The 72089-nt window shown below is 33.2% G+C and overlaps 1 protein-coding gene across 2 annotated transcripts; it reads left to right on the forward strand.

The window, feature by feature from the left end:
- The first annotated feature begins 1952 nt into the window (after positions 1-1952).
- LOC124372806 lies at positions 1953-32683 on the forward strand. Of its 2 annotated transcripts, none has more exons than XM_046831214.1 (6): positions 1953-2015; positions 24864-24969; positions 28204-28331; positions 29195-29271; positions 31516-31608; positions 32361-32683. In XM_046831214.1, the coding sequence occupies exons 1-6, from the start codon at positions 1957-1959 to the stop codon at positions 32600-32602; spliced, it is 705 nt and encodes a 234-aa protein (XP_046687170.1). In that variant the 5' UTR covers positions 1953-1956; the 3' UTR covers positions 32603-32683. The 2 variants fall into 2 exon arrangements, with proteins under 2 accessions (XP_046687170.1, XP_046687169.1); XM_046831213.1 differs by lacking the exon at positions 1953-2015 and adding an exon at positions 21533-21642.
- The last annotated feature ends 39406 nt before the right edge of the window (positions 32684-72089 follow it).

The following is a 72089-nucleotide window of genomic DNA, read 5'->3' on the forward strand; positions in this document are numbered from 1 at the left end:
TGACAGGGAGTGTACGTAATCGGCCAAAGTCGGGTAGGATACAATCTGCAACAGATGAAGAACATGCACTAGATGTTTTGCAAACATTTATTGAAGACCCACATACATCGCTCAGAAAAGCTGCACAGCAACATGATATGCACCCTATGTCTGTGAGTAAGATTTTGAAAATTAATAAATACAAACCATTTAAAGTTCATTTAGTCCAACAGTTAAGTGAGGATGATTACGACAGAAGAGTTGAGTTTTTTGTGAACTTGTGATGCGCAAATGTGATGACAATAGAGATTTTATGACCAACATACTATTTTCTGATGAGGCAACTTTTTTCCTAAATGGCAATGTTAACAGGCACAATTGCCGTTACTGGGCTAGTGAAAACCCACATTGGAATTACTGAGTCCCATTCACAGCAACCACAAAAACTGAACGTATGGTGTGGAATTTTAGGTAACAAAATTGTTGGACCCTTTTTCATCAATGGAAATTTAAAATGCCGAACTTTACTACAATATGCTCCAAAATGAAATAATCCCAGCTATTCAAATTGCATCAGGAGAATACTTTGATAATGTATGGTTTCAGCAGGATGGTGCTCCACCCCATTATGGGAGACATGGTAAGTAGAGTATTTGGATTTTAAGGTTTCCTCATAAAATGGATTGGCCGAAGAGGAGAATTCGAATGGCCTCCAAGATTCTCCGGATTTGTCACCAATCCATTATTTCCTATGGGGTCATTTAAAATCCAATGTTTATAGAAGAAAGCCTCATAATTTGGAAGACCTAAGAAACAGGGTTATAGAAGAGATTGCTAACTGAAGAAATGTTAGGCAACTCTGTCGAATCATTTTACAACAAGATTGGCTCATTGTCAAAACCGTAGAAAGAACACAGTTCGAACAATTGCTTTGACACCAAATGCAGGTAAAACGTTTGTTGTAAGACTTTTCTAACAGCATACATTATTTTTTATTTGTAATAAGAAATCAATAACATAAGTATTTCCATAATTGTACTGTATTAAAAACTGGCAAATTTGTGCTAATAGAACCAGCTTAAAATGAAATTTTTGTTTTATTTAATTGAACATTTAAAAAAATGCTAAAAAATTTAGTGTAAACACATTTTGTGGCAAGAACCATGTTAAAATTACATTGTTGAACATCAGTAAATTTTCAATACTAAAAATGCTCTATTTTCTGATAGAATAATTCCTTTGAGATGCGGTTTGTGGCATTCAATTCAGTAAGCTATTACCTTTAAAATTATGTATCACAAGGTATAGGCTTCCATTAAGAATATTCACGATACCCTCGGCAGGACGTCCCCCGTTGGTTGTGACATAACAAAACATTGTTCCAAAAAGTAGATGCCCAATCTCTATCACGATTGTAAGAGGTTTTCAAATTTATATTTAAATTATTAAAGGATATATTTGGGTGTTTCCAGACATAATATACACCCTGTATATATATATATATATATATATATATATATATATATATATATATATATATATCACTTCCAAATGCATTGGCTGATTTTCTAAGTACTTACTCTTCCTTTGACAGACCGACTTCAACAAGGAGCGCCAAAGTTTTTCAGAGAAATATATGAGACATGGTTTTTTGTGTGTGCAGATGAACATGTTAAAAGTTTATTTTGCTTGGTCCGTTCGGAACTGGTCGTCGCTATAACGTATTTCCATGAATCGTGTCCATAAGCCGAGGTGGCAGTAGTTTACGCTAAAGAGGAGAGACGAATTACGAGATTAAGGGTAGGGGCAGATGTCTGTCTATTCTTCCTCCATTTTTTGGCAGTAACTAGCCAGAAGTTGCACCGTGGAGGTGGATTGATTTGTTACGGCGGGGCGGAGCGCGATCATTGTAAAACTGTTGGGTTATCGGTAATGTTTTTATGTTGATTGTAAACTATAATTAGTGTATCAAATGTAATGCAGTTGCAGTGTAACATCTCGTGGTTTGTCCTCAATTACATTGTTCTCTTCCTTGGGTAAGTAAATATTAAGATTAAACTGAGTAATAACGATAACTTACGTCATATATTGTAAAAAATACAATTTAGGAAGTTTTCACAACACATTTCACGTCGACAAGAGGGGGAACACAAACAGTCTACAATTTGTACTAAAACAAAAATGTACAAAGGTAACAGGAAAACGTAAAATAAATAATAAGAAACACTAGTAAATTACAAATTTTCCAGAACTCGTAAAATTTAACAACACAATGCCACATTAATCAAGTATGATGTTTTCATCGTCTAAGCGTTGTACTGTATTTAGCTTTACTAATAAGCATTAAATTTAAAAATGGAAATTTACTGTATATCAAATACAGTTTATATCTTGAATACATAAGAAATTTTGTTGTTTACGTTAGTTTTCTAATTATTTCATTCACTACAAGCAAAGAATAAAATTAGTTTGGCTTCTGAAATCCTATTTTCATTTCATATCATATTTTTTCGACAGGTCACTTTTGTGCACATTTTTTATGATTATGACACCTACATTTTGTTTGGTTTGGAGTACAATTTATTTGTTGTAACTAAAACCAGCATTAGCAGTCCAAAATTTAAAATTGGCCTAAACACCCACATCTTAAAGTACATTTAAGAAACTAAAAAAAGAGAATAAAACGGATGTTTTTTCTTATAGGGCAAACCAAAGAATTAACTATATCCCATCGATATGGATACCTATACATTGCAGACACAAGAGAAAATACAAGAGACATTGAACTGTGTCCTCAAATATCAGCGTTGGGAAATAGCAACACTTTCCTACCAGTTTCGGATCATAATCTATTAAAATAGTCTATGAATAGATCGTGACAATTTCAATTCCCATTCTTACGAAGATGCAACAATATGTGTCCGGTCTTTTCACGATCGTGAGCAATAGAATAATTCTACAATAATTAGTGATAGAGTATGATTGCTGTTGGTTGAACGAGGTCCTGAAACAGTTGATGTATTTTTAATCTCCAGTTTCAGATGGTAATAGGCTTATGGACGTCAAATGGTTTCACAAGAATTACAAAAAGTGAAAAAGTACCGACACGGTTGTTACTTTATAGGTAGTCAGAAGATGCTTTATTTTCTTTCCCTTGTATTTTGTCTCCTGTTAGTTAATTAGTTATTGGCACTGGCTCTTTAGTAGTGGTTCCATTTACTTAAAGTTGATTAAGAAGATTATTTATTGCTTTCTTTTCTGTAAGTGCTTTTGATTTGTTTTTCTGAGTTGTTGATGTAGTTAGTGTTTTGCTACTTTCGCAATGTGTTCAGTTTCAGGTTATATTTTGTTTCCTTCCAGTTGCCACTCTTATATCTTCTACTTGGCCTGAGCAAAGATGACGTTCCAGAGTTTTAATGAAAGTATTCTGCACTCGAAACTGCAGCAACTGTTTTGTTGTTTTTTGGCTTTGCAATAAGTTGTAGAGAAATGGGCAGTATTCAGCTTTGTATGAATCGTGCTATGGAAAACGTTGCAAGCTAGATTAACATCCTCAGTCAAGGGCTCTTTTGTGAAAATAAATCTGATTCGATTTTAGTAAACAAGGATTTTAGGCTTTTCCAGTTATAGTTTTTCAGAATTTTAAAATTGTTCTGTAGACTTTTTACTGCATTTTCTCTTGGCTTCTTCAGATTTCTTGTAGACGTTATTATAATAAGAGTTTTCTTAAGATTTTGTCTTGTTCTATTTTTATTTTTATATGATTTATACTTTGGAACTGTTGCAAGATAATAACGTGTTAAGTAAAATGCTTGAAGATAATTTTCTCTCTTTATTTGTAGTTTTGTTACTTACAGTTGCATTGGGCATGTGGGGTGTTAGTTTGTTACTTACAGTTGCATTGGGCATGTGGGGTGTTAGTTTGTTACTTACAGTTGCATTGGGCATGTGGGGTGTTAGTTTGTTACTTACAGTTGCATTGGGCATGTGGGGTGTTAGTTTGTTACTTACAGTTGCATTGGGCATGTGGGGTGTATTGTTGGTTTAACCCACTAGAAACTTCACTAATTACGGGAGCACTTTCCTAGGAAATGAGTAACTGTCATCCTAAGTTAACTTAGCCAAGCATATTTTCTACGGTAGGTCACACAAATATACGTCCAGCTACTTCTTTTCTACTCCTCTACTCCAAAATATGCTGAAGAAAACAACAATAAATCTGTTATATGGGAAATAAAAAGGGAGGACTGTAATAAGAAATTCATTGTACAGTCAAAAAGAAACATTCGTACAACATTTAAAGAACATTGCGCCCGCAATAACTTTAAAAGCGAAGAAAAATTTGCAGTCGCATACCACTATATTAATTCTGGATATAATATGGTGTGTTCAAAAGAAATATAAAATTATTAAAATACGCTAATACACCAAGATATTTGAATTCATCTGAATCCTATTACCATAAATCAAGCAAACACAGATGATTTATTAAATTAAAAAGACGGACCAATACATATCACTATACCACTTACGAAGATTACAAAAATAACTTTCAAAATTTACACTGTATGATTCAAACCCATGATTTATCTTTATTTTACACAATAGGCTAAACACGAAAAATTAATATTTAATTGATTTTTTTATCAATTTTTAATCAATTAAACATAATTGACACCATTAGCCTTACTATATTAGGTGATAACTTTGATTGTGTTAGTTACACGAGAAATAAATCATTCATACAGATAAGGTGTGTTGAGATCCGGAAGATTATTTCAATTGGTTCTGAGGTCCACCGCTAGGGCAGCGCCACTTTGATTGTTACCGTTCAAATATTTATTACCTGAGCTTCTCACTCTCTGAGATGCTACAAATTAGAGCATTGAATGAGTTTGTGTAACTGATACGAACAAATGCTGATAGTTAGAAACTATTGATAAACCAAACTACTCAACGCTTAATATCATACAGTCTCAATAAATCATTTGCTAAGGCTCAGCTCATTTTTTGAACAGCTAATGATATAGATTCTATTAATTACATGTTGTATTTTTTTGTTAACGGGTGTAATTAATACGTATTTCCATCACCAAATGATAAAGTTATTCTCGCTACTATATATTGTTATGGTATTTTGTTTTGTATTTAACATAAACCATATAACTAATTAAAATAATTTAGCTTTTTTATTATAAATATATTTTATGTGTTATAATGGCATTTTGTATTTCAGTAGCAGTATGAAGAGCGTTCTGATACTAAACATTTTACTTGGATTTACTTACTCGGACCTGGGACCTTGCCATCCGGTCATTCCTGTACATGTGGATATCTGCAGAGTGAGTATTCATTTCTAAATAAACTATTTTACTATTATTTGTATATAGTAATATGGTCACACTGTAGAAGTGATATTCGTAGACGATATTTTAGCATTACATGAGTAAATTTCATTGGTAATTTGCATCAGCTTCAGCAACACAAGTGCATTCATCAAGACGTGTTCTAAATAATTTTTTAAAGAACGTTTTAGAATCTTATATAAGTATTAACATGCTGCCGGGTTAAACCAGACATAAATCCTCCTATAATTTCCTCTATCTTGCTCATTCACATTTATATAAATAGTGCTTAATTCCAAATGCCACTCCAAATTCAATTAAAAATTTCTAACCTAATTCTATAACCTCTGAATTAGTTCAATTCCCATCTAACCTAGAGCAGAAATAATTTGTCCTCAACATATTTGATAAGGTATACGGATTTATTAGATACTGACTATTAGTTATTTGATGTTTTAAACGGACTTTTAAATACATAACTCTCTATTGACACCTACATAAAAGAATTAAACTACATAAAAGGTATTGCTATGTTTGACGGTTACTCCACTCAACTTATTAACTTATTGACAACATACTTTACAAATCAATCAAAAGAAAAACAAGAAAATCTATAACGACATTACTATTTTTCAAGACAACAACCCGGAATACATTTGTACAACATACAGCAATATTTCAAATCAATTACAGAGAACTTTTGAAAAGCATACAAACAAATAGATCACGTACAAAACAAACAATAAATTATCAAAAATAGTAGAAAATCCCAAAAATCATTCGAAAAAAATCAGGAATTTATAAAATTAAATTTAACGACTGAGAGAAATTGTACATTTGCCAAACAAAAAGGAATATTAAGACACAATTCAAACAACACTTTTCACATATAAAATATGGAAGAACGGAAAAATGTACTATTGCGAAACACTTTATTAAATCAGGACACATCATCTCTGATAAAAACACAACACACTTGAATGCTTGGGAAACATTTTACATAAACAAAAATCGAGAAAACCTTGTTAATAATCAAGACGGACCTATTGAAAATTCTATTCTACTCTCAACATAATTCATAAGAAAATTAAAAGGTGATGAGATTTAAATATTTATACTGGGTAACCATTTTTCCGAATCTTTACCATATGTTATTTTTGTACTTTATGTTTAGAAAAATGTAAATATTTATTCGTTTGTGAAATTGCCTGACGATGGAATCATCGATTCTAAAAGGCCTCGAGAAATTAAATTAATATTGTTGGAATTTGTTTTTGTAATTCAATATTGGTATTAATTTTAATAATATGTTTAAGCCTAAGAAGTACTACACCAACTATTTTACTCATTAAAAATACAGATAGTATAATTTTGACAATTTTCACAACGCTTAAAAGAAGTAGTTTCAAATACACAGAAATTTAATGCTTCCCTATGGAAAATAGTCATTAAAAAAATCTGTAATAACTGTTATAAAATAAGTTACTTTTTCTAAAGGGTGGTAGTATTTTCTCAAGACCGATATTATTAGAGCACAAATTTGTAGATTTAGAAATGACAAACAAAAGCCTATACGAAAGCCGGGTTCTAATTTTTATAAAAAAAATTAAATTTTATAACGTGAGAACCATCAAATTCTTTAAGCTGCTCCCAAATCTTTTGTCTTTACGGATATTGAACGCTAAAACAATAAGATACATTCTACATTGTTAGCGACTGCTAAGAATCAGTGTTACGGCGTTATCAGTGAAGTGACTGAAACTATCTGAATGAAACGTCTAATAACTATAAACATAACGGCTTTGCAATAAATTGGTCAGTTGTGTGCTTGGTACTCCAACGTCTTTTTTTACATAAATTATGCAAATAAATATTTAATATTTATCTCCAAAACTTTTCTTGCGATCAGAAACTCTAAAATTATGTTCCCTTAAGTAGGGACTGTCTTGAAGAATGTTTCACTCAGCACTGACATAATAGTATCATTAAACATTCTAGATTAGAAAGTATATCTATAGTATCTTAATTTTGTTCAAACAACCATAAAGAGTGTTTTTTCTTGGTTTGAGTACCGTACTGTTAAAGCACCAGACAAAGTTTAGAGTTTTAGAGAGAGCAACTAACAGGACTTGACATGATCTTGGGGAACAAAAATGTGCTTTACTTCAGTTCTTTGTCCAGTACGTCTGTTATTCCACACCTTTATCTGAGATTTCTGAACATTTATATGCTTAAACTTTCTGGTCTTTATGAGGTTTGATAATAACAAGACCATAAATGATATCCACACTCATCCGAAATTCATTTCATACAAAGGATTTGGACTGTTCCCTTTAAAAGCAATAATACGAAATACATTATAGATTTTGAAACTCAAAATAGATACCTTAAATTGCAATTTCTTGTTAATGTAATAAATATATGTGAAATATTTACGTAATTATTTGTTGCCAGTGGCCTATCCAAATGTACATCAACTTTTACACGGACAACCTAGGACAGACATGCTCTTGGGTCAACCGCTACCTCAACTATACATATGACGGCCAAATACAAATAGCTGAACAGTACCTGCGTTTTGTGTAAGTAATACACAATTAATAAAATTAGAATTACAACAAGAGAACAAATTCTCAAATAAATTTTGTTTGAAAACAAAATTAATCATAAAAAACAATTATTTTCGATTTTAAATTATGGAAGAGTTAAAATCTGTGACATTGTTCATAAACAAAGTTTTATAAAAATAAGGCTTTTGAATAACATGATTGACGGCAACAACTCCAATATCTGTGGCATAATTAGTAAAACCTGTAGGTGTACTATTTGTTTGGTTTACTTTTCAACTTCTTTCTAAATTTAGAATGCTAAATACTTGCTAGAGCCCCAGACTCAAGCCGGCCTTGCTGACCACCAGATGTTTACATTGAGTTACCATAATCCATTGTAGCTTTTTCCGCAGAATTTACTTACTTATTATCTGAACTAAAAAGTCTGCACTACAACGATTCCTTAGTACAGTCAATCACAACATTATTAATCTTCCAGTCTTGCACTTTGCCTTGAGACTAGTCTGAGCAGTTCAGGGAAAAACTAATGTCACTAAAAATAACAGTTCCACTCAATAATCTAATGCAGTGTTATTAGTTAAAAATTGCCAATATACTTGATCTGAGAAGTGTTTAGGAATGGGAAACCTTTTAAGACTATGGTGAATGCTCAATACATATACAAGGGATATTAAAAATAATATGATCTGAGAAGTATTGCATTTTGTTTTAGGAATAAGCCACCAGTAAACACGATGGTGATGCTCAATACGTCTACAAGGGACATTACAAACAATGTGCTCTGAGAAGTATTACATTTTGTTTTAGGAATAAGCCACCAGTAAAGACGATGGTGATGCTCAATACGTATACAAGGGACATTACAAACAATGTGCTCTGAGAAGTATTACATTTTGTTTTAGGAATAAGCCACCAGTAAACACGATGGTGATGCTCAATACGTATACAAGGGACATTACAAACAATGTGCTCTGAGAAGTATTACATTTTGTTTTAGGAATAAGACACCAGTAAACACGATGGTGATGCTCAATACGTATACAAGGGACATTACAAACAATGTGCTCTGAGAAGTATTACATTTTGTTTTAGGAATAAGCCACCAGTAAACACGATGGTGATGCTCAATACGTATACAAGGGACATTACAAACAATGTGCTCTGAGAAGTATTACATTTTGTTTTAGGAATAAGCCACCAGTAAACACGATGGTGATGCTCAATACGTAGTCGAGGGATATTACAAACAATATGCTCTGAGAAGTATTACATTTTGTTTTAGGAATAAGCCACCAGTACACACGATGGTGATGCTCAATACGTAGACAAGGGAAATTACAACAATATGCTCTGAGAAGTATTACATTTTGTTTTAGGAATAAGCCACCAGTAAACACGATGGTGATGCTCAATACGTAGACAAGGGAAATTACAAACAATATGCTCTGAGAAGTATTACAATTTGTTTTAGGAATAAGCCACCAGTAAACACGATGGTGATGCTCAATACATATACAAGGGATATTACAAACAATATGCTCTGAGAAGTATTACAATTTGTATTAGGAATAAGCCACCAGTAAACACGATGGTGATGCTCAATACATATACAAGGGATATTCCAAACAATATGCTCTGAGAAGTATTACAATTTGTTTTAGGAATAAACCACCAGTAAACACGATGGTGATGCTCAATACATATACAAGGGATATTAAAAAACAATATGCTCTGAGAAGTATTACAATTTGTTTTAGGAATAAGCCACCAGTAAACACGATGGTGATGCTCAATACATATACAAGGGATATTACAAACAATATGCTCTGAGAAGTATTACAATTTGTTTTAGGAATAAGCCACCAGTAAACACGATGGTGATGCTCAATACGTAGACAAGGGATATTACAAATAATATGCTCTGAGAAGTATTACATTTTGTTTTAGGAATAAGCCACCAGTAAACACGATGGTGATGCTCAATACGTAGACAAGGGAAATTACAAACAATATGCTCTGAGAAGTATTACATTTTGTTTTAGGAATAAGCCACCAGTAAACACGATGGTGATGCTCAATACGTAGACAAGGGAAATTACAAACAATATGCTCTGAGAAGTATTACAATTTGTTTTAGGAATAATCCACCAGTAAACACGATGGTGATGCTCAATACGTAGACAAGGGATATTACAAATAATATGCTCTGAGAAGTATTACATTTTGTTTTAGGAATAAGCCACCAGTAAACACAATGGTGATCCTCAATACGTAAACAAGGGATATTACAAACAATATGCTCTGAGAAGTATTACATTTAGTTTTAGGAATAAGCCACCAGTAAACACAATGGTGATGCTCAATACGTAGACAAGGGATATTACAAACAATATGCTCTGAGAAGTATTACATTTTGTTTTAGGAATAAGCCACCAGTAAACACGATGGTGATGCTCAATACGTAGACAAGGGATATTACAAACAATATGCTCTGAGAAGTATTACAATTTGTTTTAGGAATAAGCCACCAGTAAACACGATGGTGATGCTCAATACGTAGACAAGGGATATTACAAACAATATGCTCTGAGAAGTATTACATTTTGTTTTAGGAATAAGCCACCAGTAAACACGATGGTGATGCTCAATACGTAGACAAGGGAAATTACAACAATATGCTCTGAGAAGTATTACATTTTGTTTTAGGAATAAGCCACCAGTAAACACGATGGTGATGCTCAATACGTAGACAAGGGAAATTACAAACAATATGCTCTGAGAAGTATTACAATTTGTTTTAGGAATAAGCCACCAGTAAACACGATGGTGATGCTCAATACATATACAAGGGATATTAAAAACAATATGCTCTGAGAAGTATTACAATTTGTTTTAGGAATATACCACCAGTAAATACGATGGTGATGCTCAATACATATACAAGGGATATTATAAACAATATGCTCTGAGAAGTATTACATTTTGTTTTAGGAATAAGCCACCAGTAAACACGATGGTGATGCTCAATACGTAGACAAAGGATATTACAAATAATATGCTCTGAGAAGTATTACATTTTGTTTTAGGAATAAGCCACCAGTAAACACGATGGTGATGCTCAATACATATACAAGGGATATTAAAAACAATATGCTCTGAGAAGTATTACAATTTTTTTTAGGAATAAGCCACCAGTAAACACGATGGTGATGCTCAATACATATACAAGGGATATTACAAACAATATGCTCTGAGAAGTATTACAATTTGTTTTACGAATAAGCCACCAGTAAACACGATGGTGATGCTCAATACGTAGACAAGGGATATTACAAATAATATGCTCTGAGAAGTATTACATTTTGTTTTAGGAATAAGCCACCAGTAAACACGATGGTGATGCTCAATACGTAGACAAGGGAAATTACAAACAATATGCTCTGAGAAGTATTACAATTTGTTTTAGGAATAATCCACCAGTAAACACGATGGTGATGCTCAATACGTAGACAAGGGATATTACAAATAATATGCTCTGAGAAGTATTACAATTTGTTTTAGGAATAAGCCACCAGTAAACACAATGGTGATCCTCAATACGTAAACAAGGGATATTACAAACAATATGCTCTGAGAAGTATTACATTTAGTTTTAGGAATAAGCCACCAGTAAACACAATGGTGATGCTCAATACGTAGACAAGGGATATTACAAACAATATGCTCTGAGAAGTATTACATTTTGTTTTAGGAATAAGCCACCAGTAAACACGATGGTGATGCTCAATACGTAGACAAGGGATATTACAAACAATATGCTCTGAGAAGTATTACATTTTGTTTTAGGAATAAGCCACCAGTAAACACGATGGCGAATGCTCAATACGTAGACAAGGGAAATTACAAATACTATGCTCTGATAAGTATTTCATATTGTTTTATGAATGGAAAACTAGAAAACACTGTGGCGAATGCCCAATAAGTAGACAAGGGACATTACAAATACTGTGCTCTGATAAGTATTTCAGATATAATGGAAAACCAGAAAACACCCAATAAGTAGACAAGGAACATTACAAAAACTATGCTCTGTTTAGTATTGCATTTTGTTTCAGGTATGGGGAACCTACAATCACTGCAGTGTATGCCCAATACGTAGACAAAGGACATTACGAATATATTGATGTGAGAAGTATGTAATACATTTTTAATTATATACGTATTTGTTATTTTATTGGAGTAATTTTTAGTCATTGTAAGTTCCAATTAAATCTTATAGTACTAAGTGTATAGTGATGAGGTATTCAGGCAATGAATAGTTTTACAATTTCTACTCACTTATTGCATGGTGTTGTTGATTTGTTTTTAGGCTGGTTTTACTATTTAGCACCACATTTTAAGCAATAATTTTATTCAGCTTGATATCGTTTAATAATGACATTGATTTTAATTTAGGTTATTTTATTATTTTTAGTGGTCAATTTATTAAACAATTACAGTTAGCTTATTGTTTTATAGTTTTTTTTTTCATATGACTGTCATTTAAGCATATACATTTCTTAACTTATTCAAGTGTTATATATTTTATACCTTTATTATTTTTGTATACGCTAGATATGTGTTAATAATCACCTACGAAATTGAAATAAAGTGATAGGATCCACCACTTTTGTTCACAGTTGTTTAAAATAATTTATACATGGCTAAACGAGATTCTTGGACTGTATATCTTGTTCAATCAATCATCCTTTGACATAGAACTTTCACCAGTAATTAAGGTCTTTTTACTGAAATGCATATCCTGGGGAAATATCGATCCTGGGTTTAAAATAAACCATTTGGAAAGTGTAAAGAATGAGACCCACACACACCTAATGATACCCAGATCAAGAGTTAGATAATATTTATGTCGTTGAGTCGTCTTTATAGTCAGATTAGTTTCACGCCATGCCAAACACGTAAAGCTTTCCTTAGAATCAAATAATTATGACAAGTTTTATAAAACAAACTTCTAATAACCAAACTCCCAGGGCAGTGTTTTTGATACTTAATATATCTCTAGGGCTCTAGCGTCTCGGTTTCAAACGTGTTTGTTAATCCTGGGTTAACGCAATGTGTGATAAGTATTGGAATCCTGCCAAATTTGGGCAGGATTCGTTTTATTACAACTTTAACTACTGTTCTCGACCTAGAGTTTTCTCTCTGGTCAGGTTTGACTGAAATCTATTGTTTACTTAGTGTTTACCCATAAAATTACACAGTGTCAAGTTCGTTAAGGTCTCTTTTTAACGTGACTCTCATGATAATTGTAATGGCTCCTAGAACTCTGCCCTCTTGGGTTTAGTTAAACTGAAGAATATCCAGATAAGTTTCATTAGAAACAGTGGAAAGATTTAGCACAGTTTAGTAATGCCGGTCAGTAACAATAGGCTCTGCAATATTTGAAGACAAGTATTGAAATGTATTACTGTGTCAAATGTAGACCTTCAAAACAAATGAACATACGAAAACGCGTATCTACATTCGAATTGTCATATTAGTAGTATCTACGGCTAAAACAAATTATGAATGATAAGCTCTTTATTTCCAAGAGCGAACTTAGAACCTTTATGCCCTTTCTTACAATCTACCTGTACCAGTATTTTCAACTAGAGAACTTTTTTTGGATGCATATTTTAAGATCTTCAAGCTCATAATATGAAATTGCTTGTGAAATTCGCCACACTGCGGTGTGTAAAGCTGCAATAACAATACGATAGTGTTAAAATGGTTTTTTCTTTGTATGTTTATAAAATTTGGGTTTTTCTGTTGGGTCTGTGCAAGTTAATTTTTAAGAATGAATAAGCTCTTTATTTCCCAAAGCGAAATTAGAACCTTTATGTCCTTTCTTACAATTTACCTGAACCAGTATTTTTATATACAGAACTTTTCACTACATGCATATTTTGTGATCTCCAGGCTCACATGATGAAATTGCTTGTGAAATTTGCCACACTGCGGAGTAAAGCTGCAACAACAAAAAGATAGTGTTAAAATGGTTTTTCTTTGTATGTTTATAAAATTTGGGTTTTCTGTTGGGTCTGTGCAAGTTAATTTTTAAGAATGAATAAGCTCTTTATCTCCCAAAGCGAACTTAGAACCTTTATGTCCTTTCTTACACTTTATTTGAACCAGTATTTTTATATACAGAACTTTTCACTACATGCATATTTTATGATCTCCAGGCTCAAATGATGAAATTGCTTGTGAAATTCGCCGCACTGCGGAGTAAAGCTGCAATAACAAGATGATAGTGTTAAAATTGTTTTTTTCTTGTAAGATTATAAAATTTGGGTTTTTTATTGGGTCTGTGCAAGTTAAATTAAGTATTTATAAGTTTTGAGCATTAACTAAACAAATGTTTTATATTTTTGATTGGCATCGATAGAGTGCACTGACCTCATCTTGTGTTTTGTTTAGACGGGAAATTCGTATCTCTACACGTGTACTTTTTGTTGTTCGATCCGCCCAACCTTGACATCCACTACGTCTGTACAAGCGATCCTGACTTTAGTAAGTAGAAAGTCATTTTTATTTTAAGATATCATACAATTATGGAAGTTAATTTCTATACTTAGTGCGTTGAGTAAAGCGAGTCATTTAAGATAAGCATGTTCAAACGTCGTTTTATTGGTTTGTAAAATATAATATACAATTTAAAAATTAAAAACATGTATTGGATTTTATAAATTGATAGTTTAAAAGACATGGTCAAAATATAGTTCTCTTTAGACGATTAAAAAACAAGAATCGTAAAGTATAAGTAATATGTTTAGTTAATATTACAAAACAAGTTTAACTTCCTGGTTTTTTTTGTTTGCAAAGTTGTCGTGAACATGTACAATGTTTGTAGCAACGCCTTCATGTAAACATAACAGTACAAATAAAATTAATCGTTGTCTGTCTTTTTAGAAAGATAAATAATACGTATTACAAAACGTTGCTTAAGTTCGTGGGTTAAAATTATAGCTATGAATAGAAGAATCTAGGGTTTGAGTTTTGTTTTCAGGTGTATCTTTCGGGTTTAATCAAGCATTGTATCATTTTCGAACAGTCATTATGCAGGAGATTACAAAACCCTTGCAGAATCTTTTCTGCCAACAAGAGTGTTCATTAGCTGAATAGCTATAAGATAACAGTCAATAGAGAATTAGGTGTTTGTTTAAAGCTTATTATTGGATGATTGGAAAGTACAAGTTTAATATATTTGTCATCTACAAAAAGAACATAAAATTCCGTCTAAATACCATGTATATTTCTTTCAGAAAATGGAAAAGGCACTGGCAGTGTCTATATCGAAAGCATATACCCAGATGGACCGGAGGAAGATCAGGCGACAATCAATAGAGTACTTACACTAAGCGGCTTTGATCCATCGGAACTCATTAGGATAAATAATAAATGCAACTGTTCCATCATTCCAGATCATTTTGGAACGGGTAAATGCCCAAACATGAACAACAAAGGGTCTAATTCAACTAATACAAAAATATGGGATGAATGTTGACTAGTGAACACCATTGTACACTACTTGTAATAATTACTGTTTTCTCAAGTTATACAATAAATTAAAAGTATTTTATTTTTATTAATTTAGCCCGTATTGTATTTATGTTTTCTGCTTAGTAAAGCATTTAATTTTACTAATACGATAAGTATGAATATTTGGACGGGGGTATGGTTGTTTGTCCTTTCACCACCCAAAATCTACTGAATTCTAATGAATTAACAACCTGCTTAACCACCAAGTATGCAATTCTACTAAAATCATAAGTAAGAACGTTTGGATAACCTTTCACCACCCAAAATCTAACCCTAAATCTATGTTTAAGTTTTCTAAAAACGTGTTTTAAAAACACATTGTAATATTTATGCAAAAATCGCTGGGGATACCTTAAATTTACTTTATTGATTGGTAGAACAAAATCAACATTCGTTAAAGAAATAACTAATTCAAATATTATGAAAGTGTATATGATAAGAAACTATTTCTTGTAATTCCTCAAGAAAAGATACGGTAGATGGTAGTGAAGTGTTTCTGACTTATTCAAGAGGTATAGTGGGAAGTCAGATGGCCAACAGCATCGTTCTCTTTGTTAACAACACCTGAACTAAACTGAACGGAAAGACGGGGGAAGATCCCCACTGTTAAGTATTCCTTGCGTTAAATAACTTGTTTTTTATTGCCTAATATGAAAAGGCAACTTTTATTGAATAATAATTATGTATATATTTTTTGGAAAATTTATACTCTATATTTGCCTTTATTTACTAAAACTGTATATACTACATTAATTCTATATCTCTTTCTGCGGCCTAGTGCCTACAATACCATTCCTTACTGGATTAAAATATTCACGTACAGTGACAGATCAATGAACCATTGTTTCCCGAATCAGCTGTTTACTGTACACTCACCAACCAATCACAACGGTTGACTTATCAAGGCTCAATTGCCCACCTTGCAAGCGACGGCACGCTTGCTCATTATACTCTCGGTCCCGCCTGGGGCACTTGTGTACACTCTAGCCACTGCTTACCATACTTACTCTCTCCCCCATGTGTTACTCTCTCACTTAAAATATTAGTTTATCTCTATTTGTTGTACTTTTACATTAACATTAAAGTCAGTGCTCTGGATTGGCAATCTCTACCAGAACGTCTCTGCTCCCGGACACCCGCGTCTACCGTGCTCTACAGGACTGGCCACAGTGTTATGAACTATTCGTTTGCGGTCGTATTGTGCGTGAGTGAATCCGTGAAGGACATCTTCCGTCTTCACGCCTGCCTACAAGACAGCAGCCTATTTCCACACTTACTAATCACAACCTGGCCCTCAACAACAGCAGACTACGGTTAGGTACCTCTCATGAAAACAAAGGTAACTGTTTATTTTCTGCACTTTATTTGAATATGCACTGTTCATAAACTCATTATGTGTAACCTAGTGAACTCTTGTTAAAAATCAGTGTGTTCGGCGTCTTCACTGCCTAGTGTGAAGTGGTCCTTCTTAATAGAGCCTCTAAAATATTATCTCACGGTTCTCATAACCAAAATTCATTCTTTTCACCCTCAAATGAAGCGTCTGAAACAAAGGTCCCAATGACTGCTGGTACGGACGAGCATCAGTATTGCGACCTATACTTTAGTGCTGGGGAAGAGAGGAACGATGTTGAAGTGTAGATAACGGCGTCATGTCGAGAACAAGTTTGTGATCAATGGAAAAGTTGTGAGTAGTGGGCGGAGAGTAGACGATAGACGTCAAGTCTTGATGAATCTAGGTAGGGTCGCCCAGTAGTGCTCTGGGGCGTGTCAAGATGTGCAGTGGAAGAGAACTCTAGCGGGAAGACCAGGAACTGATATAGTCCCACTCCGAGGAGTCTGCTAAGTCAAAGAAAACGCATTGGACCCTGCATGTTGCAGTAGCAGTTGACGTGAGCTGCATGATCAGCACGATCCCGAGGTCTATCACCCTAGACAATAAGGACTTCCCGAAGAACTTGGAGATAATCCTTCCAGGTGAAGAAGCCTAACACTTGTCCTTTTAATCTCGATTCATAAAAACGTGAACCACGGAGAGAGGAGATTCATTTGGCGCTACATGTAAATGCAAGACTAACACGGTCGGATCGATAGGGCCATGAAAACGGATCATCTACATAGAGAGGGCAGCGGAGATTTGCGCTCTGCAAGCGAGGCGTGTTTATTAATTTTCCACAGAAATAACATCGATCCAAGAACCTACCCCTGTGGCACACCAGCAGTCACTGCTCTTACGGTCGAATTATAAATCCCCACCGAGACAAAGACCGACGCTCGGTCAGGAAGGAGTGAAACAACCGGAACATTGGACACAGTTCAGTAATAACGAGCCCGTAAAGGATACATTCATGCCACACCTTGTCGAATGCCTTATTTATATCCAAGCTGATTGTGGTGGTGAACAAACTGTTATTAAAGTTGTTAACCGGGGTAGTGATAACCCTTGGCAGCTGGAGGGTGGTAGAATCTACCTAAAGATACCCGTACTGATCATTGTGAATCTGATGATGGAATCTCTCTAGGAACCTACAAGCACGAACCACTCAATAACGTTTGAGAAGGTCGGGAGCAGGGAAATTAGTCTGTAGTTCTCAGGCTAACCCAAGCCATTGCCAGGCTGAGGAATTTGTAGAAGCTTGGGCAGTTTCCACGAAGTCCAAAAGTGTGCCTGGGCGAGGCAGAATTTCATGATCGCAGTGACCCAGTGTACATTCCGGGAGCCGTCTGGGGGCACCAGAAGCAAGTTATCAGACCTTACGAGGCCTCAGCATTGTCCTTTGCAGAATACACGAGCCGTTTCGACTCGGATTGGACGACAAACCGTCTTATCAGATCACAGCAATCCGCCAGTCGGATCTATCCTCAGATCGCATGGAGGACAGGTTGTCTAAGCATCGTTTTTCGCTGTTTTTTAGACCTAATGTCATTAAAATGATAACTCAGTCTCTTATGTTGCATTCGTTGAATTTATTTTTGAATGCATCTTGTACATTTTATCAACGTAAATGTTCTTTTCAGCTTTATAATTCCAAAAAAGAAAGACAATAAATGACTATATGTTTTGTATTATTTAACGAGTTTTTATAATTCGTACTTATAATTGGTCGTTTGACGTTTTTCTTTAGCAAAATTGTCTTTTGTCAATCGTGCCAAGGAATTTCCTCCAGAGATTCAAATTCTTTTGATGTACTACATATTTGATTGAGCTGTTTTTTTAATGGGCCCAGCTTTATATTGTATTCAATACACTGATAAAACAACTGTGCAGAGCTGTCGTAAATGTGCCCTACAGCTTTATCCAGTAAAAACAAAAGCAACCTAACAACGATTTTTATTTTTTTTAAGGCAACAAATGTGTAAATCTTTTACTATTATTTAACAACTTTTATGGTAATTATTTGTAATTAGCTTTTTGTCGTCTTTTTTGGCAAATAGTATGTTGCAAAATTGTGTCAAGAAAGTTTCTACAAAGCTTCTTATTCTTTTGACGCACTACATATTGGATGAGTAGATTTTGTAATGTGCTCAGCGTTATTTTATATGCAATAACCTCTTTGATAAAACAACTGTGCAGAGCTTTTTTAAGTGAAAGACAGATCTTTGTAGTCTTTGTTGATCATCAAAAGTCAAATTTTCGCCGCGTGATAATTGTGACTTCGGCACTAAGCTACCGCTAGAAGGACTACATTTAATTAATTTCCGTCGTTTTGTCAATAAACTTTGGAAATAATATAATATTATCTAAACCTCTTCATTGATAGTACGAAATGAACACTCTGTCATTGCCTTGATGCCTACGGAAATCTCGCATTGTGCCTTGAAATAAAGATCAATTTTGTTTAAAACAAACGTACCTTACAAATCTTTCTGCACAATCGTGTCGCTAAAGCGACGGTTGGTGTTAATAAGGATATATCTACGTTAACATGATGACGTTTAGTGAAACGTTTGTTAAAGATTTGTAGTTTTCATTGGTGAATAATGTTTCCCGTACCTCGATAACATCCCCGGAATCTCAACGGAAAATATCGAGATTAATCTCCAAAAGCGGCCTTCTACTATTATACTCTTTTGCTCAATACGTTGCATTAGTTCTTTTTGTTCTTGAAGAACAAGGTGCTTCAAATTTTAAATTAGTTCTTGACGATCATTTTCTAGCTCAATTTATTCTTGGAACTGAGCAATAATAACAATCATTTCTATGTTGCTAATGGCTAAAGAGAAACATTTTCAGGCTTATTTTCTCCCAATCTCAAACAGTTCTTGGTCTTAAAAACTATACGCTTATTGGACGTCTTCGACGAAGTACATCCTTTCAAGATTAGTTGCGTGAGGTTAACATAAATGATAAAGTGAAAAGAATGCAAACTTTTATGTACGTGTAGGACCTATTGCAACATATAAATGGCTGCGATTACTGCTCAAGTACAAGAAAATCATCGTCAAGAAGCACTTTGTTCTATAAGAACGAAAAGATTTAATGCAACATATTGAGCAAAAGAGTACCACAGTAGACGGTCGCTTTTAGAGATTAATCTCAATATTCTCCGTCGTGATGTCGGGGATGTCATACAGGTATGGGAAAAAATTATTTTTCAATGAAAAATACAAACCTTTAACAAAAGTTTGACTAAACGTCATTATGATAGCAGAGATCCTTATTGAAGCCAACAGTCGCTTTAGTGACAAGATTGTGCTGAAGATTTTACAGTAACTTTGTTTTAAACAAAAATTGATCTTTACTTGAAAACACAAGGTGAGATTTTCTTAGTAATCAGGGCAATGACAAAATTTTCATTTCGTACTATTAATCAAGATTTTTCAGTTTATATTATATTATTTCCGAAGTCTGCTGACAAAACAACTGAAATGAATGAACTGTACTCGTTATAAAGGTATCTTAGTGCCAAAGTCACAACTATAATTCTGGCCAAGATTGGACTTTTGATGACCAACAAAGGAAATCTGTCTTTCACTTATGATAGCTCTGCACAGTTTTTTTATTAGAGAGTGTACGAGTATTCCATATAAAATAAAGTTGGGCCCTTTACAAAATATTCTCATCAAATATGTATTGCTGTTTTTGAAACATTGTGAATATTCTTGTTATATTATGTTATAGTTTATTATGTTATTTCTATTGTTATAGTTTATTTATTGTTACGGTCTATCATGATGGTATTGTTACAGTTTTAAAACATTTATATACATATTTATTCTAGTTATATATCATGCCTTGCAATAGAGTATTATGTTAATGTCATTTTTTATGTCCGTTGAAAATAAATAAATATGTAGGATACACTCCATAATTTTATGCGGGCGTGAAGTGGTGACGTACCAATTCAAATTGCCTCTTTACATTCAGGTTTGACTCCATGGCTTTCAATATTATTCATTCTGAGGGGTTTTCCTTACTAAAAGGGGCAAACTGATCGACGAGGTCTTTTAAAACGCGTGGATACTTTCCCGTCGATTATAAAAAAGACTAAAGTATGAATGACCTTTACAATTTTAGTAGTGATATTAAAAATCGTTTTTTAAACAGGGACAGTGAGAAACATTCTTTCAGTGGTATGATTAATCAAACACTATAAAGTCACAATAGCAAACGTTTTTGATATTTCCATATTACATGGTTAACATTTATTTTATGCAATCAAAATAGTATAGGTAGGTTTATATTTCATTGGCTGATTTTCTAAGTACTTACTCTTCCTTTGACAGACCGACTTCAACAAGGAGCGCCAAAGTTTTTCAGAGGAATATATGAGACATGGTTTTGTGTGTGTGCAGATGAATATGTTAAAAGTTTAATTTGCTTGGTCCGTTCGGAACTGGGCGTCGCTATAGTGTATTTCCATGAATCGTGTCCAGCCGAAGGTGGCAGTAGTTTACGCTGAAGAGGAGAGACGAATTACGAGATTAAGGGTAGGGGCAGATGTCTGTCTATTTTCCTCCATTTTTTAGCAGTAACTAGTCAGAAGTTGCACCGTGCAGGTGGATTGATTTGTTACGGCGGGGCGGGGCGCGTTCATTGTAAAACTGTTGGGTTATCGGTAATGTTTTTTATGTTGATTGTAAACTATAATTAGTGTATCAAATGTAATGCAGTTGCAGTGTAACATCTCGTGGATTGTCCTCAATTACATTGTTCTCTTCCTTGGGTAAGTATATGTTAAGATTAAACTAGGTAAGGACGATAAACTTACGTAATATATTGTAAAAAATACAATTTAGGGAGTTTTCATAACACATTTCACGTTGACAAAGTGGTAAACACAAACAGTCCTACAATTCCTACTGAAACAAAAATGTACAAAGGTAACAGGAAAATGTAAAATAATAAGAACACTAGTAAATTACAAATTTTCTTAGAACTCGTAAAATTAACAACACAATGCCACATTAATCAAGTATGATGTTTTCATCGTCTAAGCGTTGTACTGTATTTAGCTTTACTAATAAGCATTAAATTTAAAATGGAAATTTACTGTATATCAATACAGTTTATATCTTGAATACATAAGAAATTTTGTTGTTTACGTTAGTTTTCTAATTTTATTCAATACAAGCAAAGAATAAAATTAGTTTGGCTTCTGAAATCCTATTTTCATTTCATATCATATTTTTTCGACAAGTCACTTTTGTGCACATTTTTTATGATTATGACACCTACATTTTGTTTGGTTTGGAGTACAATTTATTTATTGTAACTAAAACCAGCATTAGCAGTCCAAAATTTAAAATGGGCCTAAACACCCACATCTTAAAGTACATTTAAAAAACTAAAAAAAGAGAATAAAACGGATGTTTTTCTTATAGGGCAACCAAAGAATTAACTAAATCCCATCGATATGGATACCTATACATTGCAGACACAAGAGAAAATACAAGAGACATTGAACTGTGTCCTCAAATATCAGCGTTGGGAAATAGCAACACTTTCCTACCAGTTTCGGATCATAATCTATTAAAATAGTCTATGAATAGATCATGACAATTTCAATTCCATTCTTACGAAGATGCAACAATATGTATGCGGTCTTTCACGATCGAGAGCAATAGCCTAATTCTACAATAATTAGTGATAGAGTATGATTGCTGTTGGTTGAACGAGGTCCTGAAACAGTTGATGTATTTTTAATCTCCAGTTTCAGATGGTAATAGGCTTATGGACGTCAAATGGTTTCACAAGAATTACAAACAGTGAAAAAGTACTGAGACGGTTGTTACTTTATAGGTAGTCAGTCAGAAGATGCTTTATTTTCTTTCCCTTGTATTTTGTCTCCTGTTAGTTAATTAGTTATTGGCACTGGCTCTTTAGTGGTGGTTCCACTTAGTTAAAGTTGATTAAGAAGATTATCTATTGCTTTCTTTTCTGTAAGTGCCTATAATTTGTTTTCTGAGTTGTTGATGTAGTTAGTGTTTTGCTACTTTCGCAATGTGTTCAGTTTCAGCTTATATTTTGTTTCCTTCCAGTTGCCACTCTTATATCTTCTACTTGGCCTGAGCAAAGATGACGTTCCAGAGTTTTGATGAAAGTATTCTTCAGACTTCTGCAATCGATATTGCAGCACTGTTTTGTTGTTTTTTGGCTTGCAATAAGTTGTAGAGAATGGGCAGTATTCAGCTTTGTATGAATCATTTATTTATTTATTTATTTATACACGGCATACACCATTTTATAAGAAATGTTAAATCCGATACAACAAGAGATAAATTATCCTATAATACAGTACAACAAGCAACAATATATCCAAAGATAACCAGCAACAAATAAATAACACCAACTATATGAACCAATAAAAAAGTAATAATGTATCTTATAATATATAATAACAAACAATAAAATACATTTATAACATTTAACAAGCAATAAAAAACAAGACAACAAGCAGTAATTATAAAACTTCTCATTACAACACTGATATGTGACCCTCTAAAGGCGCCACCAATCACTCATCACCAACTCCATCGTTCGCAGTAAGAAGGCGCACAGCCTGGCTACGAAATCGAGCCACACCAGGAGAGAAAAAGTCCACAGATCCACCTATCTCATTGCCGAGTTGTAAAAGGCGTGGGAGCGAACTGCGTTGCTGGTATAACGTAGAGTACTGAAGCCTCTCAAACAAATCCTGGGATCTTGTACGACCAGGAATGTGAAAAGGAAGCTCCAGTAACAGCTCAGGGCAGCCCACAACACCATTGATCAACTTCATGAGGAGAACTGAGTCTTGAATCCTTCTGCGAATGTCTAAGTCATGAAGGCGGAAGTGAGACTTCAGTAGTGGTACAGGGACTTCAAGGTAGTTGTACCCCATTCGGCAGCCAACAACCCTGATGAATCGGACCTGGACTCTCTCAATATCCGATATGAGAGTAGATTGATACGGAGCCCACACAGAAGAGTTGTACTCCAGGAGCGGACGCACTAGTGTCTTATACAATGTTACTAGAGAGTCAGAATGCAGCCCCCCAGAGAAACGAAAGATGAAGCCAAGCGTGGAGTTGGCTCTCCTGCAAATGAACCGCACATGCTCATCGGGATGGAGAGTTGAAGTAGTTATGACACCAAGGTCCTTCATCTTCCAGACTCTATGGAGAATTTCGCTGCCAACTCATACTATGAGTTGGCAGCGAACTATGAGTAACTGAGAATCATGCTATGGAAAGCGTTGTAAGCCAGATTAACATCCTCAGTCAAGGGCTATTTTGTGAAAATAAATCTGATTCGATTTTAGTACACAAGGTCAATAGCTTTTCCAGTTATAGTTTTTCAGAATTTTAAAATTGTTCTGTAGACTTTTTACTGCATTTCTCTTGGCTTCTTCAGATTTCTTGTGGACGTTATTATAATAAGAGTTTTCTTAAGATTTTGTCTTGTTCTATTTTTATTTTTATATGATTTATACTTTGGAACTGTTTCAAGAAAAAAATGTGTTAAGTAAAATGCTTGAAGATAATTTTCTCTCTTTATTTGTAGTTTGTTACTTACAGTTGCATTGGGCATGTGGGGGTTCTGGTGTGGGGTGTATTGTTAGTTTCACACACTAGAAACTTCACTAATTAAGGGAGCACTTTCCTAGGAAATGAGTAACTGTCATCCTAAGTTAACTTAGCCAAGCATATTTTCTACGTTAGGTTCCACAAACGTCCAGCTACTTCTCTTCTACTCCTTAATAATTACATAAATAATTTTGTATTTTTTTTGATAACGGGTGTAATTAATACGTATTTCCGTCACCAAATGTTAAAGTTATTCTCGCTGCTATATAATTTATGGTGTTTTGTTTTATATTCAACATAAACCATATAACTATTTAAAATAATTTAGCCTTTTATTATAAATATATTTTATGTGTTATAATGGCATTTTGTATTTCAGCAGCAGTATGAAGAGCATTCTGATACTAAATATTTTACTTGGGTTTACTTATTCGGACCTGGGGCCTTGCCATCCGGTCATTCCTGTACATGTGGATATCTGCAGAGTGAGTATTCATTTCTAAATGAACTATTTTATTATTTTTCTATAGTATTATGGTTACTCTGTAGAAGTGATATTTTGGTAGACGATATTTTAGCATTACTTGAGTAAATTGTGAATTTCATTTGTAATTTGCATCAGCTTCAGCAACACAAGTGCATTCATCAAGACGTGTTCTAAATAATTTTTTAAACAACGTTTTAGAATCTTATATAAGTATTAACATGCCGCCGGGTTAGACCAGACATAAATCCTCCTATAATTTCCTCTATCTTGCTCATTCTCATTTATATAAATAGTGATTAATTCCAAATGCCACTCCAAATTCAATTAAAAATTCCTAACCTAATTCTATAACCTCTGAATTAGTTCAATTCCCATCTAACCTAGAGCAGAAATAATTTGTCCTCAACATATTTGATAAGGTATACGGATTTATTAGATACTGACTATTAGTTATTTGATGTTTTACGGACTTTTAAATACATAACTCTCTATTGACAACTACATAAAAGAATTAAACTACATAAAAGGTATTGCTATTTTTGACGGTTACTCCACTCAACTTATTGACAACATACTTTACAAATCAATCAAAAGAAAAGCAAGAAAATCTATAACGACATTACTATTTTTCAAGACAACAACCCGGAATACATTTGTACAACATACAGCAATATTTCAAATCAATTACAGAAAACTTTTGAAAAGCATACAAACAAATAGATCACGTACAAAACAAACAATAAATTATCAAAAATAGTAGAAAATCCCAAAGACAAAAATCATTCGAAAAAAATCAGGAATTTATAAAATTAAATTTAACGTCTGAGAGAAATTGTACATTTGCCAAACAAAAAGGAATATTAAGACACAATTCAAACAACACTTTTCACATATAAAATATGGAAGAACGGAAAATGTACTATTGCGAAACACTGTATTAAATCAGGACACATCAACTCTGATAAAAACACAACACACTTGAATGCTTGGGAAACATTTTACATAAACAAAAATCGAGAAAACCTTGTTAATAATCAAGACGGACCTATTGAAAATTCTATTCTACTCTCAACATAATTCATAAGAAAATTAAAAGGTGATGAGATTTAAATATTTATACTGGGTAACCATTTTTCCGAATCTTTACCATATGTTATTTTTGCACTTTATGTTTAGAAAAATGTAAATATTTATTCGTTTGTGAAATTGCCTGACGATGGAATCATCGATTCTAAAAGGCCTCGAGAAATTAAATTAATATTGTTGGAATTTGTTTTGTATTATTCAATATTGGTATTAATTTTAATAATATGTTTAAGCCTAAGAAGTACTACACCAACTATTTTACTCATTAAAAATACAGATAGTATAATTTTGACAATTTTCACAACGCTTAAAAGCAGTAGTTTCAAATACACAGAAATTTAATGCTTCCCTATGGAAAATAGTCATTAAAAAAAATTTATGGTTGCCTGTAAAGTCGGTTTTACGGGCGAAGATTTTACGTGACAACGTCTTTTTCTCGGTAGAATATTTATTGATATGAATATTATTAAATTGCACAATAGGAACCAGGAATTGAATGAAAATAAGAATTGCACAAATTTTAACTATAGAAATATATTTTGTTTACTAAAACATTGTACATAATTTGAAATTGATTAAAATTTGTTATTGTAAATGGTAAAGTTGAATAAAACATTTACTAAAATTGGAATTTGAAATTCTTGCTAAACACAGTTAAATTCTAACTCCGCGCGTGGTGATTGGTCGGTTTAGTTCGTTTGTTTGGTCGCACTGTTATGACAGGTTAGAGGTTATAATTTGTTATTTTAAATGTTTGACTACGCGCTGTTTCTTCTCAATCGACTGAATTACGATTGATTGCAGAGTGATTTAAACTAATAATTTACTTAACACTATCAACATTTGTCAATAGTATGACATAACCTATAAACTCAGTTTCTCAACTTTTGTGTCAATCTAACAATTAATCAATCAATCATAGTTTACGATAATGAAATATCAGTGTACAATTATTTACCTTTATTGTTGTAGTTGTTGTAAATGACGAATCTAAGCACTCCACATTTTCACGAATAAACATAGTTATCTGCTTTATCCCGTGCGGCGGACCCACTGGACGGGCATCGTAACGTTACCGGGCGTTACACTTTTTCATGAGTGACTCCGAGCCGCAACCTAATTTAAGACGTTGTCACGTCAAAAAATCTGTAATAACTGTTATAAAATAAGTTACTTTTTCTAAAGGGTGGTAGTATTTTCTCAAGACCGATATTATTACAGCACCAATTTGTAGATTTAGAAATGACAAACAAAAGCCTATACGAAAGCCGGGTTCTAATTTTTATAAAAAAATTTAAATTTATAACGTGAGAACCATCAAATTCTTTAAGCTGCTCACAAATCTTTTGTCTTTACGGATATTGAACGCTAAAACAATAACATACATTCTACATTGTTAGCGACTGCTAAGAATCAGTGTTACGGCGTTATCAGTGAAGTGACTGAAACTATCTGAATGAAACGTCTAATAACTATAAACATAACGGCTTTGCAATAAATTGGTCAGTTGTGTGCTTGGTACTCCAACGTCTTTTTTTACATAAATTATGCAAATAAATATTTAATATTTATCTCCAAAAATTTTCTTGCGATCAGAAACTCTAAAATTATGTTCCCTTAAGTAATAGGGACTGTCTTGAAGAATGTTTCACCCAGCACTGACATAATAGTGTCATTGAAAACATTCTAGATTAGAAAGTATATCTATAGTATCTCAATCTTGTTTAAACAACCATAAAGAGTGTTTTTTCTTGGTTTGAGTACGGTACTGTTAAAGCACCAGACAAAGTTTAGGGTTTTAGAGAGAGCAACTAACAGGACTTGACATGATCTTGGGGAACAAAAGAGTGCTTTACTTCAGTCCTTTGTCCAGTACGTCTGTTATTCCACACCTTTATCTGAGATTTCTGAACATTTATATGGTTAAACTTTCTGGTCTTTATGCAGTTTGATAATAACAAGACCATAAATGATATCCACACTCATCCGAAATTCATTTCATACAAAGCATTTGGACTGTTCACTTTAAAAGCAATAATACAAAATACATTATAGATTTTGAAACTCAAAATAGATACCTTAAACTGCAATTTCTTGTTAATGTAATAAATATATGTGAAATATTTACGTAATTATTTGTTGCCAGTGGCCTATCCAAATGTACATCAACTTTTACACGGACAACCTAGGACAGACATGCTCTTGGGTCAACCGCTACCTCAATTATACATATGACGGCCAAATACAAATAGCTGAACAGTACCTGCGCTTTGTGTAAGTAATACACAATTAATAAAATTAGAACTACAACAAGTAAACAAATTCTCATTAAATTTTGTTAAAAAAATTATAGTCGATTTTAAATTATGGAAGAGTTATAATCTGTAAAATTGTTCATAAACAAAGTTTTATAAAAATAAGGATTTCAATAACATGATTGACGACAACAACTCCAATATCTGTGGCTTAATTATTAAAACCTGTACGTGTGCTATTTGTTTGGTTTACTTTTCAACTTCTTTCTAAATTTAGAATGCTAAATACTTGCTAGAGCCGCAGACTCAAGCCGGCCTTGTTGACCACCAGATGTTTACATTGAGTTACCACAATCCATTGTAGCTTTTTCCGCAGAATTTACTTATTATCTGAACTAAAAAGTCTGCACTACAACGATTCCTTAGTACAGTCAATCACAACATTATTAATCTTCCAGTCTTGTGCTTTGCCTTGATACTAGTCTGAGCAGTTCAGAGAAAACTAATGTCACTAAAAATAACAGTTCCACTCAATAATCTAATGCAGTGTTATTAGTTAAAAATTGCCAATATACTTGATCTGAGAAGTGTTTAGGAATGGGAAACCTTTTAAGACTATGGTGAATGCTCAATACATATACAATGGATATTAAAAATAATATGCTCTGAGAAGTATTGCATTTTGTTTTAGGAATAGGAAACCTGTGAACACGATGGTGATGCTCAATACGTAGACAAGGGATATTACAAATACTATGCTCTGATAAGTATTTCATATTGTTTTATGAATGGAAAACCAGAAAACACTGTGGCGAATGCCCAATAAGTAGACAAGGGACATTACAAAAACTATGCTCTGTTTAGTATTGCATTTTGTTTCAGGTATGGGGAACCTACAATCACTGCAGTGTATGCCCAATACGTAGACAAAGGACATTACGAATATATTGGTGTGAGAAGTATGTAATACATTTTTGATTATATATTTGTTATTTTATTGGAGTAATTTTTAGTCATTGAAAGTTCCAATTAAATCTTATAGTACTAAGTGTATAGTGACGAGGTATTCAGGCAATGAATAGTTTTACAATTTCTACTCACTTATTGCTTGGTGTTGTTGATTTGTTTTTAGGCTGGTTTTACTATTTAGCACCACATTTTAAGCAATAATTTTATTCAGCTTGATATAGTTTAATAATGACATTGATTTTAATTTAGGTTATTTTATTATTTTTAGTGGTCAATTTATTAAACAATTACAGTTAGCTTATTGTTTTATAGTTTTTTTTTCATATGACTGTCATTTAAGCATATACATTTCTTAACTTATTCAAGTGTTATATTTTATACCTTTATTATTTTTGTATACGCTAGATATGTGTTAATAATCACCTACGAAATTGAAATAAAGTGAAAGGATCCACCACTTTTGTTCAAAGTTGTTTAAAATATTTTATACATGGCTAAACGAGATTCTTGGACTGTATATCTTGTTCAATCAATCATTCTTTGACATAGAACTTTCACCAGTAATTAAGTTATTTTTACTGAAATGCATATCCTGGGGAAATATCGATCCTGGGTTGAAAATAAACTATATGGAAAGTGTAAAGAATATTCACCTAATGACATCCAGATCAAGGGTTAGATCATATTTATGACGTTGAGTCGTCTTTATGGTCAGATTAGTTTCACGCCATGGCAAACACGTAAAGCTTTCCTTAGAACCAAATAATTATGACAAGTTTTATAAAACAAACTTCTAATAACCAAACTTCCAGGGCAGTGTTTTTGATACTTAATATATCTCTAGGGCTCTAGCGTCTCGGTTTCAAACGTGTTTGTTAATCCTGGGTTAACACAATGTGTGATAAGTATTGGAATCCTGCCAAATTTGGGCAGGATTCGTTTTATCACAACTTTAACTACTGTTCTCGACCTAGAGTTTTCTCTCTGGTCAGGTTTGACTGAAATCTATTGTTTACTTAATGATCAACCCATAAAATTACACAGTGTCAAGTTTGTTAATGTCCCTTTTTAACGTGACTCTCATGATAATTGTAATGGCTCCTAGAACTCTGCCCTCTTGGGTTTAGTTAAACTGAAGAATACCCAGATAAGTTTCATTAGAAACAGTGGAAAGATTTAGCACAGTTTAGTAATGCCGGTCAGTAACAATAGGCTCTGCAATATTTGAAGACAAGTATTGAAATGTATTACTGTGTCAAATGTAGACCTTCAAAACAAATGAACATACGAAACGCGTATCTACATTCGAATTGTCATATTAGTAGTATCTACGGCTAAAACAAATTATGAATGATAAGCTCTTTATTTCCAAGAGCGAACTTAGAACCTTTATGCCCTTTCTTACAATCTACCTGTACCAGTATTTTCAACTAGAGAACTTTTTTTGGATGCATATTTTAAGATCTTCAAGCTCATAATATGAAATTGCTTGTGAAATTCGCCACACTGCGGTGTAAAGCTGCAATAACAATACGATAGTGTTAAAATGGTTTTTTCTTTGTATGTTTATAAAATTTGGGTTTTTCTGTTGGGTCTGTGCAAGTTAATTTTTAAGAATGAATAAGCTCTTTATTTCCCAAAGCGAAATTAGAACCTTTATGTCCTTTCTTACAATTTACCTGAACCAGTATTTTTATATACAGAACTTTTCACTACATGCATATTTTGTGATCTCCAGGCTCACATGATGAAATAGCTTGTGAAATTTGCCACACTGCGGAGTAAAGCTGCAACAACAAAAAGATAGTGTTAAAATGGTTTTTCTTTGTATGTTTATAAAATTTGGGTTTTCTGTTGGGTCTGTGCAAGTTAATTTTTAAGAATGAATAAGCTCTTTATCTCCCAAAGCGAACTTAGAACCTTTATGTCCTTTCTTACACTTTATTTGAACCAGTATTTTTATATACAGAACTTTTCACTACATGCATATTTTATGATCTCCAGGCTCAAATGATGAAATTGCTTGTGAAATTCGCCGCACTGCGGAGTAAAGCTGCAATAACAAGATGATAGTGTTAAAATTGTTTTTTCTTTGTAATAAAATTTGGGTTTTTTATTGGGTCTGTGCAAGTTAAATTAAGTATTTATAAGTTTTGAGCATTAACTAAACAAATGTTTTATATTTTTGATTGGCATCGATAGAGTGCACTGACCTCATCTTGTGTTTTGTTTAGACGGGAAATTCGTATCTCTACACGTGTACTTTTTGTTGTTCGATCCGCCCAACCTTGACATCCACTACGTCTGTACAAGCGATCCTGACTTTAGTAAGTAGAAAGTCATTTTTATTTTAAGATATCATACAATTATGGAAGTTAATTTCTATACTTAGTGCGTTGAGTAAAGCGAGTCATTTAAGATAAGCATGTTCAAACGTCGTTTTATTGGTTTGTAAAATATAATATACAATTTAAAAATTAAAAACATGTATTGGATTTTATAAATTGATAGTTTAAAAGACATGGTCAAAATATAGTTCTCTTTAGACGATTAAAAAACAAGAATCGTAAAGTATAAGTAATATGTTTAGTTAATATTACAAAACAAGTTTAACTTCCTGGTTTTTTTTGTTTGCAAAGTTGTCGTGAACATGTACAATGTTTGTAGCAACGCCTTCATGTAAACATAACAGTACAAATAAAATTAATCGTTGTCTGTCTTTTTAGAAAGATAAATAATACGTATTACAAAACGTTGCTTAAGTTCGTGGGTTAAAATTATAGCTATGAATAGAAGAATCTAGGGTTTGAGTTTTGTTTTCAGGTGTATCTTTCGGGTTTAATCAAGCATTGTATCATTTTCGAACAGTCATTATGCAGGAGATTACAAAACCCTTGCAGAATCTTTTCTGCCAACAAGAGTGTTCATTAGCTGAATAGCTATAAGATAACAGTCAATAGAGAATTAGGTGTTTGTTTAAAGCTTATTATTGGATGATTGGAAAGTACAAGTTTAATATATTTGTCATCTACAAAAAGAACATAAAATTCCGTCTAAATACCATGTATATTTCTTTCAGAAAATGGAAAAGGCACTGGCAGTGTCTATATCGAAAGCATATACCCAGATGGACCGGAGGAAGATCAGGCGACAATCAATAGAGTACTTACACTAAGCGGCTTTGATCCATCGGAACTCATTAGGATAAATAATAAATGCAACTGTTCCATCATTCCAGATCATTTTGGAACGGGTAAATGCCCAAACATGAACAACAAAGGGTCTAATTCAACTAATACAAAAATATGGGATGAATGTTGACTAGTGAACACCATTGTACACTACTTGTAATAATTACTGTTTTCTCAAGTTATACAATAAATTAAAAGTATTTTATTTTTATTAATTTAGCCCGTATTGTATTTATGTTTTCTGCTTAGTAAAGCATTTAATTTTACTAATACGATAAGTATGAATATTTGGACGGGGGTATGGTTGTTTGTCCTTTCACCACCCAAAATCTACTGAATTCTAATGAATTAACAACCTGCTTAACCACCAAGTATGCAATTCTACTAACATCATAAGTAAGAACGTTTGGATAACCTTTCACCACCCAAAATCTACCCTAAATCTATGTTTAAGTTTTCTAAAAACGTGTTTTAAAAACACATTGTAATATTTATGCAAAAATCGCTGGGGATACCTTAAATTTACTTTATTGATTGGTAGAACGAAATCAACATTCGTTAAAGAAATAACTAATTCAAATATTATGAAAGTGTATATGATAAGAAACTATTTCTTGTAATTCCTCAAGAAAAGATACGGTAGATGGTAGTGAAGTGTTTCTGACTTATTCAAGAGGTATAGTGGGAAGTCAGATGGCCAACAGCATCGTTCTCTTTGTTAACAACACCTGAACTAAACTGAACGGAAAGACGGGGGAAGATCCCCACTGTTAAGTATTCCTTGCGTTAAATAACTTGTTTTTTATTGCCTAATATGAAAAGGCAACTTTTATTGAATAATAATTATGTATATATTTTTTGGAAAATTTATACTCTATATTTGCCTTTATTTACTAAACTGTATATACTACATTAATTCTATATCTCTTTCTGCGGCCTAGTGCCTACAATACCATTCCTTACTGGATTAAAATATTCACGTACAGTGACAGATCAATGAACCATTGTTTCCCGAATCAGCTGTTTACTGTACACTCACCAACCAATCACAACGGTTGACTTATCAAGGCTCAATTGCCCACCTTGCAAGCGACGGCACGCTTGCTCATTATACTCTCGGTCCCGCCTGGGGCACTTGTGTACACTCTAGCCACTGCTTACCATACTTACTCTCTCCCCCATGTGTTACTCTCTCACTTAAAATATTAGTTTATCTCTATTTGTTGTACTTTTACATTAACATTAAAGTCAGTGCTCTGGATTGGCAATCTCTACCAGAACGTCTCTGCTCCCGGACACCCGCGTCTACCGTGCTCTACAGGACTGGCCACAGTGTTATGAACTATTCGTTTGCGGTCGTATTGTGCGTGAGTGAATCCGTGAAGGACATCTTCCGTCTTCACGCCTGCCTACAAGACAGCAGCCTATTTCCACACTTACTAATCACAACCTGGCCCTCAACAACAGCAGACTACGGTTAGGTACCTCTCATGAAAACAAAGGTAACTGTTTATTTTCTGCACTTTATTTGAATATGCACTGTTCATAAACTCATTATGTGTAACCTAGTGAACTCTTGTTAAAATCAGTGTGTTCGGCGTCTTCACTGCCTAGTGTGAAGTGGTCCTTCTTAATAGAGCCTCTAAAATATTATCTCACGGTTCTCATAACCAAAATTCATTCTTTTCACCCTCAATGAAGCGTCTGAAACAAAGGTCCCAATGACTGCTGGTACGGACGAGCATCAGTATTGCGACCTATACTTTAGTGCTGGGGAAGAGAGGAACGATGTTGAAGTGTAGATAACGGCGTCATGTCGAGAACAAGTTTGTGATCAATGGAAAAGTTGTGAGTAGTGGGCGGAGAGTAGACGATAGACGTCAAGTCTTGATGAATCTAGGTAGGGTCGCCCAGTAGTGCTCTGGGGCGTGTCAAGATGTGCAGTGGAACAGAACTCTAGCGGGAAGACCAGGAACTGATATAGTCCCACTCCGAGGAGTCTGCTAAGTCAAAGAAACGCATTGGACCCTGCATGTTGCAGTAGCAGTTGACGTGAGCTGCATGATCAGCACGATCCCGAGGTCTATCACCCTAGACAATAAGGACTTCCCGAAGAACTTGGAGATAATCCTTCCAGGTGAAGAAGCCTAACACTTGTCCTTTTAATCTCGATTCATAAAAACGTGAACCACGGAGAGAGGAGATTCATTTGGCGCTACATGTAAATGCAAGACTAACACGGTCGGATCGATAGGGCCATGAAAACGGATCATCTACATAGAGAGGGCAGCGGAGATTTGCGCTCTGCAAGCGAGGCGTGTTATTAATTTTCCACAGAAATAACATCGATCCAAGAACCTACCCCTGTGGCACACCAGCAGTCACTGCTCTTACGGTCGAATTATAAATCCCCACCGAGACAAAGACCGACGCTCGGTCAGGAAGGAGTGAAACAACCGGAACATTGGACACAGTTCAGTAATATGAGCCAGCCCGTAAAGGATACATTCATGCCACACCTTGTCGAATGCCTTATTTATATCCAAGCTGATTGTGGTGGTGAACAAACTGTTATTAAAGTTGTTAACCGGGGTAGTGATAACCCTTGGCAGCTGGAGGGTGGTAGAATCTACCTAAAGATACCCGTACTGATCATTGTGAATCTGATGATGGAATCTCTCTAGGAACCTACAAGCACGAACCACTCAATAACGTTTGAGAAGGTCGGGAGCAGGGAAATTGGTCTGTAGTTCTCAGGCTAACCCAAGCCATTGCCAGGCTGAGAATTTGTAGAAGCTTGGGCAGTTTCCACGAAGTCCAAAAGTGTGCCTGGGCGAGGCAGAATTCATGATCGCAGTGACCCAGTGTACAGCCCATTCCGGGAGCCGTCTGGGGGCACCAGAAGCAAGTTATCAGACCTTACGAGGCCTCAGCATTGTCCTTTGCAGAATACACGAGCCGTTTCGACTCGGATTGGACGACAAACCGTCTTATCAGATCACAGCAATCCGCCAGTCGGATCTATCCTCAGATCGCATGGAGGACAGGTTGTCTAAGCATCCTTTTTCGCTGTTTTTTAGACCTAATGTCATTAAAATGATAACTCAGTCTCTTATGTTGCATTCGTTGAATTTATTTTTGAATGCATCTTGTACATTTTATCAACGTAAATGTTCTTTTCAGCTTTATAATTCCAAAAAAGAAAGACAATAAATGACTATATGTTTTGTATTATTTAACGAGTTTTTATAATCCGTACTTATAATTGGTCGTTTGACGTTTTCTTTAGCAAATTGTCTTTTGTCAATCGTGCCAAGGAATTTCCTCCAGAGATTCATATTCTTTTGATGTACTACATATTTGATGAGCTGTTTTTTTAATGGGCCCAGCTTTATATTGTATTCAATACACTGATAAAACAACTGTGCAGAGCTGTCGTAAATGTGCCCTACAGCTTTATCCAGTAAAAACAAAAGCAACCTAACAACGATTTTTATTTTTTTAAGGCAACAAATGTGTAAATCTTTTACTATTATTTAACAACTTTTATGGTAATTATTTGTAATTAGCTTTTTGTCGTCTCTTTTGGCAAATAGTATGTTGCAAATTGTGTCAAGAAAGTTTCTACAAAGCTTCTTATTCTTTTGACGCACTACATATTGGATGAGTAGATTTTGTAATGTGCTCAGCGTTATTTTATATGCAATAACCTCTTTGATAAAACAACTGTGCAGAGCTTTTTTAAGTGAAAGACAGATCTTTGTAGTCTTTGTTGATCATCAAAAGTCAAATTTTCGCCGCGTGATAATTGTGACTTCGGCACTAAGCTACCGCTAGAAGGACTACATTTAATTAATTTCCGTCGTTTTGTCAATAAACTTTGGAAATAATATAATATTATCTAAACCTCTTCATTGATAGTACGAAATGAACACTCTGTCATTGCCTTGATGCCTACGGAAATCTCGCATTGTGCCTTGAAATAAAGATCAATTTTGTTTAAAACAAACGTACCTTACAAATCTTTCTGCACAATCGTGTCGCTAAAGCGACGGTTGGTGTTAATAAGGATATATCTACGTTAACATGATGACGTTTAGTGAAACGTTTGTTAAAGATTTGTAGTTTTCATTGGTGAATAATGTTTCCCGTACCTCGATAACATCCCCGGAATCTCAACGGAAAATATCGAGATTAATCTCCAAAAGCGGCCTTCTACTATTATACTCTTTTGCTCAATACGTTGCATTAGTTCTTTTTGTTCTTGAAGAACAAGGTGCTTCAAAATTTAAATTAGTTCTTGACGATCATTTTCTAGCTCAATTTATTCTTGGAACTGAGCAATAATAACAATCATTTCTATGTTGCTAATGGCTAAAGAGAAACATTTTCAGGCTTATTTTCTCCCAATCTCAAACAGTTCTTGGTCTTAAAACTATACGCTTATTGGACGTCTTCGACGAAGTACATCCCTTTCAAGATTAGTGGCGTGAGGTTAACATAAATGATAAAGTGAAAAGAATGCAAACTTTTATGTACGTGTAGGACCTATTGCAACATATAAATGGCTGCGATTACTGCTCAAGTACAAGAAAATCATCGTCAAGAAGCACTTTGTTCTATAAGAACGAAAAGATTTAATGCAACATATTGAGCAAAAGAGTACCACAGTAGACGGTCGCTTTTAGAGATTAATCTCAATATTCTCCGTCGTGATGTCGGGGATGTCATACAGGTATGGGAAAAAATTATTTTTCAATGAAAAATACAAACCTTTAACAAAAGTTTGACTAAACGTCATTATGATAGCAGAGATCCTTATTGAAGCCAACAGTCGCTTTAGTGACAAGATTGTGCTGAAGATTTTACAGTAACTTTGTTTTAAACAAAATTGATCTTTACTTGAAAACACAAGGTGAGATTTTCTTAGTAATCAGGGCAATGACAAAATTTTCATTTCGTACTATTAATCAAGATTTTTCAGTTTATATTATATTATTTCCGAAGTCTGCTGACAAAACAACTGAAATGAATGAACTGTACTCGTTATAAAGGTATCTTAGTGCCAAAGTCACAACTATAATTCTGGCCAAGATTGGACTTTTGATGACCAACAAAGGAAATCTGTCTTTCACTTATGATAGCTCTGCACAGTTTTTTTATTAGAGAGTGTACGAGTATTCCATATAAAATAAAGTTGGGCCCTTTACAAAATATTCTCATCAAATATGTATTGCTGTTTTTGAAACATTGTGAATATTCTTGTTATATTATGTTATAGTTTATTATGTTATTTCTATTGTTATAGTTTATTTATTGTTACGGTCTATCATGATGGTATTGTTACAGTTTTAAAACATTTATATACATATTTATTCTAGTTATATATCATGCCTTGCAATAGAGTATTATGTTAATGTCATTTTTTATGTCCGTTGAAAATAAATAAATATGTAGGATACACTCCATAATTTTATGCGGGCGTGAAGTGGTGACGTACCAATTCAAATTGCCTCTTTACATTCAGGTTTGACTCCATGGCTTTCAATATTATTCATTCTGAGGGGTTTTCCTTACTAAAAGGGGCAAACTGATCGACGAGGTCTCTTAAAACGCGTGGATACTTTCCCGTCGATTATAAAAAAGACTAAAGTATGAATGACCTTTACAATTTTAGTAGTGATATTAAAAATCGTTTTTTAAACAGGGACAGTGAGAAACATTCTTTCAGTGGTATGATTAATCAAACACTATAAAGTCACAATAGCAAACGTTTTTGATATTTCCATATTACATGGTTAACATTTATTTTATGCAATCAAAATAGTATAGGTAGGTTATATTTCATTGGCTGATTTTCTAAGTACTTACTCTTCCTTTGACAGACCGACTTCAACAAGGAGCGCCAAAGTTTTTCAGAGGAATATATGAGACATGGTTTTGTGTGTGTGCAGATGAATATGTTAAAAGTTTAATTTGCTTGGTCCGTTCGGAACTGGGCGTCGCTATAGTGTATTTCCATGAATCGTGTCCAGCCGAGGTGGCAGTAGTTTACGCTGAAGAGGAGAGACGAATTACGAGATTAAGGGTAGGGGCAGATGTCTGTCTATTTTCCTCCATTTTTTAGCAGTAACTAGTCAGAAGTTGCACCGTGCAGGTGGATTGATTTGTTACGGCGGGGCGGGGCGCGTTCATTGTAAAACTGTTGGGTTATCGGTAATGTTTTTTATGTTGATTGTAAACTATAATTAGTGTATCAAATGTAATGCAGTTGCAGTGTAACATCTCGTGGATTGTCCTCAATTACATTGTTCTCTTCCTTGGGTAAGTATATGTTAAGATTAAACTAGGTAAGGACGATAACTTACGTAATATATTGTAAAAAATACAATTTAGGGAGTTTTCATAACACATTTCACGTTGACAAAGTGGTAAACACAAACAGTCTACAATTCCTACTGAAACAAAAATGTACAAAGGTAACAGGAAAATGTAAAATAATAAGAACACTAGTAAATTACAAATTTTCTTAGAACTCGTAAAATTAACAACACAATGCCACATTAATCAAGTATGATGTTTTCATCGTCTAAGCGTTGTACTGTATTTAGCTTTACTAATAAGCATTAAATTAAAAATTGAAATGTACTGTATATCAATACAGTTTATATCTTGAATACATAAGAAATTTTGTTGTTTACGTTAGTTTTCTAATTTCATGCAATACAAGCAAAGAATAAAATTAGTTTGGCTTCTGAAATTCTATTTTCTTTTCATATAATATTTTTTCGACAAGTCACTTTTTTGCACATTTTTTATGATTATGACACCTACATTTTGTTTGGTTTCGAGTACAATTTATTTGTTGTAACTAAACCCAACATTAGCAGTCCAAAATTTAAAATGGGCCTAAACACCCACATCTTAAAGTACATTTAAGAAATAAAAAAGAGAATAAAACGGATGTTTCTCTTATAGGGCAACAAAAGAATTAACTAAATCCCATCGATATGGATACCTATACATAGCAGACACAAGAGAAAATACAAGAGACATTGAACTGTGTCCTCAAATATCAGCGTTAGAAAATAGCAACACTTTCCTACCAGTTTCGGATCATAATCTATTAAAATAGTCTATGAATAGAGTATGATTGCTGTTGGTTAAACGACGTCCTGAAACAGTTGATGTATTTTCTCCAGTTTCAGATGGTGATAGGCGTACGGACGCCAAATGGTTTTACAAGAATTACAAAAAGTGAAAAAGTACTGAGACGATTGGTACTTTATAGATAGTCAGAAGATGCTTTATTTTGTTTCCCTTGTATTCTGTCTTCTGTTAGTAAAGTTAATTAGTCATTGTCACTGGCTCTTTAGTGGTGGTTCCACTTACTTGAAGTTTATTAAGAAGATTATCTATTGCTTTCTTTTCTGTAAGTGCTTTTGATTTGTATTCTGAGTTGTTGATGTAGTTAGTGTTTTGCAACTTTCGTAATGTGTTCAGTTTCAGGTTATATTTTGTTTCCTTCCCGCCACTCTTATATCTTCTACTTGGCCTGAGCAAAGATGACGTTCCAGAGTTTTGATGAAAGTATTCTTCAGACTTCTGCACTCGATATTGCAGCACTGTTTTGTTGTTTTTGGCTTGCAATAAGTTGTTGAGAATGGGCAGTATTCAGCTTTGTATGAATCATGCTATGGAAAGCGTTGTAAGCCAGATTAACATCCTCAGTCAAGGGCTATTTTGTGAAAATAAATCTTATTTTAGTACACAAGGTCAATAGCTTTTCCAGTTATAGTTTTTCAGAATTTTAAAATTGTTCTGTAAACTTTTTACTGCATTTCTCTTGGCTTCTTCAGATTTCTTGTGGACGTTATTATAATAAGAGTTTTCTTAAGATTTTGTCTTGTTCTATTTTTATATGATTTATACTTTGGAACTGTTTCAAGATAAAAATGTGTTAACCCTTCGGACGCGTTTTGCCGTACCTAGTACGTGGCGCACTGAGCGTTTGAGAACGCGTTTTGCCGTGCCTGGTACGCGAAAGCGATGTATCGACGATTTTCGGGTTTTATTTGATGGTCACTCGAATATTGGCCTATCGAAAGTGATATTGATTTTAAAAGCTTATGAGTTTAGCTATCGATATCAATAGTCATATGTTACTCAAAAAACAACTGACATCGTAAAAAAAGAGTCTAGAATATGACGCAAATGAATCAAGCTGTTCTCGCTACTGACGACGAACCAGTCCAGCCGGTTCTTTGTTTATGCGAAGTAGGGAGCTAATGTTTACATGTTGTTTTGTGATATTGTCAGTGTTTAAAAGTGTATTAATAATATTAATATCGTTTTTAGTGGTTGTGCTGTGTAAATATTATGGTCTGTAAATCAAGTTCTCTCCAGTAATTTTTTCGTTTTTTGTGATAGTTGCAAGTAAGCCTAACCTTAAAATGGCAACTTTGAAATGTTTGTTATTATACTAACATTATGGTAGGCCTAGTTCTCATTTATTTTACCAAAATACAATTTTATTTAGTGTTGAAATAATACATATTCCTCATACAATGGCAGGACCCAGTAGAGTTTAGTTACAAACAGTGAAATCGATAGGCTACTTGACAGTGACAGTGATGATGATTCAGTTATGACTGAGCTAGATTTTGCACAAATGGAATTTGATCAAACCAATTCTGATAATGAGTTCCAGGATATTGTAGGGTTAGATAATGAAAGAAGTTGAGGATTTTGCAAATTTGGGGGGAGGGAGATGGAAATGCCAGTAGACCTAGGCCTAGACAAATGGCGAATTCAGACATGATTTGGGAAACTATGAACACTTATAATGGTATGAGAGAAAGTTTTTTATGTGACAGTGGCCCTTAAAATGGAAACAAACAGCATTCTAGACACTTTTTTATTCTTTTTTGACCAAAACACTAATAGACCTAATTGTGAATGAAACAAAACAAGTATGCTGAACAAGAAATGGCTAAGAAAGGAATGATTTTTTTCTCGGTTTTCTCGACTATGGAAGTGGAGTCCATGCTCAAGGGATGAAATATATGTACTCTTTAGCTATGTACATGATAATGAGTGTTGTAGTAAAACCTACAATAAGATCCTATTTCTCTAAAAATCCATTTTTAGAATCAAGGTTTTTCTCAACCATAATGTCATTGTGACAGATTTGAAAACTCCTTTCCAAAATTTCTGCATTTTAGCGATAACTCAGTTGATCATAGGCAAGAACAAAAAAAAAAACTCAGAAAAAATCATTTCCTGTAATCTCACACTTGACAAACAAATTTCAAGAAGCTTACCAGCCTTCACAAAATATTTCAATTGATGAATCGTTGTTGTTATGGAAGGGCAGACTGTCATTTAGACAGTACATTCCGCTGAAGGCTGCAAAGTTTGGGGGTGAAAACCTATGAGCTCTGCGAGTCATCAACTGGCTATACATGGAATTTTATTGTATATACAGGCAGTGATACAGTGTTGGATTGTTCCCTCGTTACTCCAGAGATGAAAAAAAATACAGAAAGCTATCGTTTTATGCTTAGTTGAAAAGCTTCTCAACCAAGGTTATACACTTTGGATGGACAATTTTTATAATGATCCTGAACTTGCTAAATTTCTGAAAAGTAAAAAAAAACTGATTGTGTAGGAACTTTGAGATTAGGAAGGAAATCTGTCCCCAAAGACTTCAAAAAACAAAAACGTTATTCAAAAGGAGAAATACTAGTGGTTCACAGTGGGGATGTTTCATCTTCAAATGGCGCGATAAGCGCATAGTTAGCCTTATATCAAACATACCACAATATTGAAAATGAAAACTTGTAGAAGTAGGTCAAATGTTGAAATGCTGAAACCATACAGTAGTTACAGATTACAACAGCAATATGGGTGGTGTTGATGTAAGGGATCAAATGTTGGAAAAATTACCTTATGGAAAGAAAGCGTAACATAAAATGGTATGTCAAAGTTTTCAAAACGACTGCTAAATGTAACCATATTGAACTGCTATATTATATGGAAGGCAAAAATCCAAAAAATAGACCATCTTACATTTAGGCTAGGCCTTATAAAGAGATTATTGAACAATTCCAAGGAGGTTTAGAAAGACCCAGCTATGGTAGACCATCAATTGAGCCATCACCTGCTCGACTAGTAGAACGGCACTTTATTGACCGAAATACCACCTTCTGGTAAGAAGGCAAAACCACAAAAAACGATGTGTAGTTTGTTCCAAACATGGCCAAAGAAGGGAAACAGTTTTCTGGTGCCCAGATTGCGAAGCAGGTCTCTGTGTGGGGGAATGTTTTCAAGGCATACACACGAAAATCAACTTTTGAGGTAAAAATACTATTTTTCTTGTTGTAAATACATATAAATGTCATAAAAACTGTATTGTTTTATCATTTTCAGGTTATGTTTGTCTAAAAATAAAAATATAATGATCTATGTGTGTTTTTATTTACATGCACAGCTTAAAACATATCGGAAGTAGCAAAAATTTAAGAAAACTGCAGAAAAACTCACGCAGTAAGGGGGTATAGGTGCACACAAAAAAAAAAACGCGTCGAAGGGTTAAGTAAAATGCTTGGAGATAATTTTCTCTCTTTATTTGTAGTTTGTTACATACAGTTGCATTGGGCATGTGGGGTGTATTGTTGGTTTAACCCACTAGAAACTTCACTAATTAAGGGAGCACTTTCCTAGGAAATAAATAACTGACATCCTAAGTTAACTTAGCCAAGCATATTCTCTACGTTAGGTCCCACAAATATACGCCCAGCTACTTCTTTTCTACTCCTCTAATCCAAAATATGCTGAATAAAACAACAATAAAACAGTTATATGTCAAATAAAAAGAGAGGACTGCACTAAGAATTGTACAGTCAAAAAGAAACATTCGTACAACATTTAAAGAACATTGCGCCCGCATTAACTTTAAAAGTGAAGAAAAATTTGCAGTCGCATACCACTGTATTAATACTGGATATAATTTGGTGTGTTCAAAAGAAATATACAATTATTAAAACATGTTAATACACCAAGATATTTGAATTCATCTGAATCCTATTACCATAAATCAAGCAAACACAGATGATTTGTTAAATTAAGAAGACGGACCAATACATTTCACTATACCACTTACGAAGATTACAAAAATAACTTTCAAAATTTACACTGTATGATTCAAACCCAAGATTTATCTTTATTTTATACAATACGCTACACAGGAAAAATTCACATTTAAATCACATATGTCTAATTGTTATTTAAGACAAACAAATTTGCTCATTGTATTTACTTTTTTGATGTTTTTGAAGAAGATACTCTTCCTATCAAAAGGCTTTACAAAATAAAAACTGTCAATATCAGTACTTGTGATTTTCAATATAATGATTGATTGAATATAAATTTGCAATTTTGTAAAAATAAATCTGATTTGATCTTAGTACACATTAATGTTTTTAAAAAACAAAATCTGTAAACTATTCTAGAAAAACGTATACGTGCCTAGAGTCTAACTTAAGAATTTTTCACTATTTTTAAATTTTTAATACAAATGCGTTTTGCTACATTTAAATTTAAGGTACTAAATCCCTCATTAATTTATTAAAAATAGGCCCTGTTTCCAAGTACGGCCAGGGTGCCAATCCCCCTTAAAAAAATTTACATAATTGACACCATTGGCCTTACTATATTAGGTGATAACTTTGATTGTGTTAGAAACACGAGAAATAAATCATTCATACAAATAAGGTGTGTTGAGATCCGGAAGATTATTTCAATTATTGGTTCTGAGGTCCACTGCTATGGCAGCGCCATGTAACTTTGATTGTTACCGTTCAAATGTTTACTACCTGAACTTCTCACTCTCTGAGATGCCACAAGTTAGAGCATTGAATGAGTTGTGTAACTAATACAAACTAAAGCTGACAGTTACTAACTATTGATACACCAAACTACGCAACGTTTAATATCATACAATTTCAATAAATCATTTGCAAAGGATAAGCTCATTTTTCGAATAACTAATTATATAGATAAATATTAATTACATTTTGTATTTTTCGGATAACGGGTGTAATTAATACGTATTTCCGTCACCAAATGTTAAAGTTATTCTCGCTGCTATATATTTTTATGGTATTTTGTTTTATATTCAACATAAAACATATAACTATTTAAAATAATTTAGCTTTTTTATTATAAATATATTTTATGTGTTATAATGGCATTTTGTATTTCAGTAGCAGTATGAAGAGCGTTCTGATACTAAATATTTTACTCGGGTTTACTTACTCGGACCTGGGACCTTGCCATCCGGTCATTCCTGTACATGTGGATATCTGCAGAGTGAGTATTCATTTCTAAATGGACTATTTTATTATTTGTCTATAGTAGGTCAATTGAAGTGGTATTGATATTTTAGCATTACTTGAGTGAATTTCATTGGTAATTTGCATCAGCTTCAGCAACACAAGTGCATTCATCAAGACGTTTTTTAAATAATGTTTTAAAGACCGTTTTAGAATCTTAGATTTAGCCAACAGTTTAAACCAGACATAAATCCTCCTTTAATTTCCTTTGTCTTGCTCACTCTCATTTATATAAATAGTACTTAATTCCAAATTCAACACCAAATTCAATTAAAAATTCCTAACCTGATTCTATAACCCCTGAATTTCTTCAATTCCCACCTAACCTCTAGCAGAAATAATTTGTCTTCAACATATATGATAAGGTATAAGGATTTATTATTTACTGACTATTAATTACTGACAACCTAAACAAAAAAGAGCTAGTATTAGTTAATTCAATGATTTACAGACTTTTAAATACACCACTCTCTATTGACAACTGCATCAAAGAATTAAACTACATAAAAGATATTGCTATTTTTAACTGTTACTCAACTCAACCTATTGACAACATACTTTACAAATCAATCAAAAGAAAAGCAAGAAAATCTAGAACGACATTACTATTTTTCAAGAGAACAACTCGGAATTCATTTGTACAACATACAGCAATATTTCAATTACAGAAAATTTTAAAAGGCATACAAACAAATCGATCACGTACAAAACAAACAATACATTATCAAAAATAGTAGAAAATCTCAAAGACCAAAACTCATTCGAAAAAAAATCAGGAATGTATAAAATTAAATTTAACGACTGAGAGAAATTGTACATACGCCAAACAAAAAGGAACATTAATACACAATTCAAAGAACATTTTTCACATATAAAAAATGGAAGAACGGAAAAATCTACTATTGCGAAAGAGTTTATTGAATCTGGACACATCATTTCTGATAAAAACACAACACATAACAACATTTTATATAAACAAAAATCAAGAAAAAGTTATTAATAATGAAGAAGGACCTATTGAAAATTCCATTCTACTCTCATAATTCATAAGAAAATTAAAAGGTAACTAGATTTAAATATTTATACTGGCTAACCATTTTTCCAAATCCTTTATCATAATTAATTATGTTATTTTTGTACTTATTGTTTAGAAAAATTTAAATAGTTGTTCATTTGTGAAGTTGCCTGACGATGGAATCCCCTATTTTGAAAAGCCTCGAAATATTAAATTAATATTGGAATTTATTTTGTAATTCACTATGGTATTAGTTTTAATAATATTATTTAAACGTAAGAAGTACAACACCAACTATTTTACTAATTAAAAGTACAGATAGTACATATATGTCGCTAAAGCGACGGTTGGTGTTAATAAGGATATATCTACGTTAACATGATGACGTTTAGTGAAACGTTTGTTAAAGATTTGTAGTTTTCATTGGTGAATAATGTTTCCCGTACCTCGATAACATCCCCGGAATCTCAACGGAAAATATCGAGATTAATCTCCAAAAGCGGCCTTCTACTATTATACTCTTTTGCTCAATACGTTGCATTAGTTCTTTTTGTTCTTGAAGAACAAGGTGCTTCAAAATTTAAATTAGTTCTTGACGATCATTTTCTAGCTCAATTTATTCTTGGAACTGAGCAATAATAACAATCATTTCTATGTTGCTAATGGCTAAAGAGAAACATTTTCAGGCTTATTTTCTCCCAATCTCAAACAGTTCTTGGTCTTAAAACTATACGCTTATTGGACGTCTTCGACGAAGTACATCCCTTTCAAGATTAGTGGCGTGAGGTTAACATAAATGATAAAGTGAAAAGAATGCAAACTTTTATGTACGTGTAGGACCTATTGCAACATATAAATGGCTGCGATTACTGCTCAAGTACAAGAAAATCATCGTCAAGAAGCACTTTGTTCTATAAGAACGAAAAGATTTAATGCAACATATTGAGCAAAAGAGTACCACAGTAGACGGTCGCTTTTAGAGATTAATCTCAATATTCTCCGTCGTGATGTCGGGGATGTCATACAGGTATGGGAAAAAATTATTTTTCAATGAAAAATACAAACCTTTAACTAAAGTTTGACTAAACGTCATTATGATAGCAGAGATCCTTATTGAAGCCAACAGTCGCTTTAGTGACAAGATTGTGCTGAAGATTTTACAGAAACTTTGTTTTAAACAAAATTGATCTTTACTTGAAAACACAAGGTGAGATTTTCTTAGTAATCAGGGCAATGACAAAATTTTCATTTCGTACTATTAATCAAGATTTTTCAGTTTATATTATATTATTTCCGAAGTTTGCTGACAAAACAACCGAAATGAATGAACTGTACTCGTTCTAAAGGTATCTTAGTGCCAAAGTCACAACTATCATTCTGGCCAAGATTGGACTTTTGATGACCAACAAAGGAAATCTGTCTTTCACTTATGATAGCTCTGCACAGTTTTTTTATTAGAGAGTGTATAAGTATTCCATATAAAATAAAGTTGGGCCCTTTACAAAATATTCTCATCAAATATGTATTGCCTCAAAAGAATATGAAGCTTTGGAGGAAATTTTTTAACACAATTTACAAACGACTATTTGCCAAAAAAGACGAAAAAAAGCCAATTATAAGTAAGGACCATAAAACTGGTTAAATAATAGTAAACTATGTACTCATTTGTTGCCTTAAAAAATAAACATCGTTGTGAGGTTGCTTTTGGTATTACTAGACAAAGCTGAAAAGCAAAGTTATGTTGGTAAAATGTGCAAGAAGCATTCAATAAAAAATTCAACAAATGCAACACAAGAGACCTAGTTACCATTCTAACAAATTTAAGAAACCTTCCTGTTGAAGAATAATTGCTAGCTGAGTTATTCAATCCCATGGAGGGTGAATACACTTTGGTTGAGTCACCAATCGATCCTTCGGCACTTCGCATTCACCAGGGAAAAAGGATTGTATTGAGGTTACTTGGAATGCACATGATGGACATCCCTTGAAAAAGGTAAATGACATAAATATTCTTATCTTTATATATTATGTAAGTAATATTTGTAATGGACTCGTACTTTGTGATTAATGTTCCTACCTACTTATAAGCAGATATGTGTATGGAAACTATAAATTTAACTTTAATTTGTTTTCCTTCCGGGAGATATTCTCTTAGATTTTATTAGAACTTAATGTTTCCATCTATTTGTCATGTCATCACAAATCATTACTTGTGTTTTCTTTGTATTGTCTTTAATTAAGAATTTATAAGAGAGATAGAAAAGTTAGGATTTCTTAGGTTTAATGAGATTGCCATTTCCAAAATGACACTAGAATCACACTAGAACATGAAATAGTATAACAACACTCTCTTATTGAAATGAACTACAGTTTATGTTGACAGGGATTGTCTTTAGTGGATTGTAGCCTTCCCAACATGTAGGATAACAAACCGAATTAGAAAGACTGCGACGAGAAACAACAACGTGCCATCCTCTAAGAATGATAGGCAAAGCTTTCAGAAGATTCTAGAGGTTCTTGCCGTTCTCTACAACACCGAAATATTATTAATATTATACACAAAATGAGGTGATTCTAATATTAGTCAATCTTATATGAAGTATTTGCCGAAATCATTAGAATACAAGTCTAAAAAACATTTGCTATTGAAATGTTAGAGCCTTAATCAAGGACGTTTGAATCAATAGTACTTAAAGAAAAACGCTAATGTAATGGCATATTTAACATATCTCGACTAATTGAAGAATCTTAACAACTAATTTAAAACCATCTAGATGTTTCAAGTAGATGGATCTGGACGAAGTTCACATTACAGATTTCCAAGCTTAATTTGTCATCAAGAAAGAAGCCTTGTTATTAAGATGACAGTTATGAAGTTTACGCGCATTCACCCTGCTTAAATATAACATATTAATTAATCTTGGTGTTTCCTAATGCAGGGTGCATAATCTAAAAACTTTAAAGATATCCCAAAAAATGAACGTCGTATCTGAAACAATAATATGGTTGGATATTGAGAAAGCGTTTTATACAAATATATTTATTGTATTATATAGGTATTTGTCGATATAGTAAGTCCACTTTTAACATGATATGTGTCCCCATAACGGGACACATGAATGTGATCGCAGTGGCAGTGCTATGTCTCGTTAAGAATTGCGCATTATTTTATAAACTTGTAATGAAGATATTATATCAAAAGTTTTATTTCACTTATCATAATACGTTATTTGCTTATTTTATTTTTAAGTATTGACGATTTATTGTTAATGATTTAATTAGAAGATTACTGTGGTAACTATGCAGTTTAATTACATAGATATAAAACGTCAAATCAAATCAAATCAAAATCTTTTTATTCATACACACAAAACAATAACATATACACTTCCATAATTTAAACGAATAATTCCCCATATAGACCATAGGTCTGTGTAAGAGGAAGAGTCCATCAAACAGTCTTTTCTTAATTGTTCTTAATTTTAACCGTAATTGTAATTGTGTACTATAGTTTAACATAAAGATTTACCAAAGATCTGTTTAAGTAGTACAAAATACATTATTGTAAAAACTGTATATACATATACTTACATACATGATACGCATACATATGCACACACACACACACACACACACACACACACACACACACACACACACACCCATCTCTATACAGTTTTAGGCACCGCTTAACCACCATATTACTATTAGATGGATGGAAACAGTCCAACAGCACCACCAAACCACACGTGTTAGATAATAAATTCAACTAACAATATTAATTTATTAATATTATCCCTTTAGTGAAGTATTTAATTGTTAGATCTCTCTGCGATTCCAAGAGCCTTCTAATGGAATTTTCTACAGCCGCCATCGCTAAGAATCTCATCGCCAGTGTTAGTATTTACAAATCGTTACAGGACGAGGGAGTATTTGATGTATTTCAGTTCATTTATACTAAAGGACTTCACAAAAAATCCTTACAATAATTGTTTGTATGGTCGTAAAGTAATTCTATTTGATGAAACTAGTATTGTATGAATATTCCTCAAAGAAGCTGAATTGGATGATATTATTTTCTACCTACCCCTGACACCACAGGTTTCACTGTTCCTTCCTCATAATGACGTCACTTTGCATACCTCATAAAGTCATCTCCACTGAATTAGTTTGTAGCATATTATCAGATCCTTTATTTTGTAACTTTGCATTATTTAATCTCTTTTGCTTCTTATTTTACTAGATGATACACGAACTGGTTAATATGAAATCTACCTCATCGAATTACTTGTTCTCAAATTTCCAGACCATTTAATATGTAAGTTTTGTGCATTTATAGCGACTTTCTTACTTTTTATTTCAATAGTTATGTTGCAAACTGAAAAGGTTTGTACTGATGGTAATACACTACTCAAAATAGTTACATATACGTTTGCAGCAATAGTGCATCATAAATATTTTGCATTCCCTTGCAAATACGACTCAATGGTCAAATGTGTTAACTATGACCTTTGTTTGGGTTTTTAAACACTTCCTTGTGGATATAATAAAATACTCTAGCGGTAAATGAATCCACTTTTTCGTGGTTACACTGTAACCGATGTATATTTTGAAGTAACTCATCAAATTTTATGTTGATAATAATACCGTCAGCATATATACACCAGATATAATGAATGAGACTTTTGGTAGGAGCACATTTAAGTTTTTACAACAATATACAGGCTGAGTTTAAAAATTCTTCTCTTACATATTTTAACAATATTTTTCAGATATCGGATCCGGACCACCGCTAATAGTTTTTGACGGGACGGTAGTTCATTTTGATTAAGTTAATACTTTCGGTCGGCATATTTGAATTCAATGAAACGTTTTGAAAGTAAATGTGGTGTTAAGATACGAGGCACGTCCAGAAAGTAAGTGTACTGGTACTCTTACAGCTGTAGGAAACACTTTTCGACATTTTTGCAATACTGCCGCGTAGGCTGAATCCTCCCCTTCAAAACGAGACCAATCCGAGGTTAGTGTGTTTAAAACTCTTGACACAGTAGCATCTCTCGCGAAAAATGTCGATCGTAACTCCCGCCAAGTGCGAAATTCGCACCATCATTCGCTACCACGTTGTGAAGGTAAATTCGCCCTCAGTGGGAATTCTGGATAGCGTACTAGACATTTGTTGCCGTAACCTGAACAAGCAAACAATCATTATTTTAGTCCTAATGTCATTAAAATGATAACTCAGTCTCTTATGTTGCATTCGTTGAATTTATTTTTGAATGCATCTTGCACATTTTATCAACGTAAATGTGCGTTTCAGCTTTGTTCAGTAATTCCAAAAGCAACCTCACAACGATTTTTATTTTCCCTCAAGAAAGACAATAAATTACTATATGTTTTGTATTATTTAACGAGTTTTTATAATCCGTACTTATAATTGGTCGTTTGTCGTTTTTCTTTAGCAAATTGTCTTTTGTCAATCGTGCCAAGGAATTTCCTCCAGAGATTCATATTCTTTTGATGTACTACATATTTGATGAGCTGTTTTTTAATGGGCCCAGCTTTATATTGTATTCAATACACTGATAAAACAACTGTGCAGAGCTGTCGTAAATGTGCCCTACAGCTTTATCCAGTAATAACAAAAGCAACCTAACAACGATTTATATCTTTTTAAGGCAACAAATGTGTAAATCTTTTACTATTATTTAACAACTTTTATGGTACTTATTTGTAATTAGCTTTTTGTCGTCTTTTTTGGCAAATAGTATTTTGTAAATTGTGTCAAGAAATTTTCTACAAAGCTTCTTATTATTTTGACGCACTACATATTGGATGAGTAGATTTTGTAATGTGCTCAGCGTTATTTCATATGCAATAACCTCTTTGATAAAACAACTGTGCAGAGCTTTTTAAGTGAAAGACAGATCTTTGTAGTCTTTGTTGATCATCAAAAGTCAAATTTTCGCCGCGTGATAATTGTGACTTCGGCACTAAGCTACCGCTAGAAGGACTACATTTAAATAATTTCCGTCGTTTTTTGTCAATAAACTTAAGAAATAATATAATATTAACTAAAACTCTTGATTGATAGTACGAAAGGAACACTCTGTCATTGCCTTGATGCCTACGGAAATCTCGCATTGTGCCTTGAAGTAAAGATCAATTTTGTTTAAAACAAACGTACCGTACAAATCTTTCTGCACAATCGTGTCGCTAAAGCGACGGTTGGTGTTAATAAGGATATATCTACGTTAACATGATGACGTTTAGTGAAACGTTTGTTAATTAAAGATTTGTAGTTTTCATTGGTGAATAATGTTTCCCGTACCTCGATAACATCCCCGGAATCTCAACGGAAAATATCGAGATTAATCTCCAAAAGCGGCCTTCTACTATTATACTCTTTTGCTCAATACGTTGCATTAGTTCTTTTTGTTCTTGAAGAACAAGGTGCTTCAAAATTTAAATTAGTTCTTGACGATCATTTTCTAGCTCAATTTATTCTTGGAACTGAGCAATAATAACAATCATTTCTATGTTGCTAATGGCTAAAGAGAAACATTTTCAGGCTTATTTTCTCCCAAACTCGAAAAATTCTTGGCCTTAAAACTATACGATTATTGGACGTCTTCGACGAAGTACATCCCTTTCAAGATTAGTGGCGTGAGGTTAACATAAATGATAAAGTGAAAAGAATGTAAAGTTTTATGTACGTGTAGGATCTATTGCAACATATAAATGGCTGTGATTACTGCTCAAGTACAAGAAAATCATCGTCAAGAAGCACTTTGTTCTATAAGAACGAATAGATTTAATGCAACATATTCAGCAAAAGAGTACCACAGTAGACGGTCGCTTTTAGAGATTAATCTCAATATTCTCCGTCGTGATGTCGGGGATGTCATAGAGGTATGGGAAAAAATTATTTTTCAATGAAAAATACAAACCTTTAACAAAAGTTTGACTAAACGTCATTATGATAGCAGAGATTCTTATTGAGGCCAACCGTCGCTTTAGTGACTAGATTGTGCTGAAGATTTTACAGTAACTTTGTTTTAAACAAAATTGATCTTTACTAGAAAACACAAAGTGAGATTTTCTTAGTAATCAGGGATTTTTCATTTCGTACTATCAATCAAGATTTTTCAGTTTATATTATATTATTTCCGAAGTTTGCTGACAAAACAACCGAAATGAATGAACTGTACTCGTTCTAAAGGTATCTTAGTGCCAAAGTCACAACTATCATTCTGGCCAAGATTGGACTAATAAGATTTGATGAGCAACAAAGGAAATCTGTCTTTCACTTAAGATAGCTCTGCACAGTTGTTTTATTAGAGAGTATATTCCATATAAAATAAAGGTGGACCCTTTACAAAATATTCTCATCAAATATGTATTGCCTCAAAAGAATATGAAGCTTTGGAGGAAATTCTTTAACACAATTTACAAACGACTATTTGCCAAAAAAGACGAAAAAAGCCAATTATAAGTAAGGACCATAAAACTGGTTAAATAATAGTAAACTATGTACTCATTTGTTGCCTTAAAAAATAAACATCGTTGTGAGGTTGCTTTTGGTATTACTAGACAAAGCTGAAAAGCAAAGTTATGTTGGTAAAATGTGCAAGAAGCATTCAATAACAAATTCAACCAATGCAACACAAGAGACCTAGTTACCATTCTAACGAATTTAAGAAACCTTCCTGTTGAAGAATAATTGCTATCTGAGTTATTTAATCTCATCGAGGGTGAATACACTTTGGCTGAGTCACCAATCGATCCTTCGGCACTTCGAATTCACCAGGGAAAAAGGATTGTAGTGAGGCTGCTTGGAATGCACATGATGGACACCCCTTGAAAAAGGTAAATGACATAAATATTCTTATCTTTGTATATTATTTAAATAATATTTGTAATGGACTCGTACTTTGTGATTAATGTTCCTACCTAATTATTACCAGATATGTGTATGGAAACTATAATTATCTTTAATTTGTTTTCCTTCCGGGAGATATTCTCTTAGATTTTATTAGAACTTAATGTTTCCATCTATTAGTCATATCATCACAAATCATTAATAGTGTTTTCTTTGTATAGTCTTTAATTAAGAATTTATGAGAGAGATAGAAAAGTTAGGATTTCTTAGGTTCAATGAGATTGCCATTTCCAAAATGACACTAGAATCACACTGGAACATGAAATAGTATAACAACACTCTCTTATTGAAATGAACTACAGTTTAAGTTGACAGGGATTGTCTTTAGTGGATTGTAGCCTTCCCAACATGTAGGATGATAACAAACCGAATCGGAAAGACTGCGACAAGAAACAACAACGTGCCATTCTCTAAGAATGATAGGCAAAGCTTTCAGAAGATTCTAGAGGTTCTTGCCGTTCTCTACAACACCGAAATATTATTAATATTATACGCAAAATGAGGCGATTCTAATATTAGTCAATCTTATATGAAGTATTTTCCGAAATCATTAGAATACCAGTCTAAAAAACATTTCCTATTGAAATGTTAGCCTTAATCAAGGACGTTTGAATCAATAGTACTTAAAGAAAAACGCTAAGGTAATGGCATATTTAACATATCTCAACTAATTGAAGAATCTTAACAACTAATTTAAAACCATGTAGATGTTTCAAGTAGATGGATCTGGTCGAAGTTCACATTAAAGATTTCCAAGCTTAATTTGTCATCCAGAAAGAAGCCTTGTTATTAAGATGACAGTTATGAAGTTTACGCGCATTCACCCTGCTTAAATATAACATATTAATTAATTAATATGTTTCCTAATGCAGGGTGCATAATCTAAAAAATTTAAAGATATCCCAAAAAATGAACGTCGTATCTGAAATAATAATATGGTTGGATATTGAGAAAACGTTTTATACAAATATATTTATTGTATTATATAGGTATTTGTCGATATAGTAAGTCCACTTTTAACATGATATGTGTCTCTACAACGGGACACATGAATGTGATCGCAGTGGCAGTGCTATGTCTCGTTAAGAATTGCGCATTATTTTATAAACTTGTAATGAAGATATTATATCAAAAGTTTTATTTCACTTATCATAATACGTTATTTGCTTATTTTATTTTTAAGTATTGACGATTTATTGTTAATGATTTAATTAGAAGATTACTGTGGTAACTATGCAGTTTAATTACATAGATATAAAACGTCAAATCAAATCAAATCAAAATCTTTTTATTCATACACACAAAACAATAACATATACACTTTCATAATTTAAATGAATAATTCCCCGTATAGACTATAGATCTGTGTAAGAGGAAGAGTCCATCAAACAGTCTTTTCTTAATTGTTCTTAATTTTAACCGTAATTGTAATTGTGTACTATAGTTTAACATAAAGATTTACCAAAGATCTGTTTAAGTAGTACAAAATACATTATTGTAAAAACTGTATATACATATACTTACATACATGATACGCATACATATGCACACACACACACACACACACACACACACACACACACACACACACACACACACACACACACACACACACACACACACACACACACACACACACACACACACCCATCTCTATACAGTTTAGGCACCGCTTAACCACCATATTACTATTAGATGGATGGAAACAGTCCAACAGCACCACCAAACCACACGTGTTAGATAATAAATTCAACTAACAATATTAATTTATTAATATTATCCCTTTAGTGAAGTATTTAATTGTTAGATCTCTCTGCGATTCCAAGAGCCTTCTAATGGAATTTTCTACAGCCGCCATCGCTAAGAATCTCATCGCCAGTGTTAGTATTTACAAATCGTTACAGGACGAGGGAGTATTTGATGTATTTCAGTTCATTTATACTAAAGGACTTCACAAAAAATCCTTACAATAATTGTTTGTATGGTCGTAAAGTAATTCTATTTGATGAAACTAGTATTGTATGAATATTCCTCAAAGAAGCTGAATTGGATGATATTATTTTCTACCTACCCCTGACACCACAGGTTTCACTGTTCCTTCCTCATAATGACGTCACTTTGCATACCTCATAAAGTCATCTCCACTGAATTAGTTTGTAGCATATTATCAGATCCTTTATTTTGTAACTTTGCATTATTTAATCTCTTTTGCTTCTTATTTTACTAGATGATACACGAACTGGTTAATATGAAATCTACCTCATCGAATTACTTGTTCTCAAATTTCCAGACCATTTAATATGTAAGTTTTGTGCATTTATAGCGACTTTCTTACTTTTTATTTCAATAGTTATGTTGCAAACTGAAAAGGTTTGTACTGATGGTAATACACTACTCAAAATAGTTACATATACGTTTGCAGCAATAGTGCATCATAAATATTTTGCATTCCCTTGCAAATACGACTCAATGGTCAAATGTGTTAACTATGACCTTTGTTTGGGTTTTTAAACACTTCCTTGTGGATATAATAAAATACTCTAGCGGTAAATGAATCCACTTTTTCGTGGTTACACTGTAACCGATGTATATTTTGAAGTAACTCATCAAATTTTATGTTGATAATAATACCGTCAGCATATATACACCAGATATAATGAATGAGACTTTTGGTAGGAGCACATTTAAGTTTTTACAACAATATACAGGCTGAGTTTAAAAATTCTTCTCTTACATATTTTAACCATATTTTTCAGATATCGGATCCGGACCACCGCTAATAGTTTTTGACGGGACGGTAGTTCATTTTGATTAAGTTAATACTTTCGGTCGGCATATTTGAATTCAATGAAACGTTTTGAAAGTAAATGTGGTGTTAAGATACGAGGCACGTCCAGAAAGTAAGTGTACTGGTACTCTTACAGCTGTAGGAAACACTTTTCGACATTTTTGCAATACTGCCGCGTAGGCTGAATCCTCCCCTTCAAAACGAGACCAATCCGAGGTTAGTGTGTTGAAAACTCTTGACACAGTAGCATCTCTCGCGAAAAATGTCGATCGTAACTCCCGCCAAGTGCGAAATTCGCACCATCATTCGCTACCTCGTTGTGAAGGTAAATTCGCCCTCAGTGGGAATTCTGGATAGCGTACTAGACATTTGTTGCCGTAACCTGAACAAGCAAACAATCATTATTTTAGTCCTAATGTCATTAAAATGATAACTCAGTCTCTTATGTTGCATTCGTTGAATTTATTTTTGAATGCATCTTGCACATTTTATCAACGTAAATGTGCGTTTCAGCTTTGTTCAGTAATTCCAAAAGCAACCTCACAACGATTTTTATTTTCCCTCAAGAAAGACAATAAATGACTATATGTTTTGTATTATTTAACGAGTTTTTATAATCCGTACTTATAATTGGTCGTTTGTCGTTTTTCTTTAGCAAATTGTCTTTTGTCAATCGTGCCAAGGAATTTCCTCCAGAGATTCATATTCTTTTGATGTACTACATATTTGATGAGCTGTTTTTTTAATGGGCCCAGCTTTATATTGTATTCAATACACTGATAAAACAACTGTGCAGAGCTGTCGTAAATGTGCCCTACAGCTTTATCCAGTAATAACAAAAGCAACCTAACAACGATTTATATTTTTTTAAGGCAACAAATGTGTAAATCTTTTACTATTATTTAACAACTTTTATGGTACTTATTTGTAATTAGCTTTTTGTCGTCTTTTTTGGCAAATAGTATTTTGTAAATTGTGTCAAGAAATTTTCTACAAAGCTTCTTATTATTTTGACGCACTACATATTGGATGAGTAGATTTTGTAATGTGCTCAGCGTTATTTCATATGCAATAACCTCTTTGATAAAACAACTGTGCAGAGCTTTTTAAGTGAAAGACAGATCTTTGTAGTCTTTGTTGATCATCAAAAGTCAAATTTTCGCCGCGTGATAATTGTGACTTCGGCACTAAGCTACCGCTAGAAGGACTACATTTAAATAATTTCCGTCGTTTTTTGTCAATAAACTTTGGAAATAATATAATATTAACTAAAACTCTTGATTGATAGTACGAAAGGAACACTCTGTCATTGCCTTGATGCCTACGGAAATCTCGCATTGTGCCTTGAAGTAAAGATCAATTTTGTTTAAAACAAACGTACCGTACAAATCTTTCTGCACAATCGTGTCGCTAAAGCGACGGTTGGTGTTAATAAGGATATATCTACGTTAACATGATGACGTTTAGTGAAACGTTTGTTAATTAAAGATTTGTAGTTTTCATTGGTGAATAATGTTTCCCGTACCTCGATAACATCCCCGGAATCTCAACGGAAAATATCGAGATTAATCTCCAAAAGCGGCCTTCTACTATTATACTCTTTTGCTCAATACGTTGCATTAGTTCTTTTTGTTCTTGAAGAACAAGGTGCTTCAAAATTTAAATTAGTTCTTGACGATCATTTTCTAGCTCAATTTTATTCTTGGAACTGAGCAATAATAACAATCATTTCTATGTTGCTAATGGCTAAAGAGAAACATTTTCAGGCTTATTTTCTCCCAAACTCGAAAAATTCTTGGCCTTAAAACTATACGATTATTGGACGTCTTCGACGAAGTACATCCCTTTCAAGATTAGTGGCGTGAGGTTAACATAAATGATAAAGTGAAAAGAATGTAAAGTTTTATGTACGTGTAGGATCTATTGCAACATATAAATGGCTGTGATTACTGCTCAAGTACAAGAAAATCATCGTCAAGAAGCACTTTGTTCTATAAGAACGAAAAGATTTAATGCAACATATTCAGCAAAAGAGTACCACAGTAGACGGTCGCTTTTAGAGATTAATCTCAATATTCTCCGTCGTGATGTCGGGGATGTCATAGAGGTATGGGAAAAAATTATTTTTCAATGAAAAATACAAACCTTTAACAAAAGTTTGACTAAACGTCATTATGATAGCAGAGATTCTTATTGAGGCCAACCGTCGCTTTAGTGACTAGATTGTGCTGAAGATTTTACAGTAACTTTGTTTTAAACAAAATTGATCTTTACTAGAAAACACAAAGTGAGATTTTCTTAGTAATCAGGGCAATGACAAAATTTTCATTTCGTACTATCAATCAAGATTTTTCAGTTTATATTATATTATTTCCGAAGTTTGCTGACAAAACAACCGAAATGAATGAACTGTACTCGTTCTAAAGGTATCTTAGTGCCAAAGTCACAACTATCATTCTGGCCAAGATTGGACTTTTGATGAGCAACAAAGGAAATCTGTCTTTCACTTAAGATAGCTCTGCACAGTTGTTTTATTAGAGAGTATATTCCATATAAAATAAAGGTGGGCCCTTTACAAAATATTCTCATCAAATATGTATTGCCTCAAAAGAATATGAAGCTTTGGAGGAAATTCTTTAACACAATTTACAAACGACTATTTGCCAAAAAAGACGACAAAAAGCCAATTATAAGTAAGGACCATAAAACTGGTTAAATAATAGTAAACTATGTACTCATTTGTTGCCTTAAAAAATAAACATCGTTGTGAGGTTGCTTTTGGTATTACTAGACAAAGCTGAAAAGCAAAGTTATGTTGGTAAAATGTGCAAGAAGCATTCAATAACAAATTCAACCAATGCAACACAAGAGACCTAGTTACCATTCTAACGAATTTAAGAAACCTTCCTGTTGAAGAATAATTGCTATCTGAGTTATTTAATCTCATCGAGGGTGAATACACTTTGGCTGAGTCACCAATCGATCCTTCGGCACTTCGAATTCACCAGGGAAAAAGGATTGTAGTGAGGCTGCTTGGAATGCACATGATGGACACCCCTTGAAAAAGGTAAATGACATAAATATTCTTATCTTTGTATATTATTTAAATAATATTTGTAATGGACTCGTACTTTGTGATTAATGTTCCTACCTAATTATTACCAGATATGTGTATGGAAACTATAATTATCTTTAATTTGTTTTCCTTCCGGGAGATATTCTCTTAGATTTTATTAGAACTTAATGTTTCCATCTATTAGTCATATCATCACAAATCATTAATAGTGTTTTCTTTGTATAGTCTTTAATTAAGAATTTATGAGAGAGATAGAAAAGTTAGGATTTCTTAGGTTCAATGAGATTGCCATTTCCAAAATGACACTAGAATCACACTGGAACATGAAATAGTATAACAACACTCTCTTATTGAAATGAACTACAGTTTAAGTTGACAGGGATTGTCTTTAGTGGATTGTAGCCTTCCCAACATGTAGGATGATAACAAACCGAATCGGAAAGACTGCGACAAGAAACAACAACGTGCCATTCTCTAAGAATGATAGGCAAAGCTTTCAGAAGATTCTAGAGGTTCTTGCCGTTCTCTACAACACCGAAATATTATTAATATTATACGCAAAATGAGGCGATTCTAATATTAGTCAATCTTATATGAAGTATTTTCCGAAATCATTAGAATACCAGTCTAAAAAACATTTCCTATTGAAATGTTAGCCTTAATCAAGGACGTTTGAATCAATAGTACTTAAAGAAAAACGCTAAGGTAATGGCATATTTAACATATCTCGACTAATTGAAGAATCTTAACAACTAATTTAAAACCATGTAGATGTTTCAAGTAGATGGATCTGGTCGAAGTTCACATTAAAGATTTCCAAGCTTAATTTGTCATCCAGAAAGAAGCCTTGTTATTAAGATGACAGTTATGAAGTTTACGCGCATTCACCCTGCTTAAATATAACATATTAATTAATCTTGGTGTTTCCTAATGCAGGGTGCATAATCTAAAAAATTTAAAGATATCCCAAAAAATGAACGTCGTATCTGAAATAATAATATGGTTGGATATTGAGAAAACGTTTTATACAAATATATTTATTGTATTATATAGGTATTTGTCGATATAGTAAGTCCACTTTTAACATGATATGTGTCTCTACAACGGGACACATGAATGTGATCGCAGTGGCAGTGCTATGTCTCGTTAAGAATTGCGCATTATTTTATAAACTTGTAATGAAGATATTATATCAAAAGTTTTATTTCACTTATCATAATACGTTATTTGCTTATTTTATTTTTAAGTATTGACGATTTATTGTTAATGATTTAATTAGAAGATTACTGTGGTAACTATGCAGTTTAATTACATAGATATAAAACGTCAAATCAAATCAAATCAAAATCTTTTTATTCATACACACAAAACAATAACATATACACTTTCATAATTTAAATGAATAATTCCCCGTATAGACTATAGATCTGTGTAAGAGGAAGAGTCCATCAATCAGTCTTTTCTTAATTGTGCTTAATTGTTCTTAATTTTAATCGTAATTTTAATTGTGTACTATAGTTTAACATAAAGATTTACCAAAGATCTGTTTAAGTAGTACAAAATACATTATTGTAAAAACTGTATATACATATACTTACATACATGATACGCATACATATGCGCACACACACACACACACACACACACACACACACACCCATCTCTATACAGTTTAGGCACCGCTTAACCACCATATTACTATTAGATGGATGGAAACAGTCCAACAGCACCACCAAACCACACGTGTTAGATAATAAATTCAACTAACAATATTAATTTATTAATATTATCCCTTTAGTGAAGTATTTAATTGTTAGATCTCTCTGCGATTCCAAGAGCCTTCTAATGGAATTTTCTACAGCCGCCATCGCTAAGAATCTCATCGCCAGTGTTAGTATTTACAAATCGTTACAGGACGAGGGAGTATTTTGATGTATTTCAGTTCATTTATACTAAAGGACTTCACAAAAAATCCTTACAATAATTGTTTGTATGGTCGTAAAGTAATTCTATTTGATGAAACTAGTATTGTATGAATATTCCTCAAAGAAGCTGAATTGGATGATATTATTTTCTACCTACCCCTGACACCAAAGGTTTCACTGTTCCTTCCTCATAATGACGTCACTTTGCATACCTCATAAAGTCATCTCCACTGAATTAGTTTGTAGCATATTATCAGATCCTTTAATTTTGTAACTTTGCATTATTTAATGAATCTCTTTTGCTTCTTATTTTACTAGATGATACACGAACTGGTTAATATAAAATCTACCTCATCGAATTACTTGTTCTCAAATTTCCAGACCATTTAATATGTAAGTTTTGTGCATTTATAGCGACTTTCTTACTTTTTATTTCAATAGTTATGTTGCAAACTGAAAAGGTTTGTACTGATGGTAATACACTACTCAAAATAGTTACATATACGTTTGCAGCAATAGTGCATCATAAATATTTTGTATTCCCCTGCAAATACGACTCAATGGTCAAATGTGTTAATTATGATCATTGTTTGGGTTTTTAAACACTTCCTTATGGATATAATAAAATACTCTAGCGGTAAATGAATCCACTTTTTCGTGGTTACACTGTAACCGATGTATATTTTGAAGTAACTCATCAAATTTTATGTTGATAATAATACCGTCAGCATATATACACCAGATATAATGTATGAAACTTTTGGTAGGAGCACATTTAAGTTTTTACAACAATATACAGGCTGAGTTTAAAAATTCTTCTCTTACATATTTTAACCATATTTTTCAGATATCGGATCCGGACCACCGCTAATAGTTTTTGACGGGACGGTAGTTCATTTTGATTAAGTTAATACTTTCGGTCGGCATATTTGAATTCAATGAAACGTTTTGAAAGTAAATGTGGTGTTAAGATACGAGGCACGTCCAGAAAGTAAGTGTACTGGTACTCTTACAGCTGTAGGAAACACTTTTCGACATTTTTGCAATACTGCCGCGTAGGCTGAATCCTCCCCTTCAAAACGAGACCAATCCGAGGTTAGTGTGTTTAAAACTCTTGACACAGTAGCATCTCTCGCGAAAAATGTCGATCGTAACTCCCGCCAAGTGCGAAATTCGCACCATCATTCGCTACCTCGTTGTGAAGGTAAATTCGCCCTCAGTGGGAATTCTGGATAGCGTACTAGACATTTGTTGCCGTAACCTGAACAAGCAAACAATCATTATTTTAGTCCTAATGTCATTAAAATGATAACTCAGTCTCTTATGTTGCATTCGTTGAATTTATTTTTGAATGCATCTTGCACATTTTATCAACGTAAATGTGCGTTTCAGCTTTGTTCAGTAATTCCAAAAGCAACCTCACAACGATTTTTATTTTCCCTCAAGAAAGACAATAAATGACTATATGTTTTGTATTATTTAACGAGTTTTTATAATCCGTCCTTATAATTGGTCGTTTGTCGTTTTTCTTTAGCAAATTGTCTTTTGTCAATCGTGGCAAGGAATTTCCTCCAGAGATTCATATTCTTTTGATGTACTACATATTTGATGAGCTGTTTTTTTAATGGGCCCAGCTTTATATTGTATTCAATACACTGATAAAACAACTGTGCAGAGCTGTCGTAAATGTGCCCTACAGCTTTATCCAGTAATAACAAAAGCAACCTAACAACGATTTATATTTTTTTAAGGCAACAAATGTGTAAATCTTTTACTATTATTTAACAACTTTTATGGTACTTATTTGTAATTAGCTTTTTGTCGTCTTTTTTGGCAAATAGTATTTTGTAAATTGTGTCAAGAAATTTTCTACAAAGCTTCTTATTATTTTGACGCACTACATATTGGATGAGTAGATTTTGTAATGTGCTCAGCGTTATTTCATATGCAATAACCTCTTTGATAAAACAACTGTGCAGAGCTTTTTAAGTGAAAGACAGATCTTTGTAGTCTTTGTTGATCATCAAAAGTCAAATTTTCGCCGCGTGATAATTGTGACTTCGGCACTAAGCTACCGCTAGAAGGACTACATTTAAATAATTTCCGTCGTTTTTTGTCAATAAACTTTGGAAATAATATAATATTAACTAAAACTCTTGATTGATAGTACGAAAGGAACACTCTGTCATTGCCTTGATGCCTACGGAAATCTCGCATTGTGCCTTGAAGTAAAGATCAATTTTGTTTAAAACAAACGTACCGTACAAATCTTTCTGCACAATCGTGTCGCTAAAGCGACGGTTGGTGTTAATAAGGATATATCTACGTTAACATGATGACGTTTAGTGAAACGTTTGTTAATTAAAGATTTGTATTTTTCATTGGTGAATAATGTTTCCCGTACCTCGATGACATCCCCGGAATCTCAACGGAAAATATCGAGATTAATCTCCAAAAGCGGCCTTCTACTATTATACTCTTTTGCTCAATACGTTGCATTAGTTCTTTTTGTTCTTGAAGAACAAGGTGCTTCAAAATTTAAATTAGTTCTTGACGATCATTTTCTAGCTCAATTTTTTCTTGGAACTGAGCAATAATCACAATCATTTCTATGTTGCTAATGGCTAGAGAGAAACATTTTCAGGCTTATTTTCTCCCAATCTCGAAAAATTCTTGGCCTTAAAACTATACGATTATTGGACGTCTTCGACGAAGTACATCCCTTTCAAGATTAGTGGCGTGAGGTTAACATAAATGATAAAGTGAAAAGAATGTAAAGTTTTATGTACGTGTAGGATCTATTGCAACATATAAATGGCTGCGATTACTGCTCAAGTACAAGAAAATCATCGTCAAGAAGCACTTTGTTCTATAAGAACGAAAAGATTTAATGCAACATATTGAGCAAAAGAGTACCACAGTAGACGGTCGCTTTTAGAGATTAATCTCAATATTCTCCGTCGTGATGTCGGGGATGTCATAGAGGTATGGGAAAAAATTATTTTTCAATGAAAAATACAAACCTTTAACAAAAGTTTGACTAAACGTCATTATGATAGCAGAGATCCTTATTGAGGCCAACCGTCGCTTTAGTGACAAGATTGTGCTGAAGATTTTACAGTAACTTTGTTTTAAACAAAATTGATCTTTACTAGAAAACACAAAGTGAGATTTTCTTAGTAATCAGGGCAATGACAAAATTTTCATTTCGTACTATCAATCAAGATTTTTCAGTTTATATTATATTATTTCCGAAGTTTGCTGACAAAACAACCGAAATGAATGAACTGTACTCGTTCTAAAGGTATCTTAGTGCCAAAGTCACAACTATCATTCTGGCCAAGATTGGACTTTTGATGAGCAACAAAGGAAATCTGTCTTTCACTTAAGATAGCTCTGCACAGTTGTTTTATTAGAGAGTGTACGAGTATTCCATATAAAATAAAGGTGGGCCCTTTACAAAATATTCTCATCAAATATGTATTGCCTCAAAAGAATATAAAGCTTTGGAGGAAATTCTTTAACACAATTTACAAACGACTATTTGCCAAAAAAAGACGACAAAAAGCCAATTATAAGTAAGGACCATAAAACTGGTTAAATAATAGTAAACTATGTACTCATTTGTTGCCTTAAAAAATAAACATCGTTGTGAGGTTGCTTTTGGTATTACTAGACAAAGCTGAAAAGCAAAGTTATGTTGGTAAAATGTGCAAGAAGCATTCAATAACAAATTCAACCAATGCAACACAAGAGACCTAGTTACCATTCTAACGAATTTAAGAAACCTTCCTGTTGAAGAATAATTGCTATCTGAGTTATTTAATCTCATCGAGGGTGAATACACTTTGGCTGAGTCACCAATCGATCCTTCGGCACTTCGAATTCACCAGGGAAAAAGGATTGTAGTGAGGCTGCTTGGAATGCACATGATGGACACCCCTTGAAAAAGGTAAATGACATAAATATTCTTATCTTTGTATATTATTTAAATAATATTTGTAATGGACTCGTACTTTGTGATTAATGTTCCTACCTAATTATTACCAGATATGTGTATGGAAACTATAATTATCTTTAATTTGTTTTCCTTCCGGGAGATATTCTCTTAGATTTTATTAGAACTTAATGTTTCCATCTATTAGTCATATCATCACAAATCATTAATAGTGTTTTCTTTGTATAGTCTTTAATTAAGAATTTATGAGAGAGATAGAAAAGTTAGGATTTCTTAGGTTCAATGAGATTGCCATTTCCAAAATGACACTAGAATCACACTGGAACATGAAATAGTATAACAACACTCTCTTATTGAAATGAACTACAGTTTATGTTGACAGGGATTGTCTTTAGTGGATTGTAGCCTTCCCAACATGTAGGATGATAACAAACCGAATCGGAAAGACTGCGACAAGAAACAACAACGTGCCATTCTCTAAGAATGATAGGCAAAGCTTTCAGAAGATTCTAGAGGTTCTTGCCGTTCTCTACAACACCGAAATATTATTAATATTATACGCAAAATGAGGCGATTCTAATATTAGTCAATCTTATATGAAGTATTTTCCGAAATCATTAGAATACCAGTCTAAAAAACATTTCCTATTGAAATGTTAGCCTTAATCAAGGACGTTTGAATCAATAGTACTTAAAGAAAAACGCTAAGGTAATGGCATATTTAACATATCTCGACTAATTGAAGAATCTTAACAACTAATTTAAAACCATGTAGATGTTTCAAGTAGATGGATCTGGTCGAAGTTCACATTAAAGATTTCCAAGCTTAATTTGTCATCCAGAAAGAAGCCTTGTTATTAAGATGACAGTTATGAAGTTTACGCGCATTCACCCTGCTTAAATATAACATATTAATTAATCTTGGTGTTTCCTAATGCAGGGTGCATAATCTAAAAAATTTAAAGATATCCCAAAAAATGAACGTCGTATCTGAAATAATAATATGGTTGGATATTGAGAAAACGTTTTATACAAATATATTTATTGTATTATATAGGTATTTGTCGATATAGTAAGTCCACTTTTAACATGATATGTGTCTCTACAACGGGACACATGAATGTGATCGCAGTGGCAGTGCTATGTCTCGTTAAGAATTGCGCATTATTTTATAAACTTGTAATGAAGATATTATATCAAAAGTTTTATTTAACTTATCATAATACGTTATTTGCTTATTTTATTTTTAAGTATTGACGATTTATTGTTAATGATTTAATTAGAAGATTACTGTGGTAACTATGCAGTTTAATTACATAGATATAAAACGTCAAATCAAATCAAATCAAAATCTTTTTATTCATACACACAAAACAATAACATATACACTTCCATAATTTAAATGAATAATTCCCCATATAGACTATAGATCTGTGTAAGAGGAAGAGTCCATCAATCAGTCTTTTCTTAATTGTGCTTAATTGTTCTTAATTTTAATCGTAATTTTAATTGTGTACTATAGTTTAACATAAAGATTTACCAAAGATCTGTTTAAGTAGTACAAAATACATTATTGTAAAAACTGTATATACATATACTTACATACATGATACGCATACATATGCGCACACACACACACACACACACACACACACACACACACACACCCATCTCTATACAGTTTAGGCACCGCTTAACCACCATATTACTATTAGATGGATGGAAACAGTCCAACAGCACCACCAAACCACACGTGTTAGATAATAAATTCAACTAACAATATTAATTTATTAATATTATCCCTTTAGTGAAGTATTTAATTGTTAGATCTCTCTGCGATTCCAAGAGCCTTCTAATGGAATTTTCTACAGCCGCCATCGCTAAGAATCTCATCGCCAGTGTTAGTATTTACAAATCGTTACAGGACGAGGGAGTATTTTATGTATTTCAGTTCATTTATACTAAAGGACTTCACAAAAAATCCTTACAATAATTGTTTGTATGGTCGTAAAGTAATTCTATTTGATGAAACTAGTATTGTATGAATATTCCTCAAAGAAGCTGAATTGGATGATATTATTTTCTACCTACCCCTGACACCAAAGGTTTCACTGTTCCTTCCTCATAATGACGTCACTTTGCATACCTCATAAAGTCATCTCCACTGAATTAGTTTGTAGCATATTATCAGATCCTTTAATTTGTAACTTTGCATTATTTAATGCATCTCTTTTGCTTCTTATTTTACTAGATGATACACGAACTGGTTAATATAAAATCTACCTCATCGAATTACTTGTTCTCAAATTTCCAGACCATTTAATATGTAAGTTTTGTGCATTTATAGCGACTTTCTTACTTTTTATTTCAATAGTTATGTTGCAAACTGAAAAGGTTTATACTGATGGTAATACACTACTCAAAATAGTTACATATACGTTTGCAGCAATAGTGCATCATAAATATTTTGTATTCCCCTGCAAATACGACTCAATGGTCAAATGTGTTAATTATGATCATTGTTTGGGTTTTTAAACACTTCCTTATGGATATAATAAAATACTCTAGCGGTAAATGAATCCACTTTTTCGTGGTTACACTGTAACCGATGTATATTTTGAAGTAACTCATCAAATTTTATGTTGATAATAATACCGTCAGCATATATACACCAGATATAATGTATGAAACTTTTGGTAGGAGCACATTTAAGTTTTTACAACAATATACAGGCTGAGTTTAAAAATTCTTCTCTTACATATTTTAACCATATTTTTCAGATATCGGATCCGGACCACCGCTAATAGTTTTTGACGGGACGGTAGTTCATTTTGATTAAGTTAATACTTTCGGTCGGCATATTTGAATTCAATGAAACGTTTTGAAAGTAAATGTGGTGTTAAGATACGAGGCACGTCCAGAAAGTAAGTGTACTGGTACTCTTACAGCTGTAGGAAACACTTTTCGACATTTTTGCAATACTGCCGCGTAGGCTGAATCCTCCCCTTCAAAACGAGACCAATCCGAGGTTAGTGTGTTGAAAACTCTTGACACAGTAGCATCTCTCGCGAAAAATGTCGATCGTAACTCCCGCCAAGTGCGAAATTCGCACCATCATTCGCTACCTCGTTGTGAAGGTAAATTCGCCCTCAGTGGGAATTCTGGATAGCGTACTAGACATTTGTTGCCGTAACCTGAACAAGCAAACAATCATTATTTTAGTCCTAATGTCATTAAAATGATAACTCAGTCTCTTATGTTGCATTCGTTGAATTTATTTTTGAATGCATCTTGCACATTTTATCAACGTAAATGTGCGTTTCAGCTTTGTTCAGTAATTCCAAAAGCAACCTCACAACGATTTTTATTTTCCCTCAAGAAAGACAATAAATGACTATATGTTTTGTATTATTTAACGAGTTTTTATAATCCGTACTTATAATTGGTCGTGTCGTCGTTTTCTTTAGCAAATTGTCTTTTGTCAATCGTGCCAAGGAATTTCCTCCAGAGATTCATATTCTTTTGATGTACTACATATTTGATGAGCTGTTTTTTTAATGGGCCCAGCTTTATATTGTATTCAATACACTGATAAAACAACTGTGCAGAGCTGTCGTAAATGTGCCCTACAGCTTTATCCAGTAATAACAAAAGCAACCTAACAACGATTTTTATTTTTTTTAAGGCAACAAATGTGTAAATCTTTTACTATTATTTAACAACTTTTATGGTACTTATTTGTAATTAGCTTTTTGTCGTCTTTTTTGGCAAATAGTATTTTGTAAATTGTGTCAAGAAATTTTCTACAAAGCTTCTTATTATTTTGACGCACTACATATTGGATGAGTAGATTTTGTAATGTGCTCAGCGTTATTTCATATGCAATAACCTCTTTGATAAAACAACTGTGCAGAGCTTTTTAAGTGAAAGACAGATCTTTGTAGTCTTTGTTGATCATCAAAAGTCAAATTTTCGCCGCGTGATAATTGTGACTTCGGCACTAAGCTACCGCTAGAAGGACTACATTTAAATAATTTCCGTCGTTTTTTGTCAATAAACTTTGGAAATAATATAATATTAACTAAAACTCTTGATTGATAGTACGAAAGGAACACTCTGTCATTGCCTTGATGCCTACGGAAATCTCGCATTGTGCCTTGAAGTAAAGATCAATTTTGTTTAAAACAAACGTACCGTACAAATCTTTCTGCACAATCGTGTCGCTAAAGCGACGGTTGGTGTTAATAAATATATCTACGTTAACATGATGACGTTTAGTGAAACGTTTGTTAAAGATTTGTATTTTTCATTGGTGAATAATGTTTCCCGTACCTCGATGACATCCCCGGAATCTCAACGGAAAATATCGAGATTAATCTCCAAAAGCGGCCTTCTACTATTATACTCTTTTGCTCAATACGTTGCATTAGTTCTTTTTGTTCTTGAAGAACAAGGTGCTTCAAAATTTAAATTAGTTCTTGACGATCATTTTCTAGCTCAATTTTTTCTTGGAACTGAGCAATAATCACAATCATTTCTATGTTGCTAATGGCTAAAGAGAAACATTTTCAGGCTTATTTTCTCCCAAATCTCGAAAAATTCTTGGCCTTAAAACTATACGATTATTGGACGTCTTCGACGAAGTACATCCCTTTCAAGATTAGTGGCGTGAGGTTAACATAAATGATAAAGTGAAAAGAATGTAAAGTTTTATGTACGTGTAGGATCTATTGCAACATATAAATGGCTGCGATTACTGCTCAAGTACAAGAAAATCATCGTCAAGAAGCACTTTGTTCTATAAGAACGAAAAGATTTAATGCAACATATTGAGCAAAAGAGTACCACAGTAGACGGTCGCTTTTAGAGATTAATCTCAATATTCTCCGTCGTGATGTCGGGGATGTCATAGAGGTATGGGAAAAAATTATTTTTCAATGAAAAATACAAACCTTTAACAAAAGTTTGACTAAACGTCATTATGATAGCAGAGATCCTTATTGAGGCCAACCGTCGCTTTAGTGACAAGATTGTGCTGAAGATTTTACAGTAACTTTGTTTTAAACAAAATTGATCTTTACTAGAAAACACAAAGTGAGATTTTCTTAGTAATCAGGATTTTTCATTTCGTACTATCAATCAAGATTTTTCAGTTTATATTATATTATTTCCGAAGTTTGCTGACAAAACAACCGAAATGAATGAACTGTACTCGTTCTAAAGGTATCTTAGTGCCAAAGTCACAACTATCATTCTGGCCAAGATTGGACTTTTGATGACCAACAAAGGAAATCTGTCTTTCACTTAAGATAGCTCTGCACAGTTTTTTTTATTAGAGAGTGTACGAGTATTCCATATAAAATAAAGATGGGCCCTTTACAAAATATTCTCATCAAATATGTATTGCCTCAAAAGAATATGAAGCTTTGGAGGAAATTCTTTAACACAATTTACAAACGACTATTTGCCAAAAAAAGACGACAAAAAGCCAATTATTATAAGTAAGGACCATAAAACTGGTTAAATAATAGTAAACTATGTACTCATTTGTTGCCTTAAAAAATAAACATCGTTGTGAGGTTGCTTTTGGTATTACTAGACAAAGCTGAAAAGCAAAGTTATGTTGGTAAAATGTGCAAGAAGCATTCAATAACAAATTCAACCAATGCAACACAAGAGACCTAGTTACCATTCTAACGAATTTAAGAAACCTTCCTGTTGAAGAATAATTGCTATCTGAGTTATTTAATCTCATCGAGGGTGAATACACTTTGGCTGAGTCACCAATCGATCCTTCGGCACTTCGAATTCACCAGGGAAAAAGGATTGTAGTGAGGCTGCTTGGAATGCACATGATGGACACCCCTTGAAAAAGGTAAATGACATAAATATTCTTATCTTTGTATATTATTTAAATAATATTTGTAATGGACTCGTACTTTGTGATTAATGTTCCTACCTAATTATTACCAGATATGTGTATGGAAACTATAATTATCTTTAATTTGTTTTCCTTCCGGGAGATATTCTCTTAGATTTTATTAGAACTTAATGTTTCCATCTATTAGTCATATCATCACAAATCATTAATAGTGTTTTCTTTGTATAGTCTTTAATTAAGAATTTATGAGAGAGATAGAAAAGTTAGGATTTCTTAGGTTCAATGAGATTGCCATTTCCAAAATGACACTAGAATCACACTGGAACATGAAATAGTATAACAACACTCTCTTATTGAAATGAACTACAGTTTATGTTGACAGGGATTGTCTTTAGTGGATTGTAGCCTTCCCAACATGTAGGATGATAACAAACCGAATCGGAAAGACTGCGACAAGAAACAACAACGTGCCATTCTCTAAGAATGATAGGCAAAGCTTTCAGAAGATTCTAGAGGTTCTTGCCGTTCTCTACAACACCGAAATATTATTAATATTATACGCAAAATGAGGCGATTCTAATATTAGTCAATCTTATATATGAAGTATTTTCCGAAATCATTAGAATACCAGTCTAAAAAAC

Source organism: Homalodisca vitripennis, unplaced genomic scaffold, assembly GCF_021130785.1.
Source record: "Homalodisca vitripennis isolate AUS2020 unplaced genomic scaffold, UT_GWSS_2.1 ScUCBcl_4052;HRSCAF=9964, whole genome shotgun sequence".
In the NCBI taxonomy this organism is placed as follows: Eukaryota; Metazoa; Arthropoda; class Insecta; order Hemiptera; family Cicadellidae; genus Homalodisca; species Homalodisca vitripennis.

Excerpts from the sequence above, each read along its gene's own strand:
- LOC124372806 (XM_046831214.1), top strand. The coding sequence starts at position 1,957 with ATGCAGTTGCAGTGTAACATCTCGTGGTTTGTCCTCAATTACATTGTT. Across the intron at positions 28,332-29,194 it reads GAACAGTACCTGCGCTTTGT|GTATGGGGAACCTACAATCA; the intron begins GTAAGTAATACA and ends ATTTTGTTTCAG. Across the intron at positions 29,272-31,515 it reads CGAATATATTGGTGTGAGAA|ACGGGAAATTCGTATCTCTA; the intron begins GTATGTAATACA and ends TGTTTTGTTTAG.